This window comes from Bombina bombina, chromosome 5 (assembly GCF_027579735.1).
Source record: "Bombina bombina isolate aBomBom1 chromosome 5, aBomBom1.pri, whole genome shotgun sequence".
In the NCBI taxonomy this organism is placed as follows: Eukaryota; Metazoa; Chordata; class Amphibia; order Anura; family Bombinatoridae; genus Bombina; species Bombina bombina.
In genome coordinates, this window is record NC_069503.1 from 504,601,215 (window position 1) to 504,673,303 (window position 72,089).

At 40.3% G+C, this 72,089-nt stretch overlaps 1 long non-coding RNA gene across 3 annotated transcripts; it reads left to right on the top strand.

Moving 5' to 3' along the window:
- Positions 1 to 8,502: 8,502 nt before the first annotated feature.
- Positions 8,503 to 44,482, top strand: LOC128659402 (uncharacterized). 3 transcript variants are annotated; one of them, XR_008402366.1, is made up of 8 exons: positions 8,503 to 8,641; positions 10,723 to 10,827; positions 25,814 to 25,956; positions 27,291 to 27,360; positions 27,788 to 27,892; positions 41,150 to 41,307; positions 41,666 to 41,831; positions 44,319 to 44,482. It is a non-coding gene; the product is annotated as an uncharacterized LOC128659402 (long non-coding RNA). The 3 variants fall into 3 exon arrangements; XR_008402364.1 differs by lacking the exon at positions 27,291 to 27,360; XR_008402365.1 differs by lacking the exon at positions 27,291 to 27,360 and having other exon boundaries at positions 41,666 to 41,820.
- The last annotated feature ends 27,607 nt before the right edge of the window (positions 44,483 to 72,089 follow it).

A 72,089-nucleotide genomic window follows, 5' to 3' on the forward strand; every position in this document is an offset into this window, starting at 1 on the left:
TGCAGTTATATGAAAATTGCTGTATAAATTCCCTTTAAGGCTGTGTATGAATGCTTTGAGTCATCTCTTCAAGGGTTTGTTTACCATGAACCATCCCTTTAAACTTTCATGATTCAGATAGGGCATGTACTTTTAAACAACTTTCTAATTTACTTTTATCATCAAATTTGCTTTGATGTAACTTGTTTTGTTATTCTTAGTTGAAAGCTAAACCTAGTTAGGCTCATATGCTAATTTCTAAACCCTTGAAGACTGCCTCTTATGTGAATGCATTTGACGGTTTTTCACAGCTAGAGGGCGTTAGTTCATGTGTTTCATATAGATGGCATTGTGCTCATGCACGTGAAGTGTCAGCACTAATTGCCTGTAATGCAAGTCTGTCAAAAGACCTGAGATAAGGAGGCAGTCAGCAGAAGTTTAGATACAAGGTAAAAAAGGTAAAAAAGTATATTTCTATAACAGTGTTGGTTATGCAAAACTGGGGAATGGTAAATAAAGGGATTATCTATCTTTTTAAACAATAACAATTTTAAACCATTTAAACCCTTTGAATCTGTGCATGAAAACTGTGAGCTGTCCCTTTAAGGCTGTGTGTTTTTGTGCCTGCTGTTGTTTGTCCCTGTAAGCCTGCATGTATTGTGTGTGTAAGCCCATTTAAGACTGTGTCCGCATGGTGTGAGCTGTTCCTTTAAAGTGAATGTAAAATTTTGATGCTAAAGTGCCCGGTTTTTAAAAATTTGATTAAAAATAGGGGAACATCCAGCTTCCTCCGGTCGTCGCAAGCCATTTCTGATGTCAGAAATGATGAATTGGTCATCTTCCAATCACGGCTCCCCCCCGGGGGAATCGATGTCTGTTTCAATGCCGTGATTGGAGGAGGCCAGATTCCTCATTTTAGACCCAGGAAGAGGCTTTGCGATGAATGGAGGAAGCTGGAGCTGCTGTCAAGATTAAAAGGTAAAAAAAATTTCACAACACGAGTGAAATGTAAATTTTGATGAATTAAAGTGCTCCTGTTTTTAATTTAATTTTTAAAAACTGGGCACTTTAGCATCAAAATTTACATTCACTTTAAGGTTGTGTGACTCTGTGTGCGACTATATCCTGAAGACAGTGTGCGTGTGGTGTTAGCTCTCCCTTTAAGACTGCATGCACCACCTGTCTTTGTGCATGCTGTGATCTGTCCCTTTGCTTTAAGGCTGTATGCATTGTGTGAGTGCATCTGTCCCTTTAAGACTGTGTTGTCTGTTTTTATGTGTGGTGTAATCTTTTCCTTTAAGGCGTGTACCATTAAAATTGTGTGCAGTTGTCCCTTTAAAGGCTGTGTGCCTGTCTCTTTAGGACAGTGCCCTTTTAAAGCTCTGTTCACTTAGGTGCTTCATGGGTCCCAGTAGCTAACAGACCCAATTGTGTAATTTATGTGACAGGGGTAGTATCATAAAGGGCTTTTGTCAAAGAGAGTGATTTTTGTTCATGCTGCAGTAAGGTGTCCTGTACCTTTAAGGAGGCATAGAAGATCAATTAGGCCTTAAAGGGACATGGAAGTTAAAATGTTTCTTTCATGATTCAGATGGAGAATACAATTTTAGACAGCTGTCCAATTTACTTTATTATTTAATTTGCTTCATTCTCCTTTGCATCCTTTGTTGAAGCAGCAGCAATGCATTACTAGGAGCATTGGGAATGCCAATAACATGAGACATATATGTGCAGCCACCAATCAGCATCTCCTGAGTCTACCTAGATATCCCTGTCAATAAAAGAATTCAAGAGAACAAAACAGTTTAGATAATAGAAGTAAATTAGAAAGTTTAAAATTGCATGCTCTATCTAAATAATGAAAGAACATATTTGAGTTTTATGTCCCTTTAATGCCTGAGGAGGAGTCCAGGGGAGAGGAGCCTGGTACTAGTCTGAAGGATACACAGACTTGTGTTTGCCTCTCAGACTGTGTATGGTATCAGCTGTTCTTTTAAGACTGTGTGCCTTAGGTGTTTGTGCTCCTTTAACAATAAGATTGTGTGCGTGTTGTGTAAGTTGTCTTTTTAAAGGCTGAGTGAGTTGTGTGCATGAGTGTATGTGTATGACCCTTTAAGGATGAGTGCATTGCTTTGAGAGAGTGCAAGGTTGTGTGTGCACACATACAGTGATCTGTCCCTTTTAAAGGTTGTGTGTATGCCTACCCCTTTAAGACAGAGTGTTCCTTTGGTGGTTGTGCACCTGTACTATTAAGATTGCATGCTTTTGGTGTGTTGCCCCTTTAAGTCTGTGTGTTGTGTCTGTGGGTCTCTTTAAAGGCTGTATGCATTGTGTGTCTGTGCCTATCCCTTTAGACTGAGTGTTCTTTGGGTGCTTGTGCGCCTTTACCATTAAGATTGCATGCATGTGGTTTGTTGTTCCTTTAAGTCTGTGTGTGTTGTGCCTGTCCCTTTAAAGGCTGTGTGCATTATTTGTGTATGCCTACCCCTTTAAGACTGAGTGTCCCTTGGGTGGTTGTGCGCCTATAACATTAAGATTGCATGCGTGTGGTGTGTTGCCCCTTTAAGTCTGTGTGTGTGTGTGTCTGTCTCTTTAAAGGCTGTGCACATTGTGTGTGTGCCTGTCCCTTTAAGACTGCATGTTCCTTGGGTGCTTGTGCGTCTGTACCATTAAGATTGTATGCATGTGGTTTGTTGTCCCTTAAAGTCTGTTTGCGTTGTTTGGGCTTGTCTCTTTAAAGGCTGTGTGCATTATGTGTGTATGCATACCCCTTTAAGGCTGAGTGTTCCTTGGGTGGTTATGTGCCTGTACCATTAAGATTGCATATGTGTGGTGTGCTGTCACTTTAAGTCTGTGTGCATTGTGTGTGCTTGACAATTTAAAGGCTGTGTGCGCCTGTCCCTTTAAGACTGCGTGTTCCTTGGGTGCTTGTGCGTCTGTACCATTAAGATTGCATGCATGTGCTTTGTTGTCCCTTTAAGTATGTGTATGTTGTGTATGCTTGTCCCTTTAAAGGTTGTGTGCATTATGTGTGTCTGCGACTATCCCTTTAAGACTGAGTGTTCCTTGGGTGCTTGTGCGCCTGTACCATTACGATTGCATGCGTGTGGTTTGTTTTCCCTTTAAGTCTGTGTGCATTGTGTGTGCCTGTCCCTTTAAGACTAAGTGTTCCTTGTGTGCCTGTACCATAATTTCATGCATGTGGTGTGCTGTCCCCTTAAAGGTACATGAAACTCACAATTTATCTTTCATGATTTAGAAAGAGCATGCAATTTTAAACAATTTTCCAATTTACTTCCATTATCTTATTTTCTTCATTCTCTTCATTGTTCAAAAGCATATCTAAATAGGCTCAGTAGCTGCTGATTGGCTGACCATATGCATTGATATTTCTTCAACAAAGGATATCTGAAGAATGAAGCAAATTAAATAATAGAAATAAATTGGAATGTTGTTTAAAATGGTATTCTCTATCAGAACCATGTAAGAAAAAAATGGGTTTCATGTCCCTTTAAGTTTGTGTGCGCTGTGTGTGCCTGCCCCTTTAAGACTTTGAGAGTGTGCAAGGTTCACATACTGTGATCTGTCTCTTTAAGACTGTGTGTGGCATGAGTTGTCTATTTAAAGGCTGTGTGTGCATGCCCCTTTAAGACTGTTCCCTTTTTCTTCTGGAGATATAACCATTCCTGCATTATTGTTGGTCACCCCATACCAATATTTAAAGTTAAATATTGCTGTAAATCCAAGAAAATAACTTAAATTTAATTAAATGTTGTTAAATCTGCTAGAAAAAAAACCCCCCACTGTTTCGTCAGAAATTCACTATTCGTCATGTAGTGTTACATACAAATAAAGCATGTTAAAAAAAAAAAAAAAAAAAAAACCCTAAACTTTATTCTGATTGGTTGATGTATGCCACGTGATCATAAAGCCATGAGGTTGAATTTGAATCTTGCTGACTTCCTGTACACAAGCTTCTGGAAGGCTGAAATTGCGCCAAAAAAATCATGAGATGTTTGTGGTGTTGAGCAGGTGAGATTTGCATTACTTTGTTGTGTTAAATATGTGATTTATATCTTATATTCAGCAGTGATGTTTATATCATGTGTTTGCCTGCAGATGCGTGTGCAGTGTTTAAATTGTCTGCTTATTATGCTTTAAATGTGACCTAGTAACCTGTTTAGCTGCATTGCAATGCAGAATCATATAAATGCACTATCTTCACTACCTATGCTTTACCCATTAATACTGCAAGCATTTTGCTGTTAAACTTTTACAAAAGATTTCTTGCTGTTTATAAACATTTAGTTGTCTAGCATTGATTTGATCTATAGCTCAGATTACAAATAAGAGACCATACTCTTTATTTCAGTGGATAAAAAGTTCCTAAGTAAATGAGATACAGATCTGTAGTTAAAAACAAACTGCTTTGTACTGAAGTAATGGGCTGTGTAGCTTGTTCCTGTGTTATCCCATAATTAGGCTATTAACTGAAACTTTTACAAAGGCAGATTATTATTATAATAATAATATTATTATTGTTAGTTATTGTTTGTAAATGTCTCTAGAAGTATCCAATAGAAATAGCCAACATTTAAATAAATGGGTATATTACACATTTCTGACGAAACAGTTCATTTTTATGTTGTTTTTTTTCTAGCAGATTTAACAACATTTAATTAAATTTAGGTTATTTTCTTGGATTTACAGCAATATTTAACTTTAAATATTGGTATGGGGTGACCAACAATAATGCAGGACTGGTTATATCTCCAGAAGAAAAAGGGAACAGTCTTAAAGGGGCATGCACACACAGCCTTTAAATAGACAACTCATGCCACACACAGTCTTAAAGAGACAGATCACAGTATGTGAACCTTGCACACTCTCAAAGTCTTAAAGGGGCAGGCACACACAACGCACACAAACTTAAAGGGACATGAAAACCATTTTTTTCTTACATGGTTCTGATAGAGAATACCATTTTAAACAACATTCCAATTTATTTCTATTTAATTTGCTTCATTCTTCAGATATCCTTTGTTGAAGAAATATCAATGCACATGGGTCAGCCAATCAGCAGCTACTGAGCCTATTTAGATATGCTTTTGAATGAAGAAAATAAGATAATGGAAGTAAATTGGATAATTGTTTAAAATTGCATGCTCTTTCTAAATCATGAAAGAAAAATTATGAGTTTCATGTACCTTTAAGGGGACAGCACACCACATGCATGAAATTATGGTACAGGCACACAAGGAACACTTAGTCTTAAAGGGACAGGCACACACAATGCACACAGACTTAAAGGGAAAAAAAAACAAGCGTGCAATCTTAATGGTACAGGTGCACAAGCACCCAAGGAACACTCAGTCTTAAAGGGATAGTCGCAGACACACATAATACACACAACCTTTAAAGGGACAAGCATACACAACACACACAGACTTCCAGAACATGGAAGGTTTTTAATATTTTAAAGGAAAAAAAACTTGCCTGCTAGTAAACTATTCTTTAAATTCATTCAGTGGGCTTTGTGTTGTTTAAGCATGTTTTGTATACAGTATTGTGAAAATGCTTCTATTTAAATGCATTTATGCACATTTCTGTTTTTACCTTTCTATTTAAAGGAACAGTATACTGTAAAATTGTTTTTTGCTTAATGTATTTCCAATGACTTGTTATACCAGCTGCAGAGTATATAAAGTGTATGGGAAATTGCATCTTCGGGTTTATTTATAGATATTAAATTTCTGGTTTTAAAATGGGTTGATCTTGCAGGTAAAATTGATCTCATTATGTTACCAGTTTGTGTACACACATTTTGCTTCCTTATCTTGTATGTTTGTAAATCAAACCCCAATACTTACAATGGAAAAGTATTTAATTTAGTTATCGCTCTTACCCACCTACCGGGTGTGTAATTTCTACTGCTGGCTGTGTTTACATAGTTTGTCAATTACTTGGACTTAAAGGGACAGTCTAGTCAGAATTAAACTTTCATGATTCAGATAGTGCATGCCATTTTAAACAACTTTCCAATTTGCATTGTTCTTTTTGTATTCTTAGTTGAAAGCTAACCTAGGTAGGCTCATAACGCCTTAGAGGCCGCCTCTTATCTGAATACATTTGACAGTTTTCACTGCTAGAGAGCGTTAGTTCATGTGTTTCATATAGATAACATTGTGCACATGGCCGTGGAGTTATTTAACAGTAAGCACATTTATTGCCTGACATGCAAGTTTGTCAAAAGATCTGAGATAAGAAGGCAGTCTTCATAAGCATCTATACAAGTTAATTGGAGGTAAAAAGTATATTTCTATAACAGCGTCGGTTATGCAGAACTGGGGAATGGATAATAAAGGGATTATGATATAAAATCTATTTTACTAACACATTACAAGTTAATGGCTTTTATTTTGATCAAGTATATGAAATCATTAAAGGGACAGTACACACCAATTTTCATTTAACTGCATGTAATAGACACTACTATAAAGAAGAAGCTCCCAGCTTAGCACTGTTGATGAAGGTAGTCTGGGACACTCACTGTAAGGGACTTGGTAAACAAAAAAGACACCTTTCTTCATTTAAAGGGACAGTAAAGGTTCAGCATAATGTTACATAATTCTGCACACAGTGCAGAATTATATAACATTATTTAAAGGGACACTGAACTTTGGTGATTTAGACAGAGCATGCAATTTTAAGCAACTTTCTAATTTACTCCTATTAAATTTTCTTCATTCTCTTTGTTTGTTTTTGAAAAGCAAGAATGTAAGTTTAGATGCCGGCCCATTTTTGGTGAACAACCTGGGTTGTCCTTGCTGATCGGACAGCACCAATAAACAAGTGTTGTCCAATGGTCTGAACCAAAAAAGTGATGGCTCCTTAGCTTAGGTGCCTTTTTCAAACAAAGATAGCAAGAGAATGAATAAAAAATGATAATAGCAGTAAATTAGAAAGTTGCTTAAAATTGCATGCTCTATCTGAATCATGAAAGAGGAAAAATTTGGGTTCAGTGTCCCTTTAAGCGGTAACTTGAAAAATGTAAAACTATTTTCAGAATTTTCATTGAACGTTGGACTCCGCTCCAGGATCTACTGAGCGGGTCTTGAATATCCAAAGAGCTTCACGGGCTTGCTGGTTAGTCACAGCACACCCGGTCTAGTAGCGGGAGCGAGCTACATTTATTCCATTAGCATGACTGGGCGTGATGCGACTAACCAGCAAGCCCATGAAGCGCTTTGGATATTCAAGACCCGCTCAATAGATCCTGGAGCGGAGTCCATCGTTCAATGAAAATTCTGTAAATACTTTTTACATTTTTCAAGTTACCGCTTAAATAATGTTATATAATTCTGCACTGTGTGCAGAATTGTATAACATTATTCTGAACCTTTACTGTCCCTTTAAAACATAGCTGTTCTAGTTCTGCTGGTCTCATAGTAGAAAATGAACACCCACTGCATGCAGATCTGCAGACACTGAGGACGCTTTTTGGTAGCCTTGGAGATGTCAGCTTGCAGAGAAGGCTGATTGGTTGCCGGTGCACCAGCATTCTCAAACACTACTCAGTTTCTGAGCGCGGATGAATAAGCCAGGCAGTCTGTGCACATAAGCAGGTGTACATAGGTCATACGACTGCCCTGCTTATTGGCCTTTGAAAGTTGATTTCAGAGGGCACTGGAAAGCTTATACATTTAAAAGGTAAATAACATAAAAATGCAAAAAAAGTAATAATGGATGTTAATTATAAAAATGTAAATGACCAGTTTAATTTTTTAAATGGGTTTTGTTCCCAAAATGACGACTGTCCTTTTTAAGTCCAAAAACTTTCAGTATAGGTTGGGATACCACAAGCTAAATCAGCTATTTCAAATGCCAAAATAAGGGCTAAACTAGCTACTTGTGAACCATGCAATGCACTCCAGCAGGTACAATAGATCAGTGATTTTTAACCTTTTTTTTGCCGTGGCACACTTTTTTACATTAAAAAATCCTGTGGCACACCACCATCCCAAAATTTTAAAAAAATCACACATTGTAGCCTAATACAGCATATATATATATATACACATACACACAAACACACACATACTGTATGTATTGTGCTGTTATGCCATGCCTCCTACAAACTACCCCTGCACTGGGAGTAAAAAAAAGCAAAGTTTAAAAAATGTCACACTGTTGTCAGTCTGCCGTGGCACACCTGAGGATCTCACGGCACACTAGTGTGCCACGGCACACTGGTTGAAAAACACTGCAATAGATCATTTCGAACAAATTAAAGGGGAGAACATTTTTGAGTAAACTGTCCCTTTAAGTATGTTGAGTGTGGTTGCATGGTGTGTGTGTGATTTTTTTAATATATGTATCTCTCTCACAGGCTAAAGAATGGTTTCTCAAATTATTATAATCCCTTTTTATACTGTTGCCATAATTCGACTACCTCTGCTAGGCTACTTCTCTAATTGGAATCTTTAATGTAAATGTATTGTCTGTTTTGTCTCTTCTAGCTGGCTTATTTGGAATATCTGTCCAGTTCAAAAATGGCTCCAGTGGTTAGAGACGGATGATGGCACGGCAGAATGGCTTTATGGAAACTTCAAGCATATGACAGCTTAATTTTCTTCCACAAGGCTGTGAGACCAGTTTGCAGGTAAGTACAGGTTATTAATATGTAGGTGTCACATGGTCACTGGCAGATGTTATAGTGAGCTCTCTGCACATGGTGGCAGCTGTAGTTTGCGGACACTAAGAGCAGTCCGCACCTGCTCCTGGTGCCCGTGACTACAGCTGTAAAGCTATGGTGGGGCGTAAACTGTTTCTGAATCCTCTGGACATGTGACTAGTCTAAAATAATTTCTACCCCTAGGATTATATTTTATTTCCCCCTATTTTCAAAGACTGCTTAACAGCATAATTTACTTCTCTCCCGTAAAGCCCAACATGGTCAGTGGCAGATGTTACAGTGAGCTCTCTACACATGGTGGCAGCTGTAGTTTGCGGACACTAAGAGCAGTCCGCTCCTGGTGCCCGTGGCTACAGCTGTAAGGCTATGGTGGGGCGTAAACTGTTTCTGAAACCTCTGGACATGTGACTAGTCTAAAATAATTTCTACCCCTAGGATTATATTTTATTTCCCCCTATTTTCAAAGACTGCTTAACAGCATAATTTACTTCTCTCCCGTAAAGCCCAACATGGTCAGTGGCAGATGTTACAGTGAGCTCTCTACACATGGTGGCAGCTGTAGTTTGCGGACACTAAGAGCAGTCCGCACCTGCTCCTGGTGCCCGTGGCTACAGCTGTAAGGCTATGGTGGGGCGTAAACTGTTTCTGAAGCCTTTGGGCATGTATAGTCTAAAATAAATTACTGCCTCTAGCGTGGCATTTTATCCCCCTCCCCTTATTTTCAATGGCTTCTTAACAGCATAATTTACTTTCTTCTGTCCTGTTAGACCCAACATGATCACTGGCAGATGTTACAGTGAGCTCTCTGCCCATGGTGGCAGCTGTTTTTATGGACATGTGGAGCAGTGCGCGCCTGTGCCCATGGATACAGCTGTAAAGCTATGGTGGATTGTAAATTGTCTCTTGACGCCTATGAGCATGATATTTTAAAATAAAATAATTGTATTACCTCTAATATAGCATTTTTAATTTTCTCTATTTTTCAAAGTAAAGTTTGTGACTTTATAGTCTATATATTAAATAAAAATAGCCTATGCATTTTCTTCTATTAAAGTACTTTTGAAGCCCATCATGGTCAATGGCAGACGTTGCTGTGAGCTCTCTGTCATGGTGGCAGCTGTGCTTGTGGACACTTAGAGCAGTCCGCACCTGCTCCCAGTGCCCATGAGTACAGCTGTAAAGCTATGGTGGATTGTAAATGGTCTCTGAAGCCTTTGGACATGCAGTAAAGATATAATAATCCCTAAATATATCAATGTTTTAATGAAAATTATACATTATTTCCATTAACTTTTATTATGACCACTTAAAAAAAAAAAAATGGCGTATCGCTCCTTTTCAAAGTACTCTAAGGACCCTTGTCTTTTCCTACATGACTGCTTCACACATGCTATATCCAAGTAACTCCTCTTTGGCAAAGATCTCTCTTTTCCATATGTTAATTGGCAGTAGGTACAGTAAACGCTATTCATAGCAGCTGTGTCTTTGGGAAGTGGAAGCAGAGGGCCCCTGCTGAAGCTACCCAAGGCTAGTTATATACTGTGGTACATTACAAGTTTGTCTCCTCAGCCTTAGGTCATGCTCCCCATCATATGTCCCATGCAAGCCCAACCCAGAAAATGCACAGCTAACATTCACAGTAAACTATTCTGTTGCATTTATTATTGCTCTGTCACTGCCTATAATCACCAAGTCTTTACTAACCCAATTACTGATCCTTTTATACCATTCCAGACACCTGGATTTATCTTGCTTTTCTTTCCCTTCTTATGCTCTATTTTATTTTTGTTGCATTTATGAAATTGTGATATGGAGCGACTGTTAGTTATATGATCAAATGCTTCAAAACTACAGCCTAACATCTTAAACCCACTAAATAGATATGCTGTACAGCCCAGAATATAGCCCTTAAGACTTTATGTTCATTCTTCTAAGTGTTTTATCTCTGCATGTTCTGCTTGAGTATTAACTATAGGCAATGCAAATTTACCACAATGTCCTGTTTCTTACGTTAAGTAGTATGTATTTTTTCCCCCCCGTATCTGCAGGTGATGCTAAAGTTATCAGATCTACAACACCAGTTGACATACAGCCAACACTTAGTGTCTAGTTCATTGTCAAAAGAAATGTTTGTGCCTCTTTTGTTACAACAGGTAAGAGTTAAATTGTTGTAAAATACATTAAATTCATAGTATTCAAGCTGTTTCCGGTATAACAGTAGATCATTTTTGTTGCAGACTTATTATCATAGTATAATTAAATGGTGATAATATTTAAATCATTACATGCTCTAATTTGTTATTGGCAAATTTTAAGACTAGCGACCCCGCATTATTGTGTGTTTTAACCCGCAAAGGAGTAAACACAGAGTAGAAGTACTTCTTCGTTTTGCGAAACAGTGCTGGTCCCAATTGGTGGCGCTAGTTAAACATCTGAGTTGTGCTACTGATTGTATCTACTTGGGACTAAACACATAGCATTAGAGCATGTCATTTTTATCACCAACAATAATGTCCTGCTCAAGACCCACAGAGCACTGCTAGTCCCAAGCAGAAAGCGCTGCTGATTGGGACCGGCACGGCTTTGGGGGTCCCAAGCAGTACTTCTACTGTGTGTTTAACCCATACAGTGGTGCAGGATCACTAGCCTTAAAATGACATATTCTAACAAATTAATGTAATTTTACCACTACAGTGACCCTGTAATGTTGTCCACTTGTCCTTGTGTATTTTTGTGGTATGACTACTTTTTAATTTTGATAGACTTTTATCCTTAAAGGGACACTAAACCCACAATTTTTTTCTTTTCTTTCGTGATTCAGATGACATTTTAAGCAACTTTAAAATGTACTCCTATTATCAAATTTTATTTTCTTTCATGTAATTGGCAAGAGTCCATGAGCTAGTGACATGACATATGGGATATACAATCCTACCCGGAGGGGCAAAGTTTCCCAAACCTCAAAATGCCTATGAATACACCTTACCACACCCACAATTCAGTTTTACAAACTTTGCCTCCTATGGAGGTGGTGAAGTAAGTTTGTGCTAAGATTTCTACGTTGATATGCGCTTCTCAGCATTGTTGAAGCCAGATTCCTCTCAGAGTACAGCGAATGTCAGAGGGACGTGAAGGGAGTATCACTTATTTGAATACGATGATTTCCCTAACGGGGGTCTATTTCATAGGTTCTGTTATCGGTCGTAGAGATTCATCTCCTACCTTGCTTTTCAGATTGACGATATAACCTCAATTTACCATTACCTCTACTAATAACTGTTTTAGTACTGGTTTGGCTATCTGCTATATGTGGATGGGTGTCTTTTGGTAAGTATGTTTTCATTACTTAAAGGGACAGTATACTGTAAAATAGTTTTTCCCTTAATGTGTTTACAATTGCTTTTTTACTAACTGCAGAGTAAAAAATGTATGAGAATTTGCTTTTTAAGGTTTATTTGTGTATATTAAAGCTCTGATTTTGTGTTTTGAAGCCACAGCCTAATAAAATAGGTTGAGCTTGTAGGTATAATCAGATCTCATTACTGTATCACATTGTGCATATATACCTGCTTCTTTATCTTATATCTGTCCTTAAAACAATCCCCAATACTTTGAGAGAACAATGGAAAATCAACATTTTATCACCTTATTTCTGCTTTAACACACTGGGAGTGTAATTTCTTCTGCTGGCCGTGTTTACAAAGCTTATCTATAGCTGGTACGCACGGCCACAAACTTTCAGAATAGGTGGGGATACCACATGCTAAATTAACAATTTCAAATGCCAATATATGGGTAAAGGAGCTACTTGTAAACAATTTAATACACTCCAGCAGGTAAAGTGGATCATTGGGAACAAATTAAAGGGAAGAAAATTTTTGAGTAAACTGCCCCTTTAAGACACTCTCGGCTATGGTTTGGCACTTTATGCATTTATATAAGGTTCTAAATATATGTATTGTACTTATATTTGCCATGAGTCGGGTTCATGTATTTCCTTCTGCAGACTGTCAGTTTCATATTTGGGGAATATAAACATTTTAAGAAATGTATTTCTTACCTGGGTTTTAGTCTTTTTTTTTTTTTTCAATTGACTACTTCTTGCGATTGTGGGTATTAGGCCCGCGGGTGCGTCAAATGCTAAACGTTATTGCGTCATTCTTGGCGCGAAAATATTTTTGGCGCGAAAAAATAAGTTTATGACGCAACTTTGTCATTTCCGGCGTCATACGTGACGCTGAGACCTTTCACACGGGGCGTCATTAGTGACGCGAGTGTCATTTCCGGTTATTTTTGGCGCCAAAAAAAGTTTACATTACGTGTGCGTCATACTTGGCGCCAAACTTTTTTATTATTTCAATACCCCTTGTATGTTTGCCTATTGTTATGCTATTGCATTTTTTTCCCATTCCTGAAACTGTCATATAAGGAAATAGATAATTTTGCTTTATATGTTGTTTTTTCTCATACATTGTGCAAGATTTATTGGAACTCTACATTTTTTTTTTACACATTTACTATACCTGTCTTACCTCTGAATGAATACAGCTGCCCTGCCTTTAAAGAATCTAAACACATCATCCATTCCCTCAAGCCTGTGTCTGACACAGATACAGTGTATTTATCTTGGGGAAATAGTTCAGTGTTCTTTTTCTTATATTTTCACTGTCTGCCTGTTTGAACTATAATAATGGATATCGAGAATGTCACAGCCAGAAAAGCAAAACTGCAATCTTTAATTAGGAGTCAGCCCACTACTGATCTTAATGAATTGGACCTGGCAAGTTTGTTCTCAAAAAGGGAACAATTGGAAGTAAAAGAATTAAAACTGTGGTGGGAGATTGAATTTCTACAAATCTATATCGAGGAAAACAAGATCCCAAGGGGCTTAAGGATGAAAAAATATCCAGCCTATGCAACACAGAAAAAAGGCTTCATGACGGAGTGGAATAACACCTTAAACCAATGCTCCCTAATTTTGATGAAACAATTGCTTAACAGCAAAAAAGATCATGGCGAGGTCCTGGAAGAATTAAAGACAGTAAAAAGTAGCATCTCTGTTTTTGTTTCTGACCCAAAGTATGAAAGCTACAATAATCAACTAACTGAAACCTTGAGGAAACTTAATGAGGAATTATCAGATCGCAAAGCTAAAAAATATCATCGTGACTGCAAAGACTATGACCTTGATGTGGTCTACAATTGGACTACCATACAAAAGAACTCTAATAGATCAAAAAGCAGAAGTCGTCACAACAGCAGCAACAACAGACATCCAGCTCCTGTCTAATCTCTGCGGTGCATATCCCAGGTGTAGACAATTGGGAGGCGGATTATCTCAGCTGCCAGACTTTACATCCAGGAGAGTGGTCTCTCCATCCAGATGTGTTTTCTCAGATTGTTCAGATGGGGGGGTCTTCCAGAGATAGATCTCATGGCCTCTCATCTAAACAAACTTCCTAGATACCTGTCCAGGTTCAGGCGGAAGCAGTGGATGTGCTGACACTTCCTTGGTGTTATCATCCTGCTTACATCTTCCCGCTTCTAGTTCTCCTTCCAAGAGTGATCTCCAAAATCATCATGGAATAGTCTTTTGTGTTGCTGGTGGCTCCAGCATGGCCACACAGGTTTTGGTATGCGGATCTGGTTCGGATGTCCAGTTGCCCGCTTTGGCCACTTCCGTTACGGCCGGACCTACTATCTCAGGGTCCGTTTTTTCCATCAGGATCTCAAATCATTAAATTTGAATGTTTGGAAATTGAACGCTTAGTTCTAAGTCATAGAGGTTTCTCTGACTCGGTGATTAATACTATGTTACAAGCTCGTAAATCTGTCTCTAGAAAGATTTATTATAGAGTTTGGAAGACTTCCATTTCATGGTGTTCTTCTCATAAATTTTCCTGGCATTCTTTTAGAATTCCTAGAATTTTACAGTTTCTTCAGGATGGTTTGGTTAAGGGTTTGTCTGCAAGTGCCTTGAAAGGACAAATCTCCGCTCTTTCTGTTTTATTTCACAGAAAGATTGCTATACTTCCTGATATACACTGTTTTGTACAGGCTTTAATTCGTATTAAGCCTGTCATTAAGTCAATTTCTCCTCCTTGGAGTCTTAATTTGGTTCTGAAAGCTTTACAGGCTCCTCCATTTGAACCTATGCATTCTTTAGCCATTAAACTACTTTCTTGGAAAGTGTTGTTTCTTTTGGCCATCTCTTCTGCTAGAAGAGTTTCTGAGCTATCTGCTCTTTCTTGTGAGTCTCCTTTTCTGATTTTTTCATCAGGATAAGGCAGTTTTGCGGACTTAGTTTCAATTTTTACCTAAGGTTGTGAATTCTAACAACATTAGTAGAGAAATTGTTGTCCCTTCCTTATGTCCTAATCCTAAGAATTCTTTGGAGAGATCCTTACATTGTTTGGATGTGGTAAGAGCGTTGAAATATTATGTGGAAGCTACTAAAGATTTCAGGAAGGCTTCCAGTCTATTTGTTTTATTTTCTGGTCCTAGGAAAGGTCAGAAGGCTTCTGCTATTTCCTTGGCTTCTTGGTTGAAACTTTTGATTCATCAAGCTTATTTGGAGTCGGGTCAGGTCCCGCCTCAGAATTACAGCTCATTCTACTAGATCGGTCTCCACTTCGTGGGCTTTTAAGAATGAAGCTTCAGTTGATCAGATTTGCAAAGCGGCAAATTGGTCCTCTTTACATACATTTGCTAAATTCTACCGTTTTGATGTATTTGCTTCTTCGGAAGCAGTTTTTGGTAGAAAAAGTTCTTCAGGCAGCTGTTTCAGTTTGATTCTTCTGCTTTTGATTTAAAAAAATTTTTCTTTCAAAAATGAAAATAAACTTATATTTTTGGGTTGTGGATTAATTTTTTCAGCGGAATATGGCTGTTTTTATTTTTATTCCCTCCCTCTCTAGTGACTCTTGAGCAGGGATAGGCAAGGTGTCCGTACATGGACACTGGTGTCCGTGACTGGCCCTTGCAGTGTCCGCCACCCGTTTTGTGGAGGGGAGGGAGGAGTAGGACAGAGATGAATGCTGGTCCTCACTGCTCCTTGACCCAAGCGGCGCTACGCTTAGTAGCGGGAAAGTGAGGGAAGAAGCAAGCTGCCTGCAGTCAACTAACCGTGAGTCATGACCCGTCCCAATTCCTTGATCTGTGCGGCAGTGTGGTGCTGGTGTCTGTGTGTAGAAGACCGCTGCCTACCTGAAAAACCTTACGTAACCACGTAACCAACCATGATGATCATGCATCAATTATGCAGACTTTCAATATAACAAAAATAAAATAAAAGGTAATACCACAAGCAATCTTAATATAAATGTTATTTTAAACTTGTTTGATTAGATGACTAATTTGTACTTGTGGAACTAGACCAGGGGCATCCAACGTGCAGCCCATTTAACAGCAAAGTGTTGCTCTCCTGACTTATAGAAACATAGAATATGTCGGCAGATAGGAACCATTCGGCCTATCTAGTCTGCCCAATTTTCTGAATACTTTCATTAGTTCCTGGCCTTATCTTATATCTAGCGTAACGTTATGCCTATCCCATGCATGTTTAAACTACTTTACTGTCTCTACCACTTCTGCTGGATAGCTATTCCACCATGTATCCACTACCCTCTCTGTTAAGAGACTGGTTTTTGATGTTTTTAAATTTAAGATCTACCTTGGTGTCCTTCACTAATGTCTGTACTTTTAAAACTTCCCACCACAGCCTTGGTCCGTGCCTATCCCTGCTCTTGAGTGGAAGATCCACATCTTGGGTATTGATATCCCATATGTCACTAGCTCATGGACTCTTGCCAATTACATGCAAGAACTTACCTGATGAATTCATTTCTTTCATATTGGCAAGAGTCCATGAGGCCCACCCTTTTTATGGTGGTTATGATTTTTTTTTTTGTTGTATAAAGCACAATTCTTTCCAAATTTCCTTTGTTGATGCTTTCTACTCCTTTCTTTATCACCCCACTGCTTGGCTATTTGTTAAACTAAATTGTGGGTGTGGTGAGGGGTGTATTTATAGCCATTTTGAGGTTTGGGAAACTTTGCCCCTCCTGGTAGGATTGTCTATCCCATATGTCACTAGCTCATGGACTCTTGCCAATATGAAAGAAATGAATTTATCAGGTAAGTTCTTACATAAATTATGTTTTTTCTCTTGGTATCTTTATTTGAAATGTAAGTTTAGATGCCGGCCCATTTTTGGGGAACAACCTGGGTTGTCCTTGCTGTTTGGCGGATAAATTCTTCCACCGATAAGTTGTCCAGAGGTCTGAACAAAAAAACATAGATGCCTTTTTCAAATAAAGATTGCAAGAGAACAAAGAAATTGATACTAGGAGTAAATTAGAAAGTTGCTTAAAATTGCATGCTCTATCTGAATCCCGAAAAAACTAAATTGTGTTCAGTGCCCCTTTAAAGGAATAGGGGAAGAATTTGATAGTCATATTGTATATCTATATTGTTTCTTAAAGGCGCATTAAATAGTATGTTCTGGGGCAATATAGCTTTTTCTTTTTTCTTTCAAAGATAAAACAAAAAATGTTTGTGTCTTAAGCAAGGTTGACTAGCATAGGCAGCTATTTATTAATGTAAATGTTCAATGTATTTGCTTGCACATGAGATCATAACAGCCAGTGGTTAAAAACAAACAAACTTAAAGGGACAGTACACTGTAAAATAGTTTTTATATAATGTATTTTCAATGACTTGTTTATACCAGCTGCAGAAGATAAACCTGAAAATGTAACTTCTCACACATTTTATTTGTGGATATGGAGTAGCTGGTTTTGTGCTTTTAAACCACAGCCTATTACAATGTTTTGAGCTTCAGGTAATATCCTAGCTCATTATGTTATCACTTTGTGTACACACACACTTGCTTCCTTATCTTAGTCTGGAATACTAAAGCTCAATACATAAAGGGAACAATGGAAAATGATCATTTTATTACTTTACTATCCTGCACCCCACTGTGAGTGTCATTTCTTCTGCTGGCTGTGTTTACTTAGGCTATTCAATAGCTGAGACTCCAGTATCAACTTTCAGTATAGGTTGGGAAACCACAAGCTAAATAAACTATTTCAAATGCCAAAATAGGGGTAAAGGAGTTACTTAGAAACAATTAAATGCACTCCAGCAGTTAAAAGGGATCATTGAGAACAATTTAAATTGGAGAACATTTAGGTGACTTTTTTACCTCTGGGATTACCTTGTATCTAAGCTTCTGCAGACTGCCCCTTATTTCAGTTCTTTTGACAGACTTTGTATTTTATGTGCACACTCCTGGGCTCCTTTCAGCCGACTTGGCTTTATTCTTTAACAAAGGATACCAAAAGAACAAAGCAAATTTGGTAATAGAAATTGGAAAGTTGTTTAAAGGACACTAAATCCAAATTTTTATTTCGTTATACAGATAGGAGTAAATTAGAAAGTTGCTTAAAAATTGCATGCTCTATTAATTTTTCTTCATTCTCTTGCTATTTTTGTTTAAAAAAGGCATCTAAGCTTTTTCTTGGTTCAGTACTCTGGACAGCACTACTTTATCGGTGTATGAATTAATCCACCAATCGGCAAGGACAACCCAGGTTGTTCACCAATAATGGGCCAGCATCTAAACTTACATTCTTGCATTTCAAATAAAGATACCAAGAGAAAAAAGAAAATAATAGGAGTAAATTAAAGTTGCTGAAAATTTAAAAATTTGCTTTAAAAAGCGGACACCTTTCTTTGTTTAAAGGGGCAGTAAAGGTTCAGAATGTTATATAATTCTGCGCACAGTGCAGAATTATATAACATTATTTAAGCGGTAACTTGAAAAATGTGAAACTATTTTCAGAATTTTCATTGAACGTTGGACTCCGCTCCACGATCTACTGAGTGGGTCTTGAATATCCAAAGAGCTTCACGGGCTTTCTGGTTAGTCACAGCACACCCGGTCTAGTAGCGGGAGTGAGCTACGTTTATTCCAATAGCACGACTGGGCGTGCTGTGACTAACCAGCAAGCCCATGAAGCGCTTTGGATATTCAAGACCTGCTCAATAGATCCTGGAGCGGAGTGGAACATTCAATGAAAATTCTGTAAATACTTTTTACATTTTTCAAGTTACCGCTTAAATAATGTTATATAATTCTGCACTGTGTGCAGAATTGTATAACATTATTAAGAACCTTTACTGTCCCTTTTAAAACATAGCTGATCTAGTTCTGCTGGCCTCATAGTAGACAATGAACACCCACTGCATGCAGATCTGCAGACACAGAGGACGCTTTTTGGTTGCCTTACAGATGTCGGCTTGCAGAGAAGGCTGATTGGTTGCCGGTGCACCAGCATTCTCAAACACTTCTCAGTTTCTGAGCGTGGATGAATAAGCCAGGCAGTCTGTGCACACAGAGGTGGTACGACTGCCCTGCTTATTGGCCTTTGAAAGTTGATTTCAGAGGGCGCTGGAAAGCTTTATACATTTAAAACGTAAATAACATAAAAATGCAAAAAAAAAGTAATGGATGTTAATTATAAAAATGTAAATGACAAGTTTAATTTTTTTTTTTAATAAACCGTTTTATTGTCACAAAAGATTCATACAATACAAAAGTCATAAAATTACAATAAACCGTTTTTCCTTTTCCTTTACATTTTTCAGTTGTACAGTGAAATGCGTCTAACAATAGGCAACTAGGAACATTCTGTTGCCACAGTTGTCAGGTACCCCCGGTCAATAGTCAATCTCATTTAAGCATAAACATATCTTCGGTCGCAGATGCTACTTAGGAAATTTATTTGCTACATACGTGTCCCACATGATTCTCATTAAACCGTATGACTCCTCAGTCCTCGATTTTAATGTATGCGTATTCCTCTAATTGGAAGATGTGTTGAAAAGTATGTAGCCATTCGGCAACTGTTGGGTGGTGTTTTTGTTTCCAATGCCTTGCTAATAATGTCTTCATGCTTTTACTTGCAATAAAGATTAGTTTTTTTCACTTGTGTTTGTGTTTTTCTTGGGATAACATTAAATAGCCAGATGCGGGGATCTGGTGGAATCGTGACCCCAACCATTTCTGAAGTCTCCCTTGCCACCTTTTCCAACATTTCATTTATCGTAGTACATTTCCACCAGATGTGAGCCATGTTCCCCCTATCAGTGTCACACCTCCAGCAGATATCACTTGCCGTCCTATAGAGTTTTTGTGTCCTGGCCGGTGTGTAATACCATCTTTGGATTATTTTTAAATTTAGTTCAATTAGCCGGCTGGAGGAGGAGACCTTGGTTACATTCGTGAAAATCTCTGAGACCTCTCTAGGTGTCATGTCTAGGTCTAGTTCTGCATTCCACCTGTCTATGTAATACGGAGTGTAGCCGTGTGGTGGGATTTGTAGTAGTGCATGAGAAATGGCTAATGTCTTTTTGTGTGGGGTGTCTGATCTGCAGAGTGATTCAAATGCAGTCATGGGCCTCACTAAATTCCTTCGATCGGGGTGTTTTGTGATATATGATTGACATTGGCGTAATAGTAACCAATTTTTTGATAGTTCAATTCCTTGTGACGCTAACTCTTCTAGGTTATAAAATTTGTGCTCATTACCTAGCTGATATACCGCTAAGGTTCTTCGCTTATTGGATAGGGTTTTGCTGGGGAAATTCAGCCCCGGAATAAAGTCTGTATTATTTGTAAGGGGTGTTAACGGGGAAGATCTTGATATATTCGGGTACGATATTAGTATTTTGTTCCAGACTTGGAAAGTCTCTGCGATAACAGTGTTAGGGTGGAGCTCTAAAGAGGTCTGCTTTGGTGGAAGCCAGCAAAGAGACCCCAGATGTCTTATTCGCGATATCATGTTCCAGTACCACCCAAGCCTTAGTTGGGAAGTTCGTGTACCAGTCAATGATCCGTTGTAAGAATATTCCCGTACGGTAATTTTCCAAGTCAGGAACCCCAAGTCCACCCCTTTTAGTTGGCATACACATTAGTTGCTTATTGATCCTTGCTGGCCTATTTTCCCATACGTATGCTAATAGCTTGGATTGTAATAAGTTAGTGAAGTTCCTGGGTGTGGGGATGGGAAGGGTTTGAAAGATGTATAATAACCTTGGAAGGACATTCATTTTTAGGACTGTGATTCTCCCTAGCCAGGAGATATTCTTTGATCTCCAGGCTGAGAGATCTGCTATGATCTTTTGTTGGATGGGAACATAATTTAATTGAAACATTTCGTCAATTGTTGGAGCTAAGTATATGCCTAGGTATTTCAGGGAATTCTCTTCTTTTGAATGGACATAGCTGACAGATATTTTGGGATTGTAGAGGATCATGGTTTAGCAAAAGCATCTCCGACTTAGATTTATTCATCACAAAGGGAGGGTATAGAGGTTGCGGGATTAGTAAGGAAAAATAAAATATCATCAGCATATAATAAGATCTTATGGGTAGTTCCTGCTATGTCCAGTCCCTGGATTGAGGACTTTTCTCTAACTGCCAAGGCCAAAGCTTCCACTACACAGGCGAACAACAATGGGGATAATGGGCATCCCTGACGGGTCCCATTTGATATGCTGAATGGATGAGACAGATGGCCATTGACTCTGACCTTAGCTGAGGGGGAATGGTAAAGGGCGAAAATCCTTGATATGATGGTCTTTCCCAATTGGAATTTTTGTAATATGGCCCTGAGAAATGTCCAACAGACGCGGTCGAACGCCTTCTCCTCGTCTGTTGAAACCAGGGGCAGTTTCTGTTGCTGGGTGTATTCTAGGAGATATATTGCCCTAACGGTGTTGTCCTTGGCCTCTCTATTTTGAATGAAACCCACTTGGTCATTCTTAATAAGCTGGGGCATTACCTGATTTAAACGGTTGGATAGAATTTTTGCATAGATTTTGAGGTCCGAATTCAATAGTGAAATTGCCTGAAATTCTCCACCCTGTCTTGGGGTTTGCCTGGTTTAGGCAAGACCACTATATAAGCTTCCAGGTTTGTGTCTAGAAATGGGTTCTCCTCACTTAAACTGTTAAACAAGTCTAATAGTTGCAGTATTAAAATTTCTTTGTATTGTTTGTAGTAACTGTTTGAGTAACCATCTGGGCCTGGGGCCTTCCCTGTAGGCAGGTCCTTTATTACTTTCTTGATTTCCTCATAAGAGAAAGGGCTATCCAGTTGTTCTATCTGTTCCTGTCTCAGTGTGGGGAAATTTAGTTTCTCTAGATAATCCTGTATTAGTAAGCTATTTTTCGATTGTGGTGGATTTTCCCCTCTTTTGTTAATGTTGTATAATTGCTCATAATATGTTCTGAACGCCTCAGCTATTTGGGCAGTCGTGTATACGTCTTTCCCCTTGGTATCTTTTATCTGTAAAATATATGCTTTGTTAATTTTCCTTTTGAGTTTTCTGGCAAATAGTGAGCTGCTCTAGTTACCCTCAAAATATATTTGTCCCAGTTTTATTGCGTGTTGCTTGCACTCATCTATAATGGCTTGTATCGTGGATCTACAATCTTCTATTGCTTTCAGTAATGTATTATCGTTAGTGTTTGTGTTTTTCTAGCTCTGAAAGCCTGTTAAAAGTATTATGTAGATATATTCTTTCTTCCTTTACTTTGTGAGCTTTCAGGCTTATTAATTCGCCTCTAACCACTGATTTGTGTGCTTCCCACAAGAACCTGTTATCTGATATGGAGGCTTGATTCAGTGCAAAGTATTCAGCTATTGTTTTTTCTATTTTGAATGCATAGACTGGATCCCTTATGAAGTTATCATCTAGTCTCCATGTGTGTGAGATTGTATTCATTAGGGGCCAGTATATAGTGCAGCCTACCATCGAATGGTCCGACCATGTTCTGGGATAAATAGTGAGTTCTTTTACCCTAGCTAAGCTGGCAACATCTAGCATAATGTAGTCAATGCGAGAGTATCGGGCATGGGGGTGTGAATAAAAAGTGTAATTTTCTCTCGTCCGGGTACTTCACTCTCCAAGCATCGTGAACCGTGAGATCTTTTAGACACTGTCGTGTTGTGTTAATTATTTTGTTAGGGACGGATGAAGTGTGGTTGGAATTGTCCATGTGGGGATCGAGTGTAAGGTTGAAGTCCCCTCCAAGAATTAGGGTACCTTTGGACACTTCTAATAGTAAGTTAGTTAAATGTTTAAAGTATACGTCTTGTCTGGTGTTAGGGGCATAAGTGCAGACCATGGTCACCACCGTGTTAAATAGCTTACCTATGACAATCAAGTATCTCCCTTCCCTGTCCCTATGTGCCTCAATCTGCTGGAAGGGTATATTTCTTTTGATTAGGATTCCCAACCCATTTGTTTTGGAAGAATTAGATGCGTAAAACGATTCTCCATATTTAAATTTAAATGTCTTAGGTTCCCTACCCTTCACAAAATGGGTTTCCTGTAAAAACACTATGTCCCCCCTTTTATCTTTTATGTCTTTTAGCACTATGCTTCTTTTGTGGGGACTATTAAGACCTTTTGCGTTTGCCGTTAGAATGTTAAGGCTATTCTGTGTGTTTTCTGTCATCTAACTCGGTAAATAGGCTAAATATAAACTTAATTAAAACTTGGAACTTAACTTGTACTTTATTTGTGTAGTGTTTCCTCTCAAGGCAACCATGGCAACCGTGCATTAGCTTCTGACCTGTGGCAACTTTAAAACAGTAGTTTAAGACTTTCAAGGCAATAAAGCAAAGAACTGCATTCACTCCATACAATATAAACATTTCAAACATTACAATCTGGGCACAATTCATCTTGTGCTGTAGATCCCGGCTAGGGGGGATTGCTGGTGGACTCCTCTTGCCAATATAAACATTACTAGGGGGTGGGGGAGGGAGGGTATGGAAAGCATATCCATTTAAGACATTTCTGGGGGTAATTTCGAAATCCACAATATCAGGACAGAACAAATTGTGATATAACTCTTTTATACATGCTTTAGTTAAGGGTTAATTAACCTTTTAACAGAACCGGGTAACTTACAAACTCAAACCAAATATTAACCTTTCTTTTACATTTATCAATGTCCATATGTCCTAAATCACTTATTTTAGAGTCCTAGATGACATTTCACTAAGTTCAAAATAGAATCATCTCACCCACAAATTCACTGTCCCGTTATTCATCCTGGTTCGCTGCTAGACGAGGGTGTCGGCTTTGGTCTTTTCTCCTTCCTATACTTCGCTATGACCGTTGACCAGGTCGACTTTTGATTTACCTGCTTGCTGAAAGATGTTGCAGCGGTTGGCATACTTGACCTCTCTTCAGCTGTAGTTGGGGAACTAAAAGATCTTTAGGCGATCTATATGTCACTGATCTTCCTTCGTGTTGCACATGTAGGCAAAAAGGATAGCACCACTTATATCTCACATTCTTTTCCTGTAATACTTTAGTTATGAAGCGGACCTCCTTTCTTTTCTGCACTGTTATGGGGCTGAGGTCTAGAAATATTTGTAAATGGTGGTCTAGGTATGTTATTTGTCTCGGTTGTCTTGCCTGAAGCCATATCTTCTCCTTATCTATGAACCTCAAAAACCTTAGAATAATATCTTGTGGAGGTGCATTCGGTGGTGGAGGGGGCCGTAGGGCTCTGTGTGCCCTGTCTAGTTCCATGTCAGGAGCCTGTTGGTCATTCTGTAAGTGCTTGAACAGCCCTTGTAGATATTCTGGTATTTCTGCTGGTGTAATGGATTCTGGCGTTCCTCTTACCCTCAGATTGTTTCTGCGGCCCCTGTTGTCGAGGTCTTCTAGTTTATCATCCATAGCTTCCATATAGGCTTCTTGCTCCCTGGCATGGGTTGATAGAGAATCCACTATTTTATCTGTGGAATCTTGGGCTTCTTCTATGGACTCTATCCTGTTTCCTATCTCCTTTGTCGTGTTTCATGGAAGACAATTCAGATTGTATTATGTCTTTCAGACCGTCAAAGTCAGCCTTGGTAGGCAGCTTAGCAATGTCCAGTTTTAGCTGATCTGCATATTCTTTTGATATTGCCACTGATATGGAATTGGGCTGTGTCTCCATTGTGGTTTTGTCTATTTCCCTATGGGAGCTTTCTTGAGGCTGGAAAAAACTGCTTACAGGCACAGGTGAGGATTGTTTGATTTTTTAATACTTTACTCGGTTTGTTCTGCCTATTGAGTCTTTTCGAGGCCATCCCCAGTGGCCAAATTTGGTATACTGGCGCTTATTTATGGGTAAGTAGGTTCACCACAAATTGTGCTTTATGATCCTCATATGGGAGAAGTATAGGACTGTTATAGGGGACATGAAAGTGTCGGAGCTAGCGTGCGCCACGTGGGCCGTCTTATAATCTGCAGCATTAAGTTTTTATGCACAGTTTTCCCCTTGCTTATTGATCTGATCAGATGTATTTCATACCTGTCGCTTGTGTTTGGTCTCCAGAGCTCCTAAGATTGTAAACCATGTAGCTTATCATCCCTCTGTGAAAATTGCAAACCTGCTCCCCTCCGGTTTTACAGGCTGTCAGGGCTTGGGCCTACACAGCGGTATCCCTTTACATTCCCCCTCCCACTTTTGTGGTCGGAATTTTTCTTGCACCTGCCTTTCACCCAGGTGTGGGTAGGTGAAATGCCATTAAATGGTCCTGTATTTCAGAGTCCGACTATTCTTTTTTGGCTAAGGCTCGTCTAACCTGCTCAGAGCTTCAGTCTTTTGCGGCCATTTCCAGCTTGACCTCGCTCCGCCCCCGACAAGTTTAATTTTTTAAATGGTTTTTGTTCCCAAAATGACTGTCCTTTTTAAGTCCAAAAACTTTCAGTATAGGTTGGGATACCACAGGCTAAATCAGCTATTTCAAATGCCAAAATAAGGGCTAAACTAGCTACTTGTAAACAATGCAATGCACTCCAGCAGGTAAAATAGATAATTTCGAACAAATTAAAGGGGAGAACATTTTTTAGTACACTGTCCCTTTAAGTATGTTGAGTGTGGTTGCATGGTGTGTGTTTGGTTTTTTAATATATGTATCTCTCTCACAAGCTAAAGAATGGTTTCTCAAATTATTATAATCCCTTTTTATACTGTTGCCATATCCAGACTACCTCTGCTAGGCTACTTCTCTAATTGGAATCTAAAATGTAAATGTATTGTCTGTTTTGTCTCTTCTAGCTGGCTTATTTGGAATATCTGTCCAGTTAAAAAATGGCTCCAGTGGTTAGAGACGGATGATGGCATGGCAGAATGGCTTTATGGAAACTTCAAGCATATGACAGCTTAATTTTCTTCCACAAGGCTGTGAGACCAGTTTGCAGGTAAGTACAGGTTATTAATATGTAGGTGTCACATGGTCACTGGCAGATGTTATAGTGAGCTCTCTGCACATGGTGGCAGCTGTAGTTTGCGGACACTAAGAGCAGTCCGCACCTGCTCCTGGTGCCCGTGACTACAGCTGTAAAGCTATGGTGGGGCGTAAACTGTTTCTGAATCCTCTGGACATGTGACTAGTCTAAAATAATTTCTACCCCTAGGATTATATTTTATTTCCCCCTATTTTCAAAGACTGCTTAACAGCATAATTTACTTTCTTCCCTCCTGACAGTCCCAACATGGTCACTGGCAGACTTTACAGTGAGCTCTCTGCACATGGTGGCAGCTGTAGTTTGCGGACACTAAGAGCAGTCCGCTCCTGGTGCCCGTGGCTACAGCTGTAAGGCTATGGTGGGGCGTAAACTGTTTCTGAAGCCTTTGGGCATGTATAGTCTAAAATAAATTACTGCCTCTAGCGTGGCATTTTATCCCCCTCCCCTTATTTTCAATGGCTTCTTAACAGCATAATTTACTTTCTTCTGTCCTGTTAGACCCAACATGATCACTGGCAGATGTTACAGTGAGCTCTCTGCCCATGGTGGCAGCTGTTTTTATGGACATGTGGAGCAGTGCGCGCCTGTGCCCATGGATACAGCTGTAAAGCTATGGTGGATTGTAAATTGTCTCTTGACGCCTATGAGCATGATATTTTAAAATAAAATAATTGTATTACCTCTAATATAGCATTTTTAATTTTCCCTATTTTTCAAAGTAAAGTTTGTGACTTTATAGTTTATATTAAATAAAAATAGCCCATGCATTTTCTTCTATTAAAGTACTTTTTAAGCCCATCATGGTCATTGACAGACGTTGCTGTGAGCTCTCTGTCATGGTGGCAGCTGTGCTTGTGGACACTTAGAGCAGTCCGCACCTGCTCCCAGTGCCCATGAGTACAGCTGTAAAGCTATGGTGGATTGTAAATGGTCTCTGAAGCCTTTGGACATGCAGTAAAGATATAATAATCCCTAAATGTATAATTTTCATTAAAATATTGATATTATTTCCATTGACCTTTATTATGACCACTTAAAAAAATGGCTTATCGCTCCTTTTTCAAAGTACTCTAAGGACCCTTGTCTTTTCCTACATGACTGCTTCACACATGCTATATCCAAGTAACTCCTCTTTGGCAAAGATCTCTCCATACTTGTTCATTAGCAGTAAGTACAGTAAACGCTATTCATAGCAGCTGTCTTTGGGAAGTTTAACCAGAGGGCCCCTGCTGAAGCTACCCAAGGCTAGTTATATACTGTGGTACATTACAAGTTTGTCTCCTCAGCCTTAGGTCATGCTCCCCATCATATGTCCCATGCAAGCCCAACCCAGAAAATGCACAGCTAACATTCACGGTAAACTCTATACTGTTGCATTTATTATTGCTCTGTCACTGCCTATAATCACCAAGTCTTTACTAACCCAATTCCTGATCCTTTTATACCATTCCATAGACTTCTGGATTTATCTTGCTTTTCTTTCCCTTCTTATGCTCTTTATTTTATTTTTGTTGCATTTATGAAATTATGATATGGAGTGACTGTGTTAGGCCGTAGTTTTGAAGCATTTGGTCAGATAACTAACAACTTAAACCCACTAAATAGATATGCTGTACAGCCCAGAATATAGCCCTTAAGACTTTATGTTCATTCTTCTAAGTGTTTTATCTCTGCATTATCTGCTTGAGTATTAACTATAGGCAATGCAAATTTACCACAATGTCCTGTTTATTACGTTAAGTAGTATGTTTTTTTTTTTTTGTTTTTTCCCCCGTATCTGCAGGTGATGCTAAAGTTATCAGATCTACAGCACCAGTTGACATACAGCCAACACTTAGTGTCTAGTTACTTGTCAAAAGAAATGTTTGTGCCTCTTTTGTTACAACAGGTAAGAGTTAAATTGTTGTAAAATACATTAAATTCATAGTATTCAAGCTGTTTCCGGTATAACAGTAGATCATTTTTGTTGCAAACATATTATCATAATATAATTAAATGGTGATGATAATAGTTAAATCATTACATGCTCTAATTTGTTATTGGCAAATTAAGACTAGCAACCCCGCATTGTGTGTTTTAACCCGCAAAGGAGTAAACACAGAGTAGAAGTACTTTGGCTTGCAAAACAGTGCTGGTCCCAATTGGTTGCGCTAGTTAAACATCTGTGTTGTGATACTGATTGTATCTACTTGGGACTAAACACATAGCATTAGAGCATGTCATTTTTATCACCAACAATAATGTCCTGCTCAAGACCCACAGAGCACTGCTAGTCCCAAGCAGAAAGCGCTGCTGATTGGGACCGGCACTGCTCTGGGGGTCCCAAGCAGTACTTCTACTGTGTGTTTAACCCATACAGTGGTGCAGGATCACTAGCCTTAAAATGACATATTCTAACAAATTAATGTAATTTTACCACTACAATGACCCTGTAATGTTGTCCACTTATCCTTGTAGTGTCTTTTTGTGGTAGGACTGTACTTTTTAATTTTGATAGACTTTTATCCTTAAAGGGACACTAAACCCACATTTTTTTTCTTTCATGATTCAGAGCATGACATTTTAAGCATTTTCTAATTTACTCCTATTATCAAATTTTCTTTTCTTTCATGTAATTGGAGTCCATGAGCTAGTGACATATGACATATGGGATATACAATCCTACCAGGAGGGGCAAAGTTTCCCAAACCTCAAAATGGCTATAAATACACCCCTCACCATACCCACAATTCAGTTTTACAAACTTTGCCTCCTATGGAGGTGGTGAAGTAAGTTTGTGCTTAGATTTCTACGTTGATATGTGCTTCTCAGCATTGTTGAAGCCCGATTCCTCTCAGAGTACAGCGAATGTCAGAGGGACGTGAAGGGAGTATCACTTATTTGAATACGATGATTTCCCTAACGGGGGTCTATTTCATAGTTTCTCTGTTATCGGTCGTAGAGATTCATCTCCTCCCTCCCTTTTCAGATCGACGATATACTCTCAATTTACCATTACCTCTACTAATAACTGTTTTAGTACTGGTTTGGCTATCTGCTATATGTGGATGGGTGTCTTTTGGTAAGTATGTTTTCATTACTTTAGACACTCTCAGCTATGGTTTGGCACTCTCTGCTTTTATATAAAGTTCTAAATATATGTATTGTACTTATATTTGCCATGAGTCAGGTTCATGTATTTCGTTCTGCAGACTGTCAGTTTCATATTTGGGGAATATAAACCTTTTAAGAAATGTTTTTCTTACCTGGGGTTTAGTCTTTTTTCGTATGTTTGCCTCTTCCTTTTTGTTCTCTTTCAGAGGCTTATGCTATTGCATTTTTTCCCATTCCTGAAACTGTCATATAAGGAAATGGATAATTTTGCTTTATATTATGTTTTTTCTCATACATTGTGCAAGATGTCCCAATCTGATCCTGTCTCAGAAGTTTCTGCTGGAACATTGCTGGCTGACATCGGTTCTACCAAAGCTAAGTGCATTTGTTGTAAAATTGTAGAAATTATTTCACTGAATGTCATTTGTAATTGTTGTCATGATAAACTTTTACATGCAGATACCGTTTCCATCAGTAATGGTACATTGCCAGTTGCAGTTCCTTCAACTTCTAATGTGCATGATATACCTGTAAATTTTGAATTTGTTTCTGATTCTATTCTGAAGGTTTTGTCTGCATTTCCACCTTCTAATAAACGTAAAAGGTCTTTTAAAACTTCTCATTTAGCTGATGAAATTTCAAATGACCAACAACATAATAATTTATCCTCTTCTGATGAGGATCTATCCAAGACGGAAGATCCTTCCTCAGACATTGACACTGACAAATCTACTTATTTATTTAAAATAGAGTATATGCGTTCTTTATTAAAAGAAGTGTTAATTACTTTGGATATTGAGGTAGCCAGTCCTTTTGACATTCAGTCCAATAAACGTTTAAATGCTGTTTTTAAACCTCCTGTGGTTTCTCCAGGGGTTTTTCCTTTTCCTGAGGCTATTTCTGATATGATTTCTAGGGAATGGAATAAGCCAGGTACTTTTATTCCTTCTTCAAGGTTTAAAAAATAGTTTCCTTTACCAGCAAAATCTATAGAGTTTTGGGAAAAAATCCCCAAAGTTGATGGGGCTATTTCTACTCTTGCTAAACGTACCACTATTCCTATGGAAGATAGTACTTCCTTTAAGGATCCTTTAGATAGGAAGCTTGAATCTTATCTAAGGAAGGCCTATTTATATTCAGGTCATCTTCTCAGACCTGCTATTTCTTTAGGTGATGTTGCGGCTGCATCAACTTTCTGGTTGGAGAATTTACAACAAGAATTGGATTCTGACATATCTAGCATTATTCGCTTACTGCAACATGCTAATCATTTTATTTGTGATGCCATTTTTTATATCAAAATTGATGTTAAATCCATGTCTTTAGCTTTATTAGCTAGAAGAGCTTTGTGACTTAAATCTTGGAATGCTGATATGACATCTAAATCTAGATTACTATCTCTTTCTTTCCAAGGTAATAATTTATTTGGTTCTCAGTTGGATTCTTTTATTTAAACTATCACTGGGGGGAAAAGGATTTTTTCTGCCTCAGAAGCCTTAGATTTACCCTTAGGTTTTTTTAACCTAACCATTTTCGTTCCTTTCGTCAGAATAAGGAACAAAAACTCAATCCTCCCCCCAAGGAATCTGCTTCCAATTGAAAGCCTTCCTTAAATTGGAATAAATCCAAGCCATGTAGGAAACCTAAGTCTGCATGAAGGTGCGGCCCTCATTCCAGCTCAGCTGGTAGGGGGCAGATTAAGGTTTTTCAAAGATTTTTGGATAAAATCTGTCCAAAATCATTGGATTCAGAGCATTGTATGCTGAATCAATGGTGCAGGGATTATACAAATATATCACAATTAATATCCTTGAATCCCAATGTACGACACTCTGACATGGTGGATAGATCACCATCGTTTGGTTCAAGGGGCTTCTTTTGTTCGTCCAACCTGGACTGTGATCTCAACAGATGAGTCTTTCAGGTTGGGGAGCTGTTTGGGGATCTCTGACAGCACAAGGGGTTTGGAAATCTCAAGAGAGATTACCAATAAATATTTTAGAACTCTGTGCAATTCTCAGGGCTCTTCAGTTCTGGCCTCTGCTAAAGAGAGAACCGTTCATTTGTTTTCAGACAGACCATATCACAACTGTGGCTTATGTCTATCATCAGGGTGGGACTCAGTCCCCAAGCTATGAAAGAAGTATCTCGGCTACTTGCTTGGGCGGAATCCAGCTCCTGTCTAATCTCTGCGGTGCATTTCCCAGGTGTAGACAATTGGAAGGCGGATTATCTCAGCCACCAGACTTTACATCCAGGGGAGTGGTCTCTCCATCCAGATGTGTTTTCTCAGATTGTTCAGATGGGGGGGTCTTCCAGAGATAGATCTCATAGCCTCTCATCTAAACCAGAAACTTCCCAGATACCTGTCCAGGTCCAGGGATGTTCAGGCGGAAGCAGTGGATGCGCTGACACTTCCTTGGTGTTATCATCCTGCTTACATCTTCCCGCCTCTAGTTCTCCTTCCAATAGTGATCTCCAAAATCATCATGGAACAATCATTTGTGTTGCTGGTGGCTCCAGCATGGCCACACAGGTTTTGGTATGCGGATCTGGTTCGGATGTCCAGTTGCCCGCCTTGGCCACTTCCGTTACGGCCGGACTTACTATCTCAGGGTCCGTTTTTACATCAGGATCTCAAATCATTAAATTTGAAGGTATGGAAATTGAACACTTAGTTCTAAGTCATAGAGGTTTCTCTGACTCAGTGATTAATACTATGTTACAAGCTTGTAAATCTGTCTCTAGAAAGATTTATTATAGAGTTTGGAAGAATTACATCTCATGGTGTAATTCTCATTAAATCTCCTGGCATTCTTTTAGAATTCCTAGAATTTTACAGTTTCTTCAGGATGGTTTGGATAAGGGTTTGTCTGCAAGTTCCTTGAAAGGACGAATCTCCGCTCTTTCTGTTTTATTTCACAGCAAGATTGCTATATTTCCTGATATACACTGTTTTGTACAGGCTTTAATTCGTATTAAGCCTGTCATTAAGTCAATTTCTCCTCCTTGGAGTCTTAATTTGGTTCTGAAGGCTTTACAGGCTCCTCCATTTGAACCTATGCATTCTTTAGACATTAAACTACTTTCTTGGAAAGTGTTGTTTCTTTTGGCCATCTCTTCTGCTAGAAGAGTTTCTGAGCTATCTGCTCTTGTGAATCTCCTTTTCTGATTTGTCATCAGGATAAGGCGGTTTTGTGGACTTCATTTAAATTTTTACCTAAGGTTGTGAATTCTAAAAACATAAGTAGAGATATTGTTGTCCCTTCCTTGTGTCCTAATCCTAAGAATTCTTTAAGAAGATCCTTACATTCTTTGGATGTGGTGAGAGCTTTGAAATATTATGTGGAAGCTACTAAAGATTTCAGGAAGGCTTCCAGTCTATTTGTTTTATTTTCTGGTCCTAGGAAAGGTCAGACGGCTTCTGCTATTTCCTTGGCTTCTTGGTTGAAACTTTTGATTCATCAAGCTTATTTGGAGTCGGGTCAGGTCCCGCCTCAGAGAATTACAGCTCATTCTACTAGATCGGTCTCCACTTCGTGGGCTTTTAAGAATGAAGCTTCAGTTGATCAGGTTTGCAAAGCGGCAACTTGGTCCTCTTCGCATACATTTACTAAATTCTACCGTTTTGATGTATTTGCAGTTTTTGTTCGAAAAGTTCTTCAGGCAGCTGTTTCAGTTTGATTCTTCTGCTTTTGATTTATTTTTTTGGGTTGTGGATTAAGTTTTTCAGCGGAATATGGCGGTTTTTATTCCCTCCCTCTCTAGTGACTCTTGAGTGGAAGATCCACATCTTGGGTATTGATATCCCATATGTTACTAGCTCATGGACTCTTGCCAATTACATGAAAGAAAACATGTAAGAACTTAGTCCATGAGGCCAACCCTTTTTATAGTGGTTATGATTTTTTTTTTATTTTTTTTTATTTTTGTATAAAGCACAATTATTTCCAAATTTCTTTTGATGCTTTCTACTCCTTTTATCACCCCACTGCTTGGCTATTCGTTAAACTGAATTGTGGGTGTGGTGAGGGGTGTATTTATAGGCATTTTGAGGTTTGGGAAACTTTGCCCCTCCTGGTAGGATTGTATATCCCATGTCATATGTCACTAGCTCATGGACTCTTGCCAATATGAAAGAAATTAATTTATCAGGTAAGTTCTTGCATAAATTATGTTTTTTCTCTTGGTATCTTTATTTAAAATGTAAGTTTAGATGCCAGTCCCTTTTTGGGGAACAACCTGGGTTGTCCTTGCTGATTGGTGGATAAATTCTTCCACCGATAAGTTGTCCAGAGGTCTGAACAAAAAAACAGATGCCTTTTTCAAATAAAGATTGCAAGAGAACAAAGAAATTGATACTAGGAGTAAATTAGAAAGTTTCTTAAAATTGCATGCTCTATCTGAATCTCGAAAGAACAAAATTGTGTCCAGTGCCCCTTTAAAGGAATAGGGGAAGAATTTGATAGTCATATTTATCTTGTTTCTTAAAGGGGCATTAAATAGTATGTTCTGGGGCAATATAGGTTTTTTTGGTTGTTTTTTTTTTTTTTTTCAAAGATGAAACAAATGTTTTAGCGTCTTAAGCAAGGTTGACGAGCATAGGCAGCTATTTATTAATGTAAATGTTCAATGTACTTGCTTGCACATGAGATCATAACAGCCAGTGGTTAAAAAACAAAAACTTAAAGGGACAGTACACTGTTAAATAGTTTTTATATTAATGTATTTTCAATGACTTGTTTATACCAGCTGCAGAAGATAAACCTAAAAATGCAACTTCTCACACATTTTATTTGTGAATATGGAGTAGCTGATTTTGTGCTTTTAAACCACAGCCTATTACAATGGTTTGAGCTTCTTCAGGTAATATCCTAGCTCATTATGTTATCACTTTGTGTACACACACTTGCTTCCTTATCTTAGTCTGGAATACTAAAGCTCAATACATAAAGGGAACAATGGAAAATGATCATTTTATTACTTTACTATCCTGCACCCCACTGTGAGTGTCATTTCTTCTGCTGGCTGTGTTTACTTGGGCTATTCAATAGCAGAGACTCCAGTATCAAAACTTTCAGTATAGGTTGGGAAACCACAAGCTAAATAAACTATTTCAAATGCCAAAATAGGGGTAAAGGAGTTACTTAGAAACAATTAAATGCACTCCAGCAGGTAAAAGGGATCATTGACAACAATTTAAATTGGATAACATTTTTAGGTGACTTTTTTTTTTTTTTTACCTCTGGGATTACCTTGTATCTAAGCTTCTGCAGAATTCCCCTTATTTCAGTTCTTTTGACAGACTTTGTATTTTATGTGAACACTCCTGGGTTCCTTTCAGCCGACTTGGCTTTATTCTTTAACAAAGGATACCAAAAAAACAAAGCAAATTTGGTAATGGAAATAAATTGGAAAGTTGTTTAAAGGGACAATGAATCCAAATTTCTTTTGCGATACAGATAGAGCATGCAATTTACTCCTTTTCTCCAACATTGGTGTGTCCGGTCCACGGCGTCATCCTTACTTGTGGGATATTCTCTTCCCCAACAGGAAATGGCAAAGAGTCCCAGCAAAGCTGGTCACATGATCCCTCATAGGCTCCGCCCACCCCAGTCATTCTCTTTGCCGTTGCACAGGCAACATCTCCACGGAGATGGTTAAGAGTTTTTTTGGTGTTTAAATGTAGTTTTTATTCTTCTATCAAGTGTTTGTTATTTTAAAATAGTGCTGGTATGTACTATTTACTCTGAAACAGAAAAAGGATGAAGATTTCTGTTTGTAAGAGGAAGATGATTTTAGCAGACAGTTACTAAAATCGATTGCTGTTTCCACACAGGACTGTTGAGATGAAGTAACTTCAGTTGGGGGAAACAGTTAGCAGACCTTTCTGCTCAAGGTATGACTAGCCATATTTCTAACAAGACCATGTAATGCTGGAAGGCTGTCATTTCCCCTCATGGGGACCGGTAAGCCATTTTCTTAGTTAAACTTAAAAGAATAAAGGGCTTCAAAAACTGGTAGACATTTTTCTGGGCTAAAACGATTGCTTTACTAGGCATATTATGCAGATTCTAACTAATAATGGTTATTATAATCTTGGGGATTGTTTAGAAAAACGGCAGGCACTGTGTTGGACACCTTTTTCAGATGGAGGCCTTTTCTAGTTATAGACAGAGCCTCATTTTCGCGCCACTAATGCGCAGTTGTTTTTGGAGAGCAAGGCATGCAGATGCATGTGTGAGGAGCTAAGAATCACTGAAAAAGCTTATAGAAGGCATCATTTGGTATCGTATTCCCCTCTGGGCTTGGTTGGGTCTCAGCAAAGCATATAGCTGGGACTGTATAGGGGTTAAATGTAAAAACGGCTCCGGTTCCGTTATTTTAAGGGTTAAAGCTCTGAAATTTGGTGTGCAATACTTTTAATGCTTTAAGACACTGTGGTGAAATTTTGGTGAATTTTGAACAATTCCTTCATACTTTTTCACATATTCAGTAATAAAGTGTTTTCAGTTTGAAATTTAAAGTGACAGTAACGTTTTTATTTTAAAACGTTTTTTGTGCTTTGTTGACAAGTTTAAGCCTGTTTAACATGTCTGTACCATCAAATAAGCTATGTTCTATATGTATGAAAGCCAATGTGTCTCCCCATTTAAATTTGTTATAATTGTGCCATAGTGTCCAAACAAAGTAAGGACAGTAATGCCACAGATAATGATATTGCCCAAGATGATTCCTCAAATGAGGGGAGTAAACATACTACATCATCCCCTACTGTGTCTACACCAGTTATGCCCACACAGGAGGCCCCTAGTACATCTAGTGCGCCAATACTTATTTCCATGCAACAATTAACGGCTGTAATGGATAACTCTATAGCAAATCTTTTATCCAAAAGGCCTACTTATCAGAGAAAGCGCGATTGCTCTGTTTTAAACACTGAAGAGCAAGAGGACGCTGATGATAATTGTTCTGTCATACCCTCACACCAATCTGAAGGGGCCATGAGGGAGGTTTTGTCTGAGGGAGAAATTTCAGATTCAGGAAAGATTTCTCATCAAGCTGAACCTGATGTTGTGACATTTAAATTTAAATTAGAACATCTCCACGCACTGCTTAAGGAGGTATTATCTACTCTGGATGATTGTGACAATTTGGTCATTCCAGAGAAGTTATGTAAGATGGACAAGTTCCTAGAGGTTCCGGTGCCCCCCGACGCTTTTCCTATACCCAAGCGGGTGGCGGACATAGTAAATAAAGAGTGGGAAAGGCCCGGCATACCTTTTGTCCCCCCCCCCCCTATATTTAAGAAATTATTTCCTATAGTCGACCCCAGAAAGGACTTATGGCAGACAGTTCCCAAGGTCGAGGGGGCGGTTTCTACTCTAAACAAACGCACTACTATTCCTATCGAAGATAGTTGTGCTTTCAAAGATCCTATGGATAAAAAATTAGAGGGTTTGCTTAAAAAGATTTTTGTTCAGCAAGGTTACCTTCTACAACCAATTTCATGCATTGTTCCTGTCACTACGGCAGCGTGTTTCTGGTTCGAGGAACTAGAAAAGTCGCTCAATAAAGAATCTTCGTATGAGGAGGTTATGGACAGAGTTCAAGCACTTAAATTGGCTAACTCTTATTTTAGATGCCGCTTTGCAATTAGCTAGATTAGCGGCGAAAAATTCAGGGTTTGCTATCGTGGCGCGCAGAGCGCTTTGGCTAAAGTCTTGGTCAGCGGATGTGTCTTCCAAGACAAAATTGCTTAACATTCCTTTCAAGGGTAAAACATTATTTGGACCTGATTTGAAAGAGATTATTTCAGACATCACTGGGGGAAAGGGCCACGCCCTCCCACAGGATAGGTCTTTTAAGGCTAAAAATAAGCCTAATTTTCGTCCCTTTCGCAGAAACGGACCAGCCTCTAATTCTACATCCTCTAAGCAAGAGGGTAATACTTCACAACCCAAACCAGCATGGAAACCAATGCAAGGCTGGAACAAGGGTAAGCAGGCCAAGAAGCCTACCACTGCTACCAAAACAGCATGAAGGGATAGCCCCAAATCCGGGACCGGATCTGGTGGGGGGCAGACTTTCTCTCTTTGCTCAGGCTTGGGCAAGAGATGTTCAGGATCCTTGGGCGCTAGAAATAGTTTCTCAAGGTTATCTCCTGGAATTCAAGGAACTACCCCCAAGGGGAAGGTTCCACAGGTCTCAATTATCTTCAAACCAAATAAAAAGACAGGCATTCTTACATTGTGTAGAAGACCTGTTAAAGATGGGAGTGATTCATCCAGTTCCAATAAGAGAACAAGGGATGGGTTTTTATTCCAACCTGTTCATAGTTCCCAAAAAAGAGGGAACATTCAGACCAATTTTGGATCTCAAGATCCTAAACAAATTTCTCAGGGTACCATCGTTCAAAATGGAAACTATTCGAACGATCCTACCTACTATCCAGGAAAATCAATTTATGACTACCGTGGATTTAAAGAATGCGTACCTACATATTCCTATCCACAAGGAACATCATCAGTTCCTAAGGTTCGCTTTTCTGGACAAGCATTACCAGTTTGTGGCACTTCCATTCGGATTAGCCACTGCTCCAAGGATTTTCACAAAGGTACTAGGGTCCCTTCTAGCGGTTCTAAGACCAAGGGGCATTGCAGTAGTACCTTACTTGGACGACATCCTGATTCAAGCGTTGTCTCTGTCAAAAGCGAAGGCTCATACGGACATCGTCCTAGCCTTTCTCAGATCTCATGGATGGAAGGTGAACAAAGAAAAAAGTTCTCTGTCCCCGTCAACAAGAGTTCCCTTCTTGGGAACAATAATAGATTCCTTAGAAATGAGGAAATCAAAACTTCTAAGCTCTTGTCAAGTACTTCATTCTGTTCTTCGTCCTTCCATAGCGCAGTGCATGGAAGTAATAGGATTGATGGTTGCAACAATGGACATAGTTCCTTTTGCATGAATTCATCTAAGACCATGCTCAGACAGTGGAATGGGGATTATACAGACTTGTCTCAGACGATTCAAGTAGATCAAAAGACCAGAGATTCACTCCGTTGGTGGCTGACCCTGGACAATCTGTCACAGGGAATGAGCTTCCGCAGACCAGAGTGGGTCATTGTCACGACCGACGCCAGCCTGGTGGGCTGGGGCACGGTCTGGGAATCCCTGAAAGCTCAGGGTCTATGGTCTTGGGAAGAATCTCTTCTCCCGATAAACATTCTGGAACTGAGAGCGATATTCAATGCTCTCAAAGCTTGGCCTCAACTAGCAAAGGCCAAATTCATAAGGTTTCAATCAGACAACATGACTGTTGCATATATCAATCATCAGGGGGGAACAAGGAGTTCCCTGGCGATGGAAGAAGTGACCAAAATAATTCAATGGGCAGAGGATCACTCCTGCCACTTGTCTGCGATCCACATCCCAGGAGTGGAAAATTGGGAAGCGGATTTTCTGAGTCGTCAGACATTCCATCCGGGGGAGTGGGAACTCCATCCGGAAATCTTTGCCCAAATAACTCAATTATGGGGCATTCCAGACATGGATCTGATGGCGTCTCGTCAGAACTTCAAGGTTCCTTGCTACGGGTCCAGATCCAGGGATCCCAAGGCGACTCTAGTAGATGCACTAGTAGCACCTTGGACCTTCAACCTAGCTTATGTATTCCCACCGTTTCCTCTCATTCCCAGGCTGGTAGCCAGGATCAATCAGGAGAGGGCTTCGGTGATCTTGATAGCTCCTGCGTGGCCACGCAGGACTTGGTATGCAGACCTGGTGAATATGTCATCGGCTCCACCATGGAAGCTACCTTTGAGACAGGACCTTCTTGTTCAAGGTCCATTCGAACATCCGAATCTGGTTTCTCTCCAGCTGACGGCTTGGAGATTGAACGCTTGATTTTATCAAAGCGTGGGTTTTCAGATTCTGTAATAGATACTCTGATTCAGGCTAGAAAGCCTGTAACTAGAAAAATTTACCATTAAAATATGGAAAAAATATATCTGTTGGTGTGAATCCAAAGGATTGCCATGGAACAAGATAAAGATTCCTAAGATTCTCTCCTTTCTACAAGAAGGTTTGGAGAAAGGATTATCTGCAAGTTCTCTAAAGGGACAGATCTCTGCTTTATCTGTCTTACTACACAAACGACTGGCAGCTATGCCAGATGTTCAAGCATTTGTTCAGGCTCTGGTTAGGATCAAGCCTGTTTACAGACCTTTGACTCCTCCCTGGAGTTTAAATCTAGTTCTTTCAGTTCTTCAAGGGGTTCCGTTTGAACCCTTACATTCCGTAGATATTAAGTTACTATCTTGGAAAGTTTTGTTTTTGGTTGCAATCTCTTCTGCTAGAAGAGTTTCAGAGTTATCTGCTCTGCAGTGTTCTCCTCCTTATCTGGTGTTCCATGCAGATAAGGTGGTTTTGCGTACTAAGCCTGGTTTTCTTCCTAAAGTTGTTTCTAACAAAAATATTAACCAGGAGATAGTTGTACCTTCTTTGTGTCCGAATCCAGTTTCAAAGAAGGAGCGTTTGTTACACAATTTGGACGTTGTCCGTGCTCTAAAATTCTATTTAGAGGCTACTAAAGATTTCAGACAAACATCATCCTTGTTTGTTGTTTATTCTGGTAAAAGGAGAGGTCAAAAAGCGACTTCCACCTCTCTTTCCTTTTGGCTTAAAAACATCCGTTTGGCTTATGAGACTGCCGGACGGCAGCCTCCTGAACGAATCACAGCTCACTCCACTAGGGCTGTGGCTTCCACATGGGCCTTCAAGAACGAGGCTTCTGTTGATCAGATATGTAAGGCAGCGACTTGGTCTTCACTGCACACTTTTGCCAAATTTTACAAATTTGATACTTTTGCTTCTTCGGAGGCTATTTTTGGGAGAAAGGTTTTGCAAGCCGTGGTGCCTTCCATTTAGGTGACCTGATTTGCTCCCTCCCTTCATCCGTGTCCTAAAGCTTTGGTATTGGTTCTCACAAGTAAGGATGACGCCGTGGACCGGACACACCTATGTTGGAGAAAACAGAATTTATGCTTACCTGATAAATTACTTTCTCCAGCGGTGTGTCCGGTCCACGGCCTGCCCTGGTTTTTTAATCAGGTCTGATTAATTATTTTCTCTAACTACAGTCACCACGGTATCATATGATTTCTCCTATATATATTTCCTCCTGTCCGTCGGTCGAATGACTGGGGTGGGCGGAGCCTAGGAGGGATCATGTGACCAGCTTTGCTGGGACTCTTTGCCATTTCCTGTTGGGGAAGAGAATATCCCACAAGTAAGGATGACGCCGTGGACCGGACACACCGTTGGAGAAAGTAATTTATCAGGTAAGCATAAATTCTGTTTTTATCAATTTTTCGTTGTTCTCTTGCTATTTTTGTTTAAGAAAAGGCCTCTAAGCTTTTTCTTGGTTCAGTACTCTGGACAGCACTTCTTTATTGGTGGATGAATTTATCCACCAATCAGCAAGGACAACCCAGGTTGTTCACCAATAATGGGCCGGCATCTAAACTTACATTCTTGCATTTCGAATAAATATACCAAGAGAATAAAGAAAATATGATAATAGGAGTAAATTAGAAAGTTGCTTAAAATGTAATGCTGTATCTGAATCCTGAAATAAAAAATTTGGGTTCAGTGTCCCTTTAAAATTATATATTGTAGCTGTGAACGTTTAATTTATAAGTCAAGCATCCTAGAGTTACATTTTAAAACCATGTTCAAGTTAAAATATTACTGTATTTTCTTACGTGTTTTATTTTTTTCCTGTGTCCATATGTCACTCTTGTTATGTTAACATATATACACACCGTTGGGTAACAGATGTGAAAGATAGAAAATACTTTCTTTCCATGACCTTTTAGACAGATATTGTGGGGGGGGGGGGGGAGTGTTGTTCTTATAATCTGTACATGAATGATCATATTTTTGTTGTTTATCATGCAGTGCGAGAAGCACACTTCATTACACCCCAATCTCTGTATTTGCATTTTAGGGATAGCTAAAAAAAAACTGAAAGTTTGTTTCCTCTCAACAGATCTAGCAATGTGAAGCGAGGGGCCATAATGTATAAAGAGAGATCTTCACCTCCAACTGCGTCTGCTGAAGAAATGCTTCTGTCCAATCACTAGACTACTGGCAAATGAGAGAAGGTGTAGAATGTTGACAAAAACCTCACATCCAGGCTGCAAGTTGGTAAGGACAGAGTCTGGGGCTACTGTTGCCTTTCCCATATTAGATTCAATTTTGTAACAAACTGCTTTATAAATTATTAAGCAGAAACCTAATGCTGCTGTTAAGCTAAGGTTTTTATGATTTGATGTTTGTTCATTTGCCACAACAAAGGCAGTAGGTATACATTGTATTCTGTGTTTGACAACTGTGTTCACAGGCAGTGGGGACAGTGCGGCCGACTGCTCTCACCTCCTGTGATCATGGAAAGGTAGGCAGATTCCAATCTGTACCTCCAAATGCCTTTTGGCATTATTTTTTCTTTGTCTGTTGTGAATGTATTTCTGTCTCCTGTGCATCTCCCTTTAACATTTTGTTTAAGGTTATCCGGTCAAGCTGCTGTTTGCTGCATGAAAAGGACACATCTGCTGCTCAAGATCTGCTACACAAGATGAGATTTCGCTGGGACCACATTCAAGTATGGCAAGGATTCAACCAGATTCATCAGTCCTCAGACGTGTTTAGAACGCCACATTGGTATATGATATGTATAATGTTTTATTATTATTATATATAATATGTATATTTAGTATGTTTTGTATAATATATTATTATTATTCTGTATAAAGTTATAATTTGTAGCATGGTAACTGAACACATTGAATTCTGTGTCTGCTGAAGTGTTCATGGATAGTGAGAGTTGAGTACGGACTGCTCTCACTGTCTGTGATCATGGGAAGATTTCATTTTGTTTGGTTATCTATTGTACAATATTTTGTAGAATATAATTATGTATAATATATTATTTATATTTAGTATGGTCTGTATAATATATTTTATTATGTATAATAATTATTATTATTATTATTTATTATGTTTAAAATGTATGTACTATATATTATGTATAAAGTTATGTGTAGTATGGTACCTTCACACATTGAATTCTGTGTCTGCTGAAGTGTTCATGGATAGTGAGAGTAGAGTGCGGCTGCTCTCACTGTCTGTGATCATGGGAAGCTAATCAGATTTCAGTTTGGTTATCTATTGTACAATATAATTATGTATAATATGTATGTTCTATATATTCTGTATGATTGTTATGAATAAAATGTTGGGCTTAAATATGGGAAATCTATCTCACTCCTTTTTTGCTTAAACTTCTTTTCATAAGCGCATGATGAGGTAGGCTCAAGAGCGTATGTCTTGAGCATTGTTGCAAACCCTTGTGCCATGCAGTGCTTAAGACATGGGCACATTGAGCCTACGGACATGCTCTTAAAAAGAAAAATTATACGCATACCCTGTGAGCTTGTGCACATGCTCAATAGGGGCTTGTTCCCCAGAAAGTGTGAATATAAAAAGACTGTGCAAAATGTGATGTCTTAAAACTGCATGCTATTTCTGAATCATTAGTTTTATTTTGACTTGAGTGTCCCTTTAATTCTATATTAGGACAAACGGTTTAGAGCTGATGGAGTTGTACTTTTAAAGAGACATAACCCAAATGCTGAATCATTAGAAAGTGATGTAGCAAATCTGTAAAAGGCTGACTATAAAATATAACCTTAGTATCTCTGTAAAAAATGACTGTTACCTCTGTGTCTTTGGTAGCCTCATCCCATTATAGACCATCTGAATGCTTGTCCCAGGACTAGCAAGGGCTCATGCGCCTTAGATGTCCTTTTTATTTCAGTTCTCCATTTAAAGAAAGTTTACTGCGATTTTTTTTTTTTTTTTTTTTTAAATCCCACAAGATAACCGTAAAGTATGAACTTGGTGCAGATGACTCTAAAAGTGGCTTAAATAAATATCCCTTTTTTTTTTATTAGAACATACATCTCTAACTTTTCCAATTTACTTATACATTTTGTTATTCATTCTCTTGGTATCCTTTATTGAATGAGCAGCAATGCAAAACTGGTAACCAGCTAGCTAAACACAGTAAGCCAATAACAAAGATCTTTATGTGCAGCCAACAATCGGCAGCTAAATCCCAAATCAATTACACTCTAAATAGCCATCCTTAAAGGGACAGTATTATCCCCATTTTCATATAACTAAATGTAATAGACACTACTATAAAGAATATGCACAGATGCTGATCTAAAAATCCAGTATAAAACAGTTTAATAACTTAGAGGCTTTTCGTTTAGCGCTTTTGATTAGGTTGACAGGGACACTCAGTGAAAGCAGACACTCCCCCCATCCCCTTCCTCGGCATATGAAAATAATCTTTACACAAACGGGATGCTGCATATCAAGTTGACTTGTCAGCAGTTATTTGTATGTGATTCAATTTAAAATTTTGTGAATGAGTTAGTTAACCCTTTTTAAGGATCAGGAATTTCAATCAAAAACTTACTCAAAAGGCCAGAGCAGTTTTGCTCCATTTAAACAGAAAAAGAGCCTTTGTGTTTTTTTATTTACCTATCAAAACTATATATAATGTGATCATATTAAAAAAAGACCTTTTCTCAAACTTTGGGTTTCTCACTGAAATTTATTTTCAGATCGCGTATGCAGTAATAACACAAATGGCTGTTTAGGAATAGCAGACCTCCAGGTCTTTGACATTGCCTTTTGGTGATTAGGAGGTGTTAATTGCAGCTGTGCACTGACTTCTGAAATTCCTGACAGTGTAGGGGTTAATCACATAGCTTGTAAGATTAAGTTTGGCTGCAGTGTAAGATTTTTATTTTTTGTGCAGTGTAGGATTCACACGGCTCTGATCTTGAGTCGGACATGCAGAATAGAGCAATCTCGCCGCAGAAAGAGCCCAGGACAGCAGCATCCTTAAACGCTAAACAACTACTGCGCCTGTACGGCACTGTTTGTTAGTTAAGGGGTTCAACGGAAAAATGCATATTGCTGAATTCAGAGGTTGATACCAGTTGTAGGTGTTCCTTGAATACAACATATTTAAATGGATGCAGTTGAGGAGAAAATTGTACACTATGTCTACTGTATGTTATTCTCTAGGGTTTGTAGGAATAACTTTACATTTTGTTCTATATTCTCCCTTTTTTGTTTTGCAGGTGTTTTAACAGCTGGAGTCCGTGTGTTTTGCGTAAAAGCTGCTCTCACAACTCGTGTACCCATGGAAAGGGATTGTCCTTGGCGTTCCTGTTTGAACTATAAACCTGGCTATTTAATAAAATGCTGATTATCTGTTCTATTAATAAAGCTGTGACTGATCTTACATGTTTGTTATCGTGTTTTTATTATTTATATGGGTATGCATTAAAGTGAGGATAAATCCTACTATTTATGAAACACTAGAATTAGCATCACTTAAAATAAAGGCGACCATTTTCATCAGTTTAAATTTATTTATTTTTACCTCGGTACTAGCCTAAGCGCCTTGGGCCACCCACAGCACAGCTCAGTTTTTCAATAGCACAGCTATTGACTAAGGTGTAAACGTTTTTTAATAACACCCAAAGATACAGGCAGGGAAAAATGGTAACTATATATTAAAATATATTTTATATTAAAAAATATATTGTATTTATATATACATGTATTTGTACGTGTGTGTGTGTGTAATATATATTTAAAAAAATAAATGTATGTGTGGGTGTGTATTTTAGGTATTTAGATACTTGTTATAATTTAGTTCAGGAGTTTCAGCCACACCCATTGCTAATAAGTGTATAAAGTCCAGCATGTAGCCATAAAATCTCCATAGGCGCAGATTGGCAGTACGATGGGTCATACTGAACAAATCAGTTTGAGAAATTTCTGCCCTACTAGATGAGACTTGGTCAGCTGTAAGTTCTATTAGCATCAAGAGCTCAGCCGTAAAGCAGTAGACCACACAAACTCACAGAACAAGGATGCTGAAGCTCATAGAGTGTAAAGAGACAGTATACACCATCTTTCATATAACTGAATGTAATACACTACTATAAAGAATATGTGCAGATACTGATGTAAACCTCCAGTATAAACCTTTTAAAAACTTAATTAGTAGCTCCCAGTTTAGCACGGTTAATGAGATTAGTCTTGTACACCCAGTAAAAAGGTCTGGAAAGCAAAAAGAGCAGAAACTCCCCCCCCCCCTCCCCTGCATATAAAAAGACCCTTTACACAAACATGAGCAAGCTGGAGGAGTAGGTAGACAAGGTTACTTCTAAAACTTTGGGGCTTGGTTTGGAATCTTAAAATCGGCACAATGTTTTTTTAAAAAAAATAAATAAGCAAAACTACATTTTTATACGCCGCCCCCCCCCCCCCCCCCCCCCAAAAAAAAAAAAAAAAAAACTATTGGCTTCATAGATCATCTACAAAACATTTATGCAAAGAAAAATTTAGTGTACAATGTCCCTTTTTTAAAGGGACACTCAAGTCAAAATTATTCTTAAATGATTCAGAGCATGCAATTTTTTATATCTTTATTTTAGACACAGAAAATGTCCTTATACTTCTGCTTTACACTGCTGTTTTTATTTTTAATGATACCCTTGACCCATCTAAATAACGAACAAAAACAGGCAAGAGGGAGAAAAAAAAAAACTTGAACCAAAAAACAAGGGGAAGGTAAAGGGGGGGGGGGGGGATAGAGGGCAAGACAGATGTATTCACTTTATCTCTCACTGTCCAGCCCTGCTAGTGTTACCATATGCCAAGGAGTACTAGCTCTGAGTTTCTAAACGGGAATATCGGATGATTTATCTCAGTTAACGGGGAGCGATTAAATAAATGTTGTCTATTTACGGAAGAATTGTCTAATTCATTATCCCTCTGTTCTAGTAAACATTGCTTCTTCAAGCAGTTCTTGATCTCTGAGATTAATAGATGGAATTGCTCTCATTTTCCACTTTTTGAGGATTAGGTACCTAGCTGCCAGAATAGATAAGGTTACTAGTTTTTCAATAGGTTGATGTCCCTCTTGATTTTTTTTTTTTTTAAACAAAATAGGACCTGCATCTGTGATATCAGCGGAGGGGAGATCTTTAGTAATTTGTTCTGCCAAAACTTTGGTTTCCACCAGAGGTATCTGATCTTAGGGCAGTTCCATAGCATATGTAGTAAGTCTGCTGCAGGGAAGGAACATTTAGGGCATTTGTTAAAGCTTCAAGTTTCGGCGTTAAAAACCTTTTTCGGGGGTGAAGTATGACTTATGCAGGAGTTTAACATGTGCCTCCCTCCAGGTGGCTGACTGGGGTAGCCTGTGATACTTTCTGTATAGATAGTTGTATAAATTTAGAATCAATATTGATCTAGGGTATCAGCAGGTTCCATTCTGCAATTAATTTCTCTAAAATAGGGGCTCACTTGCTAGATCCAAGAAGATTATAAGACTGGGTAGTAGACGTGCCCATTCTTGAACAGTATGAGACAACTTCCAAGTTACCCAAGGCCCAACTCCGTTTTAAGTTCCTCAAAGCTTTTGACAAATATTTCTTTTGTTTCTTTGTCAATAAGATATACTATCCTGTCTAGCCCTGCATTGTGCCATTTTTTTTTTTAGTACTACTGAATTTAGACCTGCAGGGCATTTTGGGTTCCCCATCAGTGGTAGATACTGAAAGACCTTACAATTTATTGAAAAGAGATTGCCTATTTTCCACCAGGCCTTCAAAGGGTTAAAAATAAAAAATTGTCTTAATTTCCCCTGGTATCCCTTTAGGTTTACAATGGATTAGTGCTAGCGGGTGAAATTGATTATAGATGCTTGCCTCAACTGCATTATTCACATCATAGTTGTTAGAAAAGATCCAGTCTGCCACTATGTATGCCAGAAAGACATAGTTGTACAAACGAATGTCAGGCAGTGAAAGGCCTACACTCTCTTTTGAAAGAGTCTGTTTAAGGATTTCCTGGGTCTTTTATCCTGCCATATACAATTGCTGAGTGTGAATATCCCTCCCTAAGATAATTATTGGAGTATTCTGTAGGACGTAAAGAAGCTTCGGGAGGTGAACCATCTTAAACAGGGCTATTCGTCTAGAGATAGAAAGTGGTAGATTCTGCCAGCTCTTTAGTTTCTCCCTGATACTTGCTAAGACTGGAGGAATGTTAAGAATTATAGATATCACCTGGCATAGATGGAATTAAAATCCCTAAATACTTTAGTCTTTGACCATTCTAAAAGGAATGTTGGGGGAAGAGTTACTGTTTTTCCTGAGCCATAAGAGTTCTGATTTTGCAGCATTGACCTTGTAACCCGAAAAAGTTTAGGTATGCTGGTTTTAGTGTTTGACAGGTACAGGAGTATGTCGTCCGCATACAACGCAATTTTTATCTATAGTATACCTATTTTAATGCCCATCAGTTGGTGCCTGACCATAATTGCGAATGGTTCAATAGAGACATCAAAGAGAAAAGGGGGGGAAGATGACATCCCTGGTGAGTTCCCCCTCCCCAACAGCATCTGCGGAGACAGTGTTATTAGCTATCAATCTTGTATGAGGTTCTTTATACAGATTAATTATGAAGTTGAGGGAATCGTCTCTAAAACCAAACTTAGCTAAAGAAGTGAATAGATGGTCAAAGTGTATCGAGTCAAATGCTTTCTCTGCATCAATTGAGACAATAGCTAAATCAGTTACATCCTCTTCCCCCCATCCCCCGACATCTCCATGTTCCCATAATACTCTGATAACCAGGGCTTCCCTAATTTTTGCTGAACATTTACGCATATGCAGAAACCCGGCTTGATCTGTATGGATGATATTAGAAAGCGTTATCTGAAGCCGCTGGGCAGTAATTGAACTGAGTATCTTGTAGTCTGAGTTTAAGAGGGCTATGGGTCTATATGATTTCTTCAGGGTAGGATCTTTTCCCCCCTTTGAGGATTAAGATTGTGTGAAAGGCGGTGAAGGAGGTAGCTACTGGATCACTCTTGGCATTCATACTATTGCATAATTACTGAGATATGGGGTGATCTCAGGAGACATATTATAAAACTTGTTGGGTAACCCATCAGGTCCTGATGCTTTGTTCAAAGCGAGATCAGAAATAGCTTTCTCCTGTTAAGTGTGGTCAGTCCACGGGTCATCATTACTTCTGGGATATTAACTCCTCCCCAACAGGAAGTGCAAGAGGATTCACCCAGCAGAGCTGCTATATAGCTCCTCCCCTCTACGTCACCCCCAGTCATTCTCTTGCACCCAACGAATAGATAGGATGTGTGAGAGGACTGTGGTGATTATACTTAGTTTTATACCTTCAATCAAAAGTTTGTTATTTTATAATAGCACCGGAGTGTGTTGTTCCTTCTCTGGTAGAATTTGAAGAAGAATCTACCTGAGTTTTTTTCTATGATTTTAGCCGGCGTAGTTAAGATCATATTGCTGTTTCTCGGCCATCTGAGGAGAGGTAAACTTCAGATCAGGGGACAGCGGGCAGATTAATCTGCAAGAGGTATGTAGCAGCTTATTATTTTCTGACAATGGAATTGATGAGAAAATTCTGCCATACCGATATAATGTAAACTCAGCCTTAAATGCAGTAGCAGCAACTGGTATCAGGCTGTCATGTATGTATATTTTACACTTCAGTATTCTGGGGAATGACACTTCACTGGAATTATACTGTATGCATAAGACTTTAGCCTATTTTGCAGGGACTAGCAACAGGCTTTGTAATAACACTCAATTTATTTATGTTAAACGTTTTTTGCTGGCATGTAAAATAGTTTAATTTTCTGAGGTACTGGGTGAAAAAATGTTTTGGGCACTATTTTTCCACTTGGCAGTCGTTTTTATTTAATTTATGACAGTTTAATGATCTCTCTCACTGTTGTGTATGAGGGGGAGGGGCCTTTTTTGGCGCTTTTGCTACGCATCAAAAAATTCAGTCAGAGGTTTATTGTCTTCCCTGCATGATCCGGTTCATCTCTACAGAACTCAGGGGTCTTCAAAACTTGTTTTGAGGGAGGTAATCACTCACAGCAGAGCTGTGAGATTGTAGTTGACTGTGATAAAAAAACGTTTATTTCTGTATTTTTTTTCTGCTATCAGTGTTAGTTATCCTTTGCTAATGGGAGCAATCCTTTGCTAAAAGTGTGTTTTTTACAAAGATTTGATGCTATAACTTTTCAGTTTATCAATTTTCAACTGTCATAACTTTTTCTGTGCTTCTTATAGGCACAGTACGTTTTCATATTATAGTAAATTACTTGAAAAGTATTTCCAAGTTGCTAGTTTATTTGCTAGTGTGTTAAACATGTCTGATTCAGAGGAAGATATCTGTGCTATATGTGCTAAAGCCAAAGTGGAGCCCAATAGAAATTTATGTACTAACTGTATTGATGCTACTTTAAATAAAAGTCAATCTGTACAAATTGAACATATTTCACCAAACAACGAGGGGAGAGTTATGCCGACTAACTCGCCTCACGTGTCAGTACCTGCATCTCCCGCTCGAGAGGTGCGTGATATTGTAGCGCCGAGTACATCTGGGCGGCCATTACAAATCACATTACAGGATATGGCTACTGTTATGACTGAAGTTTTGGCTAAATTACCAGAACTAAGAGGTAAGCGTGATCACTCTGGGGTGAGAACAGAGTGCGCTGATAATATTAGGGCCATATCAGACACTGCGTCACAATTTGCAGAACATGAGGACGGAGAGCTTCATTCTGCGGGTGACGGTTCTGATCCAAACAGACTGGATTCAGATATTTCAAATTTTAAATTTAAGCTGGAAAACCTCCGTGTATTACTAGGGGAGGTGTTAGCGGCTCTGAATGATTGTAACACAGTTGCAATACCAGAGAAATTGTGTAGGTTGGATAAATATTTTGCGGTACCGTCGAGTACTGACGTTTTTCCTATACCTAAGAGACTTACTGAAATTGTTACTAAGGAGTGGGATAGACCCGGTGTGCCGTTCTCACCCCCTCCAATATTTAGAAAGATGTTTCCAATAGACGCCACCACACGGGACTTATGGCAAACGGTCCCTAAGGTGGAGGGAGCAGTTTCTACTTTAGCTAAGCGTACCACTATCCCGGTGGAGGATAGCTGTGCCTTTTCAGATCCAATGGATAAAAAGTTAGAGGGTTACCTTAAGAAAATGTTTGTTCAACAAGGTTTTATATTGCAACCTCTTGCATGCATTGCGCCTGTCACGGCTGCAGCAGCATTTTGGTTTGAGTCTCTGGAAGAGACACTTGAATCAGCTCCATTAGATGAGATTACACACAAGCTTAAAGCCCTTAAGTTAGCTAACTCATTTATTTCGGATGCCGTAGTACATTTAACTAAACTTACGGCTAAGAATTCCGGATTCGCCATTCAGGCGCGCAGAGCACTGTGGCTAAAATCCTGGTCAGCTGATGTTACTTCTAAATCTAAATTGCTTAATATTCCTTTCAAAGGGCAGACCTTATTCGGGCCCGGGTTGAAAGAAATTATCGCTGACATTACAGGAGGTAAAGGCCATGCCCTGCCTCAAGACAGAGCCAAACCTAAGGCTAGACAGTCTAATTTTCGTTCCTTTCGTAATTTCAAAGCAGGAGCAGCATCAACTTCCTCTGCACCAAAACAGGAAGGAGCTGTTGCTCGCTACAGACAAGGCTGGAGACCTAACCAGTCCTGGAACAAGGGCAAGCAGGCCAGGAAACCTGCTGCTGCCCCTAAGACAGCATGAATTGAGGGCCCCCGATCCGGGAACGGATCTAGTGGGGGGCAGACTTTCTCTCTTCGCCCAGGCTTGGGCAAGAGATGTCCAGGATCCCTGGGCGTTAGAGATCATATCTCAGGGATACCTTCTGGACTTCAAATCCTCTCCCCCAAAAGGGAGATTTCATCTGTCAAGGTTGTCAACAAACGAAATAAAGAAAGAGGCGTTTCTACGCTGTGTACAAGATCTTTTACTAATGGGAGTAATCCATCCGGTTCCGCGGTCGGAACAAGGACAAGGGTTTTACTCAAATCTGTTTGTGGTTCCCAAAAAAGAGGGAACTTTCAGGCCAATCTTGGATTTAAAGATCCTAAACAAATTCCTAAGAGTTCCATCGTTAAAAATGGAAACTATTCGGACAATCCTACCCATGATCCAAAAGGGTCAGTACATGACCACAGTGGATTTAAAGGATGCTTACCTTCACATACCGATTCACAAAGATCATTACCGGTATCTAAGGTTTGCCTTCCTAGACAGGCATTACCAGTTTGTAGCTCTTCCATTCGGATTGGCTACGGCTCCAAGAATCTTCACAAAGGTTCTGGGTGCTCTTCAGGCGGTACTAAGACCGTGAGGAATTTCGGTAGCTCCGTACCTAGACGACATTGATACAAGCTTCAAGCTTTCAAACTGCCAAGTCTCATACAGAGTTAGTACTGGCATTTCTAAGGTCGCATGGATGGAAGGTGAACGAAAAGAAGAGTTCTCTCTTTCCACTCACAAGAGTTCCCTTCTTGGGGACTCTTATAGATTCTGTAGAAATGAAGATTTACCTGACAGAAGACAGGTTAACAAAGCTTCAAAATGCATGCCGTGTCCTTCATTCCATTCAACACCCGTCAGTAGCTCAATGCATGGAGGTGATCGGCTTAATGGTAGCGGCAATGGACATAGTACCCTTTGCACGCCTACATCTCAGACCGCTGCAATTGTGCATGCTAAGTCAGTGGAATGGGGATTACTCAGACTTGTCCCCTACTCTGAATCTGGATCAAGAGACCAGAAATTCTCTTCTATGGTGGCTTTCTCGGCCACATCTGTCCAGGGGGATGCCATTCAGCAGGCCGGACTGGACAATTGTAACAACAGACGCCAGCCTACTAGGTTGGGGCGCTGTCTGGAATTCTCTGAAGGCTCAGGGACAATGGAATCAGGAGGAGAGTCTCCTACCAATAAACATTCTGGAATTGAGAGCAGCTCTCAATGCCCTTTTGGCTTGGCCCCAGTTAACAACTCGGGGGTTCATCAGGTTTCAGTCGGACAACATCACGACTGTAGCTTACATCAACCATCAGGGAGGGACAAGAAGCCCCCTAGCAATGATGGAAGTATCAAAGATAATTTCGCTGGGCAGAGTCTCACTCTTGCCATCTGTCAGCAATCCACATCCCGGGAGTGGAGAACTGGGAGGCGGATTTCTTAAGTCGTCAGACTTTTCATCCGGGGGAGTGGGAACTTCATCCGGAGGTCTTTGCCCAAACTGTGTTTAAAACTGTTGCTCCACCATGGAGTTTGAACTTAGTTCTTAATGTTTTACAGGGTGTTCCGTTTGAACCCCTTCATTCCATTGATATCAAGCTGTTATCTTGGAAAGTTCTATTTTTAATGGCGATTTCCTCGGCTCGAAGAGTCTCTGAGTTATCCGCTTTACATTGTGATTCTCCTTATCTGATTTTTCATTCAGACAAGGTAGTTCTGCGTACTAAACCTGGGTTCCTACCTAAGGTGGTCACTAACAGGAATATCAATCAAGAGATTGTGGTTCCATCTTTGTGTCCTAATCCTTCTTCGAAGAAGGAACGTCTGCTACACAATCTAGATGTAGTCCGTGCCCTGAAATTTTATCTACAGGCAACTAAGGATTTTCGACAAACGTCTTCCCTGTTTGTCGTTTATTCTGGTCAGAGGAGAGGTCAAAAAGCTTCGGCTACCTCTCTCTCTTTTTGGCTTCGTAGCATAATTCGGTTAGCCTATGAGACTGCTGGACAGCAGCCTCCTGAAAGAATTACAGCACATTCTACTAGAGCTGTGGCTTCCACTTGGGCCTTTAAGAATGAGGCTTCTGTTGAACAGATTTGCAAGGCTACAACTTGGTCTTCTCTTCATACTTTTTCCAAATTTTACAAATTTGACACTTTTGCTTCCTCGGAGGCTGTTTTTGGGAGAAAGGTTCTTCAGGCAGTGGTTCCTTCCGTATAAAGAGCCTGCTTGTCCCTCCCGTCATCTGTGTACTTTAGCTTTGGTATTGGTATCCCAGAAGTAATGATGACCCGTGGACTGACCACACTTAACAGGAGAAAACAAAATTTATGCTTACCTGATAAATTCCTTTCTCCTGTAGTGTGGTCAGTCCACGGCCCGCCCTGTTTTTTATGGCAGGTAAAAAATTTTTTGAATTATACTCCAGTCACCACTACACCCTTTGGCTTCTCCTTTCTCGTTGGTCCTTGGTCGAATGACTGGAGGTGACGTAGAGGGGAGGAGCTATATAGCAGCTCTGCTGGGTGAATCCTCTTGCACTTCCTGTTGGGGAGGAGTTAATATCCCAGAAGTAATGATGACCGTGGACTGACCACACTACAGGAGAAAGGAATTTATCAGGTAAGCATAAATTTTGTTTTTCCTAATTCCTGCTCAGTAATCGGGGCATTGAGAGTTTCAGCAGATTCGGCTGATATAGTAGGATAGGTGTTTTCAGACTGATTTAAATTCTGGCTCATAAGAGAATAAAGTTCTTGGTAATATTTTACCTCCTGTTGAAGTTTCTTGATTAGAGATGGCTTCTTGTCCCTTTTGACCAAATTGGCCAGGAGTTTCCCAGATTTGTTTCCAAATCTGTAAAGTCTAGCTTGGAGTTTTAAGTCTTTCTGTGTTTCTTGGAAAACTGCAAACGTATCTCTTTCATTTCTTCTATAAGATACGAGTCCACGGATTCATCCTTTACTTGTGGGATATTATCCTCCTGCTAACAGGAAGTGGCAAAGAGCACCACCGCAGAGCTGTCTATATAGCTCCTCCCTTGACTTCACCCCCCAGTCATTCTCTTTGCCTACTCTAAGTAATAGGAAGGGTAAAGTGAAAGAGGTGATAAAATGTTAGTTTTTATTTTCTTCAAGCAAGAGTTTTTTATTTTAAATGGTACCGGTGTGTGCTATTTTCTCCCAGGCAGCAGATGGATGAAGACTTCTGCCTGGAGGCTGATGATCTTAGCAGTTGTTACTAAGATCCAGAGTAGTTCCCACAGAATGGCTGAGGAGTACTTAAACTTCAGTGTGAGAAACGTTTTTCATGCTATAAGCAGTGAGGTATGTTCAGTCATTTTTTTCTGGAGAGACTGTGTTATTTCAGAATTGGCTGACAGTATCCCCATGAGGGAAAGGGTAAGCAGTAATCCAAAAGTATAAAGAGGGGTATTACTGGACTTGCATATTGGGCTATAAAAAAAAATGGTTGACACTGTTATGATGTTTGTGGGCAAACGTTTTCATGACTGGGAGTTACAGAAAACGTTTTTTTATGATAGACTTTTTTCTACTTAAGTATAGAGGGTACACATGGCTTCATTTATGGGTATATGAAACCCACATGGCTAGTTTTTAGACCGCTGTGGTGCGGTTATTTTAGGCTGTGAGACATTGAGTGAGATGGGCGGGGCCTATTTTCGCGTCTCATTTGAGCAGTTGTTTTTCCCAGACAAGCAGCAAGCTCCAACTCCGGTGGGCCTTTCAGAACAGTATTGGGTCTAATCGATGGTTTAATCCGATTTTACAGACCCCTGGGGGCAGGTAGGCGCCACAGCAGGGCTGTGGCGAGGTGCAGGGGGTGTTATTATTTGAAGTTAACCCTTACCAAAAAAAGTTGTGCTAAAAAATGTTAAGTATTCCTTTCCTTGTGGGGCAAACTTAGCTGACAATTTGGGATGTTTTTATCATAAAATTGGAAAAATTGTATGCTTTTTTTTCTCTTAAAGGCGCAGTACCGTTTTTTCAGATTTGTTATTTTTTCACTAAATAAAGTGTTTTCAAGCCTGTTTGTGGTCATTACTAGCCTTTAACTTGTCTGATATTGAGCAAAAGCCAATGTTCCATGTGTTTAGAAGCCATTGTGGAACCCCCACTTAAAATGTGTCCCTCATGTACTGAAAGGGCCTTACATTGCAAAGAACATATTTTAGCTGATAAAAGTAGGTCTCAGGATGATTCTCAGTCAGAAGAGAATCGGGTTATGCCATCTACTCCTCCCCAAGTTTCACAACCTTTAACGCCCGCCCAAGCGACGCCAAGTACTTCTAGTGCGTCTAATTATTTCACCCTGCAAGATATGGCCGCAGTTATGTCTACTACCCTCACAGAGGTATTATCTAAACTGCCTGGTTTGTAGGGGAAGCGCAGTAGGTCCGGTATTAGAGTAAATGCTGAGCCCTCTGATGCTTTATTGGCCATTTCCGATGTACCCTCACAATGTTCTGATTTGGGGGTGGGGGAATTGCTGTCTGAGGGAGAGCTTTCTGATTCAGGAAGGATGTTCCCTCAAACAGACTCAGATATGACGGCCTTTAAATTTAAGCTTGAACACCTCCTCTTGTTGCTCAGGGAGGTTTTAGCGACTCTGGATGATTGTGAACCTATTGTAATTCCACCAGAGAAATTGTGTAAAATGGGTAGATATCTAGAGGTCCCTGCTTACACTAATGTTTTTCCAGTCCCTAAGAGGATTTCGGACATTGTTACTAAGGAATGGGACAGACCAGGCATTCCGTTCTCTCCCCCTCCTACTTTTAAGAAAATGTTTCCCATATCTGACACCATTCGGGATTCCTGGCAGACGGTCCCTAAGGTGGAGGGAGCTATTTCTACCCTGGCTAAGCGTACAACTATACCTATTGAGGACAGTTGTGCTTTCAAAGACCCTATGGATAAAAAAAAAATTAGAGGGTCTTCTAAAGAAATTGTTTATGCATCAGGGTTTTCTTCTACAACCTATAGCGTGCATTGTTCCTGTAACTACTGCAGCTGCTTTTTGGTTCGAGGCTCTAGAGGAGTCTCTTAAGGTTGAGACCCCATTAGATGATATTTTAGATAGACTTAAGGCTCTCAAGCTAGCTAATTCTTTTATTACAGATGCCGCTTTTCAAATGGCTAATTTAGCGGCAAAGAATTCAGGTTTTGCCATTTTAGCGCGTAGAGTGTTATGGCTTAAGTCCTGGTCTGCTGATGTGTCATCAAAATCTAAGCTATTAGCGATTCCTTTCAAGGGTAAGACCCTATTCAGGCCTGAACTGAAGGAGATAATTTCCGACATCAGGATAAGACAAATAGAATGAGGGCCAAACAAAATAATTTTTGTTCCTTTCGAAACTTCAAAGGTGGTCCCTTTTCCTCCTCCCCTTCCACAAAGCAGGAGGAGAATTTTCCTCAATCCAAGTCAGTCTGGAGACCTAACCAGACCTGGAATAAAGGTAAACAGGCCAAGAAGCCCGTTGCTGCTACCAAGACAGCATGAAGGGGCAGCCCCTGATCCGGGACCGGAACTAGTAAAGGGCAGACTTTCTCTCTTCGCGCAGGCTTGGGCAAGAGACATTCAGGATTCCTGGGCTTTAGAAATCGTGACACAGGGATATCATCTAGAATTCAAAGATTCTCCTCCAAGGGGGAGATTTCATTTTTCAAGGTTGTCTGTAAATCAGGCAAAAAGAGAGGCGTTCTTATGCTGTGTAGAAGACCTATATACTATGGGTGTAATCTGCCCAGTTCCAAAAGCAGGGCAGGGGTTTTACTCCAATCTGTTCGTGGTTCCCAAAAAAGAGGGAACCTTCAGACCAATTTTAGATCTCAAAATTCTAAACAAATGGAGTCCCATCCTTCAAGATGGAGACCATTCGAACAATTTTACCAATGATCCAGGAGGGTCAATATATGACAACCGTGGATTTGAAGGATGCGTATCTTCACATTCCTATCCACAAAGATCATCACCAGTTCCTCAGGTTCGCCTTCCTGGACAAGCATTACCAGTTTGTGGCCCTTCCTTTCGGGTTGGCCACAGCTCCCAGAATTTTCACAAAGGTGCTAGGGTCCCTTCTGGCAGTTCTAAGGCCGCGGGGCATAGCAGTGGCGCCCTATCTGGACGATATATTGATTCAGGTGTCAACTTACCAGCTAGCCAAATCTCACACGGACATCGTGTTGGCTTTTCTAAGATCTCACGGGTGGAAGGTGAACATAAAGAAGAGTTCACTTGTCCCTCTCACAAGTGTTCCATTCCTAGGAACTCTGATAGACTCGGTAGACATGAAAATTTTCCTAACGGAGGTCAGAAAATAAAAAATCTTAACCACTTGCCGAGCACTTCATTCCATTCCTCGGCCGTCAGTGGCTCAGTGTATGGAGGTAATCGGACTAATGGTAGCGGCAATGGACATAGTTCCATTTGCTCGCTTGCATCTCAGACCACTGCAACTATGCATGCTCGGACAGTGGAATGTGGATTATGCAAATTTATCTCCTCAGATAAATCTGGATCAAGAGACCAGAGACCTCTCTTCTTTGGTGGTTGTCACAGGATCATCTGTCCCAGGGAATATGTTTCCGCAGGCCAGCTTGATTCATAGTGACGACGGTCTCTTGGGCTGGGGTGCAGTCTGGAATTCCCTGAAGGCGCACGGTGTGTGGACTCAGGAGGAGGCTCTCCTTCCAATAAATATACTAGAACTGAGAGCGATATTCAACGTGCTTCAGGTGTGGCCTCAGCTGGCTTCGGCCAAATTCATAAGATTCCAGTCGGACAATATCACGACTGTAGCATATATCAATCATCAAGGGGGAACAAAGAGTTCTCTAGTGATGATAGAGGTTTCCAAAATCATTCGATGGGCAGAGACTCACTCTTGCCATCTATCAGCAATTTATATCCCAGGAGTGGAGAACTGTGAAGCGGTTTTTCTCAGACTTTTCATCCGGGGGAGTGGGAGCTCCATCCGGAGGTGTTTGCACAATTGATTCATCAATGGGGCACACCAGAATTGGATCTGATGGCATCTCGTCAGAATGCCAAACTTCCTTGTTACGGGTCCAGATCACGGGATCCTCAAGCAGTAGATGCTCTAGCAGTACCGTGGTTGTTCAACCTGGCTTATGTGTTTCCTCCTTTTCCTCTCCTTCCTCGTCTAATTGCCAGAATCAAACAGGAGAGGGCTTCGGTAATTTTGATAGCACCTGCCTGGCCACGCAGGACTTGGTATGCAGATCTGGTGGAAATGTCATCTCTGCCACCGTGGAAACTGCCACTGAGACACGACCTTCTCATTCAGGGTCCGTTCCAACATCCAAATCTAGTTTCTCAGCGGCTGACTGCCTGGAGATTGAACGCTTGATTTTATCTAAGCGGGGATTCTCTGAGTCGGTCATAGATACCTTGATTCAGGCTCGAAAACCTGTCACTAGGAAAATTTACCATAAGATATGGCGTAAATATCTTTATTGGTGCGAATCCAAAGGCTACTCATGGAGTAAGATCAGGATTCCTAGGATTTTGTCCTTTCTCCAAGAAGGATTGGAGAAGGGGTTATCAGCTAGTTCCTTAAAGGGACAGATTTCTGCTTTGTCAATCTTACTGCACAAGCGTCTGGCAGATGTCCCAGACGTTGTCGTTTTGTCAGGCTTTGGTTAGAAATAAGCCTGTGTTTAAACCTGTTGCTCCGCCATGGAGTTTGAATTTAGTTTTTAAAGTTCTTCAAGGGGTTCCGTTTGAACTTATGCATTCCATAGATATTAAGCTTCTATCTTGGAAAGTTCTGTTTTTAGGTGCTATCTCTTCTGCTCGAAGAGTTTGCGCTATCTGCATTACAATTTGACTCACCTTATCTTATATTCCATTCTGATAAGGTGGTTTTGCGTACCAAACCTGGATTCCTTCCTAAGGTTGTTTCAAATAAGAATATTAATCAGTAAATTGTTGTTCCTTCTCTGTGTCCTAATCCTTCTTCTAAGAAGGAGCGTCTGTTACATAACTTGGACGTGGTTCGTGCCTTGAGGTTTTACTTGCAAGCGACCAAGGATTTCCATCAAACATCTTCTCTGTTTGTTGTCTACTCTGGAAACCGTAGAGGTCAAAAAGCTACGGCTACCTCTCTTTCTTTTTGGCTGAAAAGCATCATCCGTTTGGCATACGAGAATGCTGGACCGCAGCCTCCTGAAAGGATTACAGCTCCTTCTACTAGAGCGGTCGCTTCCACATTGGATTTTAAAAATGATGCTTCTGTTGAACAGATTTGTAAGGCTGCGACTCTGTCTTCTCTTCATACCTTTTCCAAATTTTACAAATTTGATACTTTTGCTTCTTCGGAGGCTATTTTTGGGAGAAAAGTTCTTCAAGCAGTAGTGCCTTCTGTTTAGGTATCTGTCTTGTCCCTCCCGTTCATCCGTGTCCTGTAGCTTTGGTATTGTATCCCACAAGTAAAGGATGAATCCGTGGACTCGTCGTATCTTATAGAAGAAAAGTAAATTTATTGTTACCTGATAAATTAATTTCTTCTATGATACGACGAGTTCACCTCTGCACCTTTTTAGTTTCTCCTTTTTCTTCCTATACCTTCGGTCGAATGACTGGGGGGTGGAGTCAAGGGAGGAGCTATATAGACAGCTCTGCTGTGGTGCTCTTTGCCACTTCCTGTTAGCAGGAGGATAATATTCCACAAGTAAAGGATGAATCTGTGGACTCGTATCATAGAAGAAATCAATTTATCAGGTAATCATACATTTACTTTTTTTAGCCCTGATATATTTTGCCCAGTTTGCTGTTGTCTCCTCTAACAGAAAACCGTTATAGGAGTTGTTTACTGAGTTGGTGATTTCTTTTTCTCTTTGTCTGAGTTTCCTAACTATCATAGAGCTGTATGCTATGATTTCACCCCCAAGCACTGCCTTTGCAGCTTCCCAGAATATAACGGGCGATCTTTGTAGTCCCGATTAAAGTAAATATAATCTTTAAATTTATTTTTAAGCCAATTTTCTTCTACAAGATATGACGAGTCCACGGATTTCATCCTTACTTGTGGGAAATTGACCTCCTGCTAACAGGAAGTGGCAAAGAGCATAACAGCAGAGCTGTATATATATAGCTCCTCCCTTCCCTCCACCCCCAGTCATTCTCTTTGCCTGTGTTAGTAATAGGAAGAGATAAAGTGAGGTGTTAGTTTTAGATTCTTCAATCAAGAAGTTTTTTATTTTAAATGGTACCGATGAGTACTATTTTCCTCAGGGAGCTATGTAATGAAGAAGATTTCTGCCCTGAGGTTGATGATCTTAGCAGATGTAACTAAGATCCATGTTGGTTCCCACAGAGCTTCTGAAGGTAGTGCAAGAGAAATCTTCAGTGTGGAGAACTGTGTCATTCTACAAGCAGCATTGAGGTATGTTCAGTCTTTTATTCTGAGGAGACTTGGTATATCAGAGCTGACTGACATTTTTCCCCTGCAAGGGAAGGGGTAAGCAGTAGACCTGTACACTGAGGGTGTTACTGAAAATTCTATGTTATACATATTGCTTTGACACTGTATGGGGCTGGACACTGGGAGTGGCAGCTTGACATTTTATATTTTATTAAAATAAAAGTCAGTAGGGCTGCAAGTTTTATTGAAAGATTATTAAGGGGACCACATGGCTTATTTTCAAACCGCTTCCCATGCAGTTAGACAGACTGTAAGGACGACGTCCATGATGAGCGGGGCCTATTTCGTGCGCGCAGACGCACAGTTTACTCTGACTGCGAAAGCAGCAGGCATTAGTTCTGGTGGGGCCTAAACTTGTGTTCTGTTCACCTGATCGCTGTCGAGTCATTTTGCAGTACCCTAGGGGCAGGTAGGCGCCACAGAGGTGCAGGGGTAATTTTTTTCTGTTAAGATATATTTTTTTGGTTAAAATGTGTCTTAGAGGGTAAATTCACCTTTTACTTATAGGGTGCAATAATTTTTGGGCCAATTGAATCATATTTAATTGTGTAGCGTTTTTTAACGTTTTAGGCAGGTTGAGAAAAAATTGTGCGCTTTTTATTTCTTAAAGGCGCAGTACACATTTTTCTAAAAGTTGTTTAAATCAATAAATGAGGTGATTTACGACTATTGTGGTTATTTCTAGTCTGTTCAACATGTCTGACATTGAGGAAACTAATTGTTCTATGTGTTTAGAAGCTATTGTGGAACCCCCTCTTTGTGTAACTCTTGTACTGAAAGGGCCTTACAATGAAAAAAGCATATTTTAAGTAAAGAAAGTGTGTCTAAGGATGATTCTCAATCTGAAGAGAATCAGGATATGCCATCTAATTCTCCCCAAGTGTCACAACCTTTAATGCCCACGCAAGCGACGCTAAGTACCTCAAGTGCATCTAATTCTTTTACTCTGCAGGATATGGCTGCAGTTAGATAACCTCTGTAAGGGTAGTTAACATAAGTTACTAGTGTTACAGGGTAAACACAGTAGGTCAGGTATTAATGTGAATACTGAATCCTCTGATGCTTTATTGGCTATTTCCGATGTACCCTCACAGGGCTCTGAGTTGGGGGTCAGGGAATTGTTGTCTGAAGGAGAACTTTCAGACCCAGGAAGTATGTTACCTCAGACAGATTCGGACGTCATGTCCTTTGAATTTAAGCTTGAACACCCGCCTGTTACTTTGGGAGGTTTTAGCGACTCTGGATGATTGTGACCCTATTGTAATACCTCCAGAGAAATTGTGTAACATGGACAAATATCTAGAGGTACCTACTTACACTGATGTTTTTCCGGTTCCTAAAAGAATTTCGGAAATTATAAAAAAGGAATGGGACAGACCGGGTATACCGTTCTCTCCTCCTCCTAATTTCAAGAAAATGTACCATTCGGGAATCTTGGCAGTCGGTCCCTAAGGTGGAGGGAGCTATTTCTACCTTGGCTAAGCGTGCAACTATACCTATTGAAGACAGTTGTGCTTTCAAAGACCCTATGGATAAGAAGTTAGAGGGTCTTTTAAAGAAATTATTTATTCATCAGGGTTTCCTTTTACAACCAACAGCTTGTATTGTTCCAGTTACTACTGCAGTAGCTTTTTGGTTTGATGCTCTAGAAGAGCCTCTGAACGTTGAGGACATTTTAAATAGAATTAGGGCTCTCAAGCTAGCTAATTCTTTTATTACAGATGCCGCCTTTCAAATTGCTTAGTTGGTGGCAAAAAATGCAGGATTTGCCATTTTGGCGCGTAGAGCGTTATGGTTAAAATCGTGGTCTGCTGATGTGTCATCTAAATCAAAGCTCTTAGCTATTCCTTTCAAGGGGAAGACCCTATTCGGGCCTGAGTTGAAGGAAATCATTTCTGACATTACTGGAGGTAAAGGTCACGCTCTACCTCAGGATAAGTCTGTTAAGATGAGGGGTAAACCAAATAATTTTCGTTCCTTTAGAAATTTTAAAGGAGGACCCTCTGCTTCCTCTTCCTCCACAAAGCAGGAAGGGAATTTTGCTCAATCCAAGTCCATCTGGAGACCCAACCAGGCTTGGAACAAATATAAACAACCCAAGAAGACAGCTGCTGCTACAAAGACAACATGAAGGGGCGGCCCCCGATCCGGGACCGGATCTTCTAGGGGGCAGACTTTCTTTCTTTGCCCATGCTTGGGCAAGAGATGTTCAGGACCCCTGGGCACTGGAAATCGTGACCCACGGGTATCAACTGGAATTCAAGGATTTTCTCCCAAGAGGGAGATTTCTTCTTTCACGATTGTCTGTAGACCAGATAAAAAGAGAGGCGTTCTTACGTTGTGTAAAAGACCTCTCCACTATGGGAGTAATTCGTCCCGTTCCAAGACTAGAACAGGGACAGTGATTTTACTCAAATCTTTTCGTTGTTCCCAAAAAAGAGGGAACGTTCAGACCTATTTTAGATCTCAAGAGTCTAAACAAGTTTCTCAGAGTTCCATCCTTCAAGATGGAGACCATCCGAACAATTTTACCAATGATCTAGGAGGGTCAATATATGACTACCGTGGATCTGAAGGATGCATACCTTCATATTCCTATTCACAAGGATCATCATCAGTACCTAAGGTTTGCCTTCCTGGACAAACATTTTCAATTCGTGGCTCTTCCCTTCGGGTTAGCCACAGCACCCAGGATCTTCACAAAGGTTCTAGGGTCCCTTCTGGCGGTTCTCAGACCGCGGGGCATAGCAGTGGCGCCTTATCTGGACGATATTTTTATTCAGGCGTCGACTTATCATCTAACAAAATCTCATACAGACACAGTGTTGTCTTTTCTGAGAACTCACGGATGGAAGGTGAACCTAGAAAAGAGTTCACTAGTTCCACGGACAAGGGTTCCCTTCTTGGGAACTCTGATGGACTCTGTAGACATGAAGATATTTCTGACGGAGATCAGAAAAGCAAAAATTGAAATACTTGCCGAGTCCTTCAGTCCAATCCTCGGCCATCAGTGGCTCAGTGTATGGAGGTAATTGAATTAATGGTAGCGGCAATGGACATCATTCCGTTTGCTCGTTTTCATCTCAGACCACTGCAGCTGTGCATGCTCGGACAGTGGAATGGGGACTATGCAAATTTATCTCCTCAGATAAATCTGGATCAAGAGACCAGAGACTCTCTTCTTTGGTGGTTGTCGCCAGATCATCTGTCCCAGGGGACGTGTTTCCACATACCCTCGTGGGTGATAGTGACAACGGATGCCAGCCTACTGGGTTGGGGTGCAGTCTGGAATTCCCTGAAGGCTCAGGGTGTATGGACTCAGGTAGAGTCTCTACTTCCAATCAATATTCTGGAACTGAGAGCAATATTCAATGCGCTTCAGGCGTGGCCCCAGTTGGCTTTGGCCAAATTCATTAGATTCCAGTCGGACAATATCACGACTGTGGCTTATATCAATGATCAGGGGGGAACGAGGAGTTCCTTGGCGATAATAGAAGTATCCAAGATAATTCGATCGGCGGAGGCCCACTCTTGTTATCTGTCGGCAATCTACATCCCAGGAGTAGAGAACTGGGAAGCGGATTTTCGACAGACTTTTCATCCGGGGGAGTGGGAACTCCACCCGGAGGTGTTTGCCTCACTGATTCTCCGATGGGGCAGACCGGAATTGGATCTGATGGCATCTCGACAGAATGCCTAAGCTTCCGAAATACGGATCCAGGTCGAGGGATCCTCAGGCCGAACTGATAGATGCCTTGGCAGTGCCTTGGTCGTTCAACCTAGCTTATGTGTTTCCACCGTTTCCTCTCCTTTCACGCGTCATTGCTCGGATCAAACAGGAGAGAGCTTCAGTAATTCTAATTGTGCCCGCGTTGCAATGCAGGACTAGTGGACATGTCCTCTCTGCCACCGTGGAAACTTCCATTGAGACAAGACCTTCTCATTCAAGGACCTTTCCAACATCCAAATCTAAATTCTCTGCAGCTGACTGCTTGGAGATTGAACGCTTGATTTTATCTAAGCGGGGATTCTCCGATTCGGTCATCGATACTTTTATACAGGCACGTAAGCCTGTCACTAGAAAGATCTATCATAAGATATGGTGTAAATATCTTTTTTGGTGTGAATCCAAGGGCTACTCATGGAGTAAAGTTAAGATTCCCAGGATTCTGTCTTTTCTCAAAGAAGGATTGGAGAAAGGATTATCAGCGAGTTCCTTAAAGGGACAGATTTCTGCTTTGTCAATTTTGCTACACAAATGTTTGGCAGATGTTCAGTCTTTTTGTCAGGCTCTAACCAGAATTAAGCCTGTATTTAGACCAATTACTCCACCTTGGAGTTTGAATTTAGTTCTTAAAGGGGTTCCGTTTGAACCCATGCATTCTATAGATATTAAATTATTTTGGAAAGTTTTGGTTGCTATTTCTTCTGCTCGTAGAGTTTCGAAGCTTTCAACGTTACAATGTGATTCGCCTTATCTTTCATTCTGATAAGGTGGTTTTACGTACCAAACCTGGATTCCTTCCTAAGGTTGTTTCAAATAAGAATATTGATTAATATTCTTATTTGAAACAACCTTAGGAAGGAATCCAGGTTTGGTACGTAAAACCACCTTATCAGAATGTAACAGACGCTCCTTCTAAGAAGAAGGATTAGGACACAAGGAAGGAACAACAATTTCCTGATTAGGAAATTGTTGTTCCTTCCTTGTGTCCTAATCCTTCTTCTTAGAAGGAGCGTCTGTTACATAACCTGGACGTGGTCCGTGCCTTGAAGTTTTACTTGCAGGCGACTAAGGATTTCCGTCAATCATCTTCATTATTAATTGTTTATTCTGGAAAGCGTAGGGGTCAGAAAGCTACGACTACATCTCTTTCTTTTTGGCTAAAGAGTATCATCCACCTGGCATATGAGACTGCTGGACAGCAGCCTCCTGAAAGAATTATGGCTCATTCTACTAGGGCTGTGGCTTCCACATGGGCTTTTAGAAACGATGCTTCTGTTGAACAGGTTTGCAAGACTGCGACTTGGTCGTCTCTTCATACTTTTTACAAATTTTACAAATTTGATACAAAAATTACATTTTTATTTTATGACTGTATTTTAAAAACCTGTGATTGTAATTAAATTCATTTTGAAAATTATGTGAATAGAATATATCTTTCAATCCTCAATCTATATTTTCATCCAATATTTAAATAACAATTATTTCAAGATTTGATTTACTTTAGTCTATCCAATTATAAACAGTGGTATATTTATATTTATATCTATATTTATATCTATTTCTCTTGTTAAGTGTATCCAGTCCACGGATCATCCATTACTTGTGGGATATTCTCCTTCCCAACAGGAAGTTGCAAGAGGATCACCCACAGCAGAGCTGCTATATAGCTCCTCCCCTCACTGCCATATCCAGTCATTCTCTTGCAACTCTCAACTAAGATGGAGGTCGTAAGAGGACTGTGGTGTTTTATACTTAGTTTATTTCTTCAATCAAAAGTTTGTTATTTTTAAATGGTACCGGAGTGTACTGTTTATCTCAGGCAGTATTTAGAAGAAGAATCTGCCTGCGTTTTCTATGATCTTAGCAGAAGTAACTAAGATCCTTTGCTGTTCTCACATATTCTGAGGAGTGAGGTAACTTCAGAGGGGGAATAGCCATGGTGGAGCCCCATAGGAGAATGTGTACTAAATGTATTGATTTCACCTTAAACAGTAAAGATCAGTCTTTATCTATAAAAGAATTATCACCAGAGGGTACTGTCGAGGGGGAAGTTATGCCGACTAACTCTCCCCACGTGTCAGACCCTTCGCCTCCTGCTCAGGGGACGCACGCTAATATGGCGCCAATTACATCAGGGACGCCCATAGCGATTACCTTGCAGGACATGGCTGCAATCATGAATAATACCCTGTCAGAGGTATTATCTAGATTGCCTGAATTAAGAGGCAAGCGTGATAGCTCTGGGGTTAGGAGAGATACAGAGCGCGCAAATGCTGTTAGAGCCATGTCTAATACTGCGTTACAGTATGCAGAACATGAGGACGGAGAGCTTCAGTCTGTGGGTGACATCTCTGACTCGGGGAAACCTGATTCAGAGATTTCTAATTTTAAATTTGAGCTTGAGAACCTCCGTTTATTGCTTGGGGAGGTATTAGCTGCTCTGAATGACTGTAACACAGTTGCAATTCCAGAGAAATTGTGTAGGCTGGATAGATACTATGCGGTGCCGGTGTGTACTGACGTTTTTCCAATACCTAAAAGGCTTACAGAAATTATTATCAAGGAGTGGGATAGACCCGGTGTGCCCTTTTCCCCACCTCCTATATTTAGAAAAATGTTTCCAATAGACGCCACTACACGGGACTTATGGCAGACGGTCCCTAAGGTGGAGGGAGCAGTTTCTAGTTTAGCAAAGCGTACCACTATCCCGGTTGAGGACAGTTGTGCTTTTTAGGATCCAATGGATAAAAAATTGGAGGGTTACCTTAAGAAAATGTTTATTCAACAAGGTTTTATTTTACAGCCCCTTGCATGCATTCGCCTGTCACTGCTGCGGCGGCATTCTGGTTTGAGGCCCTGGAAGAGGCCATCCATACAGCTCCATTGACTGAAATTATTGACAAGCTTAGAACGCTTAAGCTAGCTAACTCATTTGTTTCTGATGCCATTGTTCATTTGACTAAACTAACGGCTAAGAATTCCGGATTCGCCATCCAGGCGCGTAGGGCGCTATGGCTTAAATCCTGGTCAGCTGACGTGACTTCAAAGTCTAAATTACTCAACATTCCTTTCAAGGGGCAGACCTTATTTGGGCCTGGCTTGAAGGAAATTATTGCTGACATTACTGGAGGCAAGGGTCATACCCTTCCTCAGGACAGAGCCAAATCAAAGGCCAAACAGTCTAATTTTCGTGCCTTTCGAAATTTCAAGGCAGGAGCAGCATCAACTTCCTCCGCTTCAAAACAAGAGGGAACTGTTGCTCATTCCAGACAGGCCTGGAAACCTAACCAGTCCTGGAACAAGGGCAAGCAGGCCAGAAAGCCTGCTGCTGCCCCCAAGACAGCATGAAGGAACGGCCCCCTATCCGGAAACGGATCTAGTGGGGGGCAGACTTTCTCTCTTCGCCCAGGCGTGGGCAAGAGATGTTCAGGATCCCTGGGCGTTGGAGATCATATCTCAGGGATATCTTCTGGACTTCAAAGCTTCTCCTCCACAAGGGAGATTTCATCTTTCAAGGTTATCATCAAACCAGATAAAGAAAGAGGCGTTCCTAAGCTGTGTGCAAGACCTCCTAGTAATGGGAGTGATCCATCCAGTTCCGCGGACGGAACAAGGACAGGGATTTTATTCAAATCTGTTTGTGGTTCCCAAGAAAGAGGGAACCTTCAGACCAATCTTGGATCTAAAGATCTTAAACAAATTCCTCAGAGTTCCATCATTCAAAATGGAAACTATTCGGACCATCCTACCCATGATCCAAGAGGGTCAGTACATGACCACAGTGGAGTTAAAGGATGCCTACCTTCACATACCGATTCACAAAGATCATCATCGGTTCCTAAGGTTTGCCTTTCTAGACAGGCATTACCAATTTGTAGCTCTTCCCTTCGGGTTGGCCACTGCCCCGAGAATTTTTACAAAGGTTCTGGGGTCTCTTCTGGCGGTCCTAAGACCACGGGGCATAGCAGTGGCCCCTTATCTAGACGACATCCTGATACAGGCGTCAAACTTCCAAATTGCCAAGTCTCATACAGAGATAGTTCTGGCATTTCTGAGGTCGCATGGGTGGAAAGTGAACGTGGAAAAGAGTTCTCTATCACCATTCACAAGAGTCTCCTTCCTAGGGACTCTTATAGATTCTGTAGAGATGAAAATTTACCTGACGGAGTCCAGGTTATCAAAACTTCTAAATGCTTGCCGTGCCCTTCATTCCATTCCACACCCGTCAGTAGCCCAGTGCATGGAAGTAATCGGCTTAATGGTAGCGGCAATGTACATAGTGCCATTTGCGCGCCTGCATCTCAGACCGCTGCAATTATGTCCCCTCTACTAAATCTGGATCAAGAGACCAGAGATTCTCTTCTCTGGTGGCTTTCTCGGGTCCATCTGTCCAAGGGTATGACCTTTCGCAGGCCAGATTGGACGATTGTAACAACAGATGCCAGCCTTCTAGGTTGGGGCGCAGTCTGAAACTCCCTGAAGGCTCAGGGATCGTGGACTCAGGAGGAGAAACTCCTCCCAATAAATATTCCGGAGTTAAGAGCAATATTCAATGCTCTTCTAGCTTGGCCTCAGTTAGCAACACTGAGGTTCATCAGATTTCAGTCGGACAACATCACGACTGTGGCTTACATCAACCATCAAGGGGGAACCAGGAGTTCCCTAGCGATGTTAGAAGTCTCAAAGATAATTCGCTGGGCAGAGTCTCACTCTTGCCACCTGTCAGCAATCCACATCCCAGGCGTAGAGAACTGGGAGGCGGATTTTCTAAGTCGTCAGACTTTTCATCCGGGGGAGTGGGAACTCCATCCGGAGGTGTTTGCTCAACTGGTCCATCGTTGGGGCAAACCAGAACTGGATCTCATGGCGTCTTGCCAGAACGCCAAGCTTCCTTGTTACGGATCCAGGTCCAGGGACCCTGGAGTAACGCTGATAGATGCTCTAGCAGCTCCTTGGTTCTTCAACCTGGCCTATGTGTTTCCACCGTTTCCTCTGCTCCCTCGACTGATTGCCAAAATCAAACAGGAGAGAGCATCGGTGATTCTGATAGCACCTGCGTGGCCACGCAGGACCTGGTATGCAGACCTAGTGGACATGTCATCTCTTCCACCATGGACTCTGCCTCTGAGGCAGGACCTTCTAATACAAGGTCCTTTCAATCATCCAAATCTACTTTCTCTGAGACTGACTGCATGGAGATTGAACGCTTGATTCTATCAAGGCGTGGCTTCTCCGAGTCAGTCATTGATACCTTAATACAGGCTCGGAAGCCTGTCACCAGGAAAATCTACCATAAGATATGGCGTAAATATCTTTATTGGTGTGAATCCAAGAGTTACTCATGGAGTAAGGTTAGGATTCCTAGGATATTGTCCTTTCTCCAAGAGGGTTTGGACAAAGGTTTATCAGCTAGTTCTTTAAAAGGACAGATCTCTGCTCTGTCTATTCTTTTGCACAAGCGTCTGGCAGAAGTTCCAGACGTCCAGGCATTTTGTCAGGCTTTGGTTAGGATTAAGCCTGTGTTTAAAACTGTTGCTCCCCCGTGGAGCTTAAACTTGGTTCTTAAAGTTCTTCAGGGAGTTCCGTTTGAACCCCTTCATTCCATTGATATTAAACTTTTATCTTAGAAAGTTTTGTTTTTTAGTTGAAATAAATCTTTATTGAAGGCAACAATCATTTGTAGACAGTACATCAAGGTATTAATCAAGTTTGACCTCCACAAGGCATAAAATAACCATTTTTTTCAAAATAGCTCACATTCCTTAAGGTGTCCCTCACCCTGATACATCCAGGACAGGATGTGAAAGTCCTTGTGACTGTCCCGACATAGTATATTACAGCATACATTTTTTGCCCTTTTTAAACATATATATAAAACCATAATAGTAATTTCACCATAACATTAACAAAGAAAAAGAACTAAAATCAAAACCGTGGTACTAACATTGGGCATCCTAGACTCTGATAGGTCTTGTACAGAAATAGAATCTAACAGTCGAGTCTGCTCCTAAAGGTGTGCCCCCCAACCCCTCCCTGGATCCCACTTGAAGTTTCCTGAATCTGTCTCATGTTGAGTCCTACTACTTTCCGTTCATTATCCAGTAAAACCATATTTTAGTGAACTGCTCTTTTTCATCTTTTATGGAGGCTGAGATTTCTGACATAGTATATATATGTTCTATCTTACCCAATATCTCTTGCCACTCAGGGGCCCCTACTTTCCAATGTCTGGCCACACATATTCTGGTCGCCGTACATAGAATCTTAATAAATGTGTTTATGGCCTTGTTATATTGTGTAAATTTATAGTTAAGGAGAGCATGTGCCGGTGTCAGATTGATATGTTTCTGCAATAACCTACCTATAAGTTCCTGGAGTTTTTCCCATATAGTTCTAATTTGAGGGCAAGTCCACCACATGTGGAGATAGGTACCCCTCTCCCCACATCCTCTGTAACATTGGTTTGAACCGTTCTGTGAAAAGTGGCATGTTTTCTCTGGGGTGAGATACCATCTGTAGGCCGTCTTTATGCAGTTTTCTCGTAGATCTGCATTAATCAGACCCCTACTAGCGTCAAACATCACCTGGTCCCATTGTTCCCTCGACAAGTTCAGTCCAGTATCTAGCCCCCATTTTACTAATAATGCCGAACCGCCCGGTTCCTCGGCTCCCTGCAAGGCTATATATAATTTTGAGATCAATTGTTTTTGTCTGTCCTGGGCGGTGTAAATCCGTTCTAGGGGAGTCATTGTCTGCGTCGTCCATGGGTAACAATACCCGTGTATAGCAGAGGAGAGCTGAAGGTATAGAAACCAGTGTAATTTCAGTGGTTGGATTTTGTCCTGTAGTTGAGAATACGTCAGTATGTGATTGCCCTCTAAAAAGTCTGCTACTCTGTATAGGCCTTTATTGAGCCACTTCCCCACCCTTGCACGAACCTTGGGTGAGAGCAGCGCTCCCACCGGTTTAATTCTGGAGTTTGCCTGCGTTAAGTGCAGAGTGCCCGTGAGGGATCTCCAGATCTTGATGGTGTCGATCATGGCCAGTGATCTAAAGCTTCGGTTTTTTAGAGAATGCCCGATTTCCCATAAGGCATCGGCAGGGCAGTCATATCCCCCAAGACCTGCCTCTAACTCAGTCCATAGGATCTTGTGGTTGTTTTGGCTCAGTAAGGAGGTTTGGGCAAGTCTGGCAGCATGGTAATAATCTTGTAAGTTCGGTATGCCTACCCCCCTAGTTGTCTGTGTCTGGTCAAAGTATGGGAGGCTATTCTAGCTTTACTATCGTTTCGTAGGAAGCTATGGAGGGATGATTGTAGTTTAAGCAATTCTAATTTAGGCACCATTATGGGGAAGGTTCTGAAGAGATACAGAATCCTGGGAAGGATGTTCATTTTGATGGCCGAAAGTCTCCCATACCAGGAAAAATTATAAGTTCTCCATTTCCTAAGATCTCTGTCTATGGCCTTGTAAAGTGGAGTATAGTTTAAGTCGTGTAGGGCGTGGTAATATGATATTTTGATGCCCAGGTAAGTAATTGATTTTTTGGCCCATGCAAATTCAAAATTGGCTTCTATTAGTTTTTTAGTATGTGCTGGGAGAGATAATGGTGTGCTTCGCTTTTCTCTAAGTTAATCTTGTAACCTGAGACCAGTGAAAAGTCATGGAGTATTTGGTAGAGATTAGGGAGAGATATTAAGGGTCTGGTTATAGTCAAAAGGACATCGTCAGTGAAAAGAGAAATTTTATACTCTGAGTCCCCCGCCCTTATCCCAGATATGTCAGGATCTTGTCTTATAACTGCCGCCAGTGGTTCAATGCAGAAGGCAAAAAGTAATGGGGACAGAGGGCATCCCTGCCTAGTGCCGCTAAGAATCTCTATGGGCCTGGATTGAAAACCTGCTGCTCTGATGACTGCCGTTGGGGTAGAATAGATTCCCTTTATCGCATAAATGCCCCATTAAAACCCATCTCCGTCAGTACAGATGTCATG